General features: G+C 36.8%; 4 protein-coding genes across 4 annotated transcripts; 2 read left to right on the top strand and 2 right to left on the bottom strand.

Moving 5' to 3' along the window:
* Positions 1-9,041: 9,041 nt before the first annotated feature.
* LOC130685002 (olfactory receptor 1052-like) lies at positions 9,042-10,007 on the bottom strand. Its single transcript, XM_057508175.1, has one exon. It carries the CDS (start codon positions 10,005-10,007, stop codon positions 9,042-9,044), a length of 966 nt encoding a protein of 321 aa, XP_057364158.1.
* Positions 10,008-24,139: 14,132 nt separating this feature from the next.
* Positions 24,140-25,084, top strand: LOC118908107 (olfactory receptor 5F1-like). Its single transcript, XM_036877163.2, has one exon. It carries the CDS (start codon positions 24,140-24,142, stop codon positions 25,082-25,084), a length of 945 nt encoding a protein of 314 aa, XP_036733058.2.
* A 7,563-nt stretch (positions 25,085-32,647) lies between these two features.
* On the bottom strand, positions 32,648-33,640 carry LOC118908027 (olfactory receptor 5T1-like). The gene has a single exon (XM_036877090.2). The coding sequence runs from the start codon at positions 33,638-33,640 to the stop codon at positions 32,648-32,650; it is 993 nt and encodes a 330-aa protein (XP_036732985.1).
* A 22,404-nt stretch (positions 33,641-56,044) lies between these two features.
* Positions 56,045-57,010, top strand: LOC118908074 (olfactory receptor 10AG1-like). Its single transcript, XM_036877137.2, has one exon. The coding sequence runs from the start codon at positions 56,045-56,047 to the stop codon at positions 57,008-57,010; it is 966 nt and encodes a 321-aa protein (XP_036733032.2).
* Positions 57,011-66,916: the final 9,906 nt, after the last annotated feature.

Raw genomic sequence — 66,916 nt, 5'->3', positions numbered from 1 at the left:
CCAGAAATAGAGCATTGATGGAATTAGGGACTGGAAGTAATGTACGTATTTCAGAAATGCAATATTTGGAAGACATTTGGTTTTGAATGGTCAAGTTAGGAGAACATCATATGCTTTGCAATTAATGTTAATATATATGGCCCATCGTTTTAATACAGTCTTCTAAAGCCACCTACCTTAAAATTTCTTTGTCATGTATTTTAAATGCCCTGTATGTTGGAAACCAAAGGATAGTAAATAATGCCCTAAAACTGTTTTTCTATCATTGTTTATACAAGTAAAATATGAAACAGCTTAAAACATGGGGGTTGTGGAGGAAAGGCATGAGGAGCATCAGAAGTAATATGCTCAAGGTAAGGTCAATGAAAAATTGGCATTTGAGAAAAGATTTGAAGAAGTGAAGGGTTAATCATGCAAGAACACAGTAGGAAAGTGTTTTGGATGACAGGGTGGTGGGATACCAGTGCAAAGGCCCTGTGCAAAGACCAGTGCAAAGGAAGAGAAAGGACTATGCATTAAGAGATTCATTCTATGGGGTATGAGTATGCTGGGGGAGGGGTAACAGGAGAAACAAGAAGATTCTGTATGTCACAGGAGATAAGGACTGTGGAGAAGAACACAGCCACAGTGGAGGGGCTGCATGGGGACAGTTGGACTTCCTCTCTTAAAAAACCTTTTTCAGAGACCTTCAATGATAGGGTTACACTGAAAGAGGTGAAGAAAGAGCTGTATTTGGAGGAAGGGGCATTCAGGCAAATGGATAGTAAAGAAAAGGCTCTATAAAATGAGTTCCTTTACCCTAATGTTTTGCATCACTTTGTTTTGGTAAAAACTGCAAAACATGTCATTCACTAGAAATTGTATTTCATCTCACTCTGATAATCCTTGTCTTTTTAGAGGAATTTATTATACTTAAAAATATTATATTACTCTATTTCTCTAATACATTTGTATTTCATAATACCAATATTTTTATACCTTCCTTTTCTGGAAAATGTACTTTTTTTATTTGTTGTTTTTAAGCTATTTTTAAATAGTTTATCTGTCCGTACCTCCAACCCCATATTTTGAAAGGCATATGTTCAATGCAAACACCTACTATATTTTACACTACTCTCCGGAATGCAGTTCTCAATGGACCTCCAACTTTTGAGAATGAGCTTAAGTGTAAATTTGACTCTATCTGATATCAGGAAGCCAATTTTTTTCAATTTATTGTATTTTCACTAATTTATATCTTTAGGAATTTGTGCAATACTTCTAAAAATAGACCTAGTTAGGAAATACATTCATATTTTTTATTTTGATAGAGAAGGTATCATAAAGGTAGTGAAATAGACACAAACTCAAGGAATGCAAATGATTAACAGGAACATTATAAGAACACTCCAGTTTTAAGAGACTGAAAAAATAAAACCACTCACCATGTTTATTTTGAAGTCTGATACATCAAACATATTTAGAATTGAATGCCTTTCTTGAGCATAATAAAAAAAAATAAGATGTCTGGCAAATTTCACACACTATGATCACTTCTGGAACATAGCCCCAAATATCAACTGGACGGGTCAAGAGCAAGAGTTCTGGGAGGGTCTGTCAGGAAGACACCCTGAAGCTGAGGCACAGACATGCCTGACACACTATGGAGAGATGCATATTACAGAGTCTAGAGGGAAGGTACAGAAAGAGCAGCTAGAAGAGAGAAGGAGGGGAGTGATACCAGAGACACGGATGAAGAGCATATTGGAGAATACATATAGACATTTAATCATAACCTTGGGCAAATCCAATAGTTTACTATTTCTTGTTTTGAGTAGGGAAAGGATGGCACGTTCTTTGCTCTTATATTACAGTACTTTTCGTAAATTGTCACAGAATAGTTTATAATGTGAAATATTTCATTGTTAAATGAAGTTTGCAGGGGTCAGAGCCAACTAATAAACATCAAAGAAGATAATTAAAAATCCTGAAATCAAATATACACATATGCACACACAGATCCCTTCACATGAGTTACCTGCAGCCACACCCAAATCTGAAGACTGATTCTCTATGGGAGGTTTGATTGTGATGTAGGATACATGATAGTATCTAACCAGTTTCCTCCAATTAGTTGAAGTCATATGTACAAAGCATAATTTATGCAAACTTGTCTCCAGATCCTTACCATTAGGGAAAAAAAATATTTAAAAAGGAATATGTCTCTTCATTCCTGTGTCATCTTAAATCTACAATAATAAATGCTTTTGAAAAAATCCTACAAATAGGATTTTCAACTAATGTAATATTTTTTTAATGTCAGTATACACACAACTGTCCAAATACCTAAGAATGATACAAACAACAGAAATTTAGAATCCTCAACCTTAATGATTTTATCACTGTGCTTCCCCAAGCAAAAAAAAGAAGCAAGGACATTTTATTCATATTTTCATCAGTGATACATTTGCTAGGTGTTGTGGAGAGCACATATATGAATAAGTAAACTCTTCTCAGAAAGCATAAAAGCTTGTTGGAGAGAGAGGAATATTATCAAAATGCACATTTTCTTTTAACAACATCTCATCAGGTTGATCATAAATTCCTTTCAATATACATTTTAAATATGATTGCCCATCTACTTTGATTAGTATTCAATGATTTATGTGTGTCAGTGAGTTGATTAAGCCTCCTACACAGGATGCAGTGACCAGGAGAAAACAAAACATTTAGTCATTGCCACTGTACAAAGTGAAGGTTTCACAATGGCTATATAGCGATCATATGCCATTGCTGCCAGCAAGAAGCCCTTAGTGGTGAGAAATGACTGTATGTTTTAAACTACATAATTAATTTTTAGTCTATATATATAGAATTATGTAAGAAATAGAAAGAGATGAAATTTCTCAGACCAATGGTCTTTTTTTTTTCTCCTAGGAAATTATAGAGCAAGGACTAAAATGAAAATTTTTATTGCTGGTGGGAAGCATTTATCTTTTATTTATTTTAAACATCCCAATAAAACACTATGATTGTTATATAATCAAAATTCAATCACTTCTTATAATTATCTGCAAATCTCAAATTAACCCTTCCCTTTGCTTCCATACTTTCTTGATTGAAATTCCAGTCATCTTTTCCTCTGAGAACATAACACTCACACACATACACACACACATTATAAAGTGCCCTGATACTAAGTGTGCAACTTACTTAAATTTTATGTTTACATACATAAGTATAACCAACACACAAACCATGGTGCAGATATTCTAGCATTACAAAATGCCCTTTCATGGCCTTAATATAACTTAGCATTATCTGTTGTCAAATCTACACAGATGGGATCATACAAAGAGACACTTTTTTGTGTCTGTCTTCTATGGAACATAACATTAGTGAGATTCACTTACATTATTGTATATCAATAACTTTTTTTAAAAAGTGCTGCTTTGCAACAGCATGGATGGAGCTAGAGGGTATTATGCTCAGTGAAATAAGTCAGGCCGAGAAAGACAAGTATCAAATGATTTCACTCATCTGTGGAGTATAAGAACAAAGAAAAAAAACTGAAGGAACCAAACAGCAGCAGACGCACAGAACCCAAGAATGGACTAACAGTTACCCAAGGGGAAGGGGCTGGGGAGGATGGGTGGGAAGGGAGGGACAAGGGGGTAAAAGGGGCATTAATATTGGCACACATAATGTAGGGGGAGGGGCACGGGGAAGGCAGTACAACACAGAAAAGACAAGTAGTGATACTACAGCATCTTACAACGCTGATGGACAGTGACTATAATGGGATATGCTGGGGGCACTTGGTGGGGGGAGAGTCTACTAAACTATGTTCCTCATGTAATTGTAGATTAATTATACCAAAAAAAAAAGTGCTGCTTAGCTTCCCATTTTGTGACTACATGAACAGTTATGGGTCACTTTTTTGGTTTCAGTTTGTGGACATACACACTCATACTAAGTGGAAATACTGTCACATGAAGTATACATAGTCAGCTTGCTGCAAACAGTTCTCCAAAGTGGCTGTGCCATTTTCATAACCCTGTCAAAAATGTATGAGCAATGAAATTGAACATTTTTGCATGTATTTATTGGCTTTTAATGTCTTTCATTACAAAATTTCTTTTCTATTTTTTCCATATTTACCTGTCTTATTTGTATTATTCTTATAGATAGGCAGCAATCAATAATATGATTCCTGGAAATGAGCTCTCTGTCAGATACACACATTATCAATATCTTTCCATATTCTGTGGCTTGCCCTTTTAATTTCTTAATGGTACATTTCCAGAGACAGAAATCCTCAATCCAAACAAAACCCAATTCTTCCATTGTTCTTTTTATTTTTACTATTTCTGTGTCCTTGTTAAGAAGTTTTTGCCCATTTGGATGTCATGAAGACATAGACTTATGTTTATTTCTAGTGGCTCTATTCTTTTATTTTTCACACACATATAATTCTATCATCCATCATAAATCAGTCTTCACGTATGGTGTGAGTTGCAAGTTATGTTCATTTTTTTCTCTGTAGATATCCAATTCCTCTAGCACCATTTGTAAAAAAAAAAAATGCAAACCAAAAGATATCATCTTTGTATTAGTTACTCTGTTGTAAAACAAGTAATTATACATGTGCTTATCATTCTTTTGTGTTTGTTGGTATGTTTATCCTTAAGCTAATATCACATTGTCTTAATTGCTGTAGCTTTATATTGAGTATTATGATTTGGTAGTGTTGTTAGAGGCAGAAGGACAGACATGAGTGGGGTGCAGAGGGTATTAAGCCAGCAAAGCCCACTAACAGGGACTCAAAGAGTTAACCAGATAAAACCACAGAGCTAGAAAGGATTCACAGAGTTAATTCACTAATTAGCTGAAGTTTCAAAGGCCTAGAGTGACTTGGAATTTTCAGACATTACCCAGATGAAAAAGCAATTATAGATAAAGAAAAGCATCAGAGCACAGCCCATGACTTCATTGTAACAAGTAGATTAGGCCTCCAAGGCCAATTATGGTCAGTCAAGGACTTCTCTGCAGGGAATGGGGACATGGGTCATGCCACTGTAAAATCTACTTAGCCCGTGAAAGATGTCCGGTTTATTCTTTAACAATCTATATGCTATTCTTCCTCTTCCTCCAGCCCCTTAATCAATTAAGTAACTTTGTAACCAGGACAGGAGATAGACCTTTGAAGTAAAACTGAAGCTATGTGGATAAAGAATGCCAAGATCTGGACCAACACAGTCAACTAAATAACCCTAATTTTAAAACAAAACTTCAAAGGAATTATGAATCACCTGCCTACATTATGCCTTATGCAGACTCCTATCCCAAAGGTCCCATAAAACCCCAAACCCTAAACCCTTAAGGGTGCTTCCTCTCTGAGGTTGCCCTCACTCCCCTTTCTTTGAGTGTGTACCTTCTGCCTTAAATAAAGACTTCTTACTGCTCAACTCCTTATGTTTTGTGTCTGGGTTCTTCCAGCGGTAAGATTTTTTTGTCTCTGCTGTTTCATCCTATTCTCAAGACTTAAGCACAAGTCTTCATTCTGTCTTTGTTCTACTCCTGATAAGTAGGGAGGGGCTACTGAGAGCTCTGATATGGGCTTGCAAGTTCCCATCACCTGGGTGACCTGGACAGGACAGCAGCTGTATAATCATGCTCCTTGGTAGTCTTCCTGAAAATCTCCTTTCTTTGTCTTTGGGAAGTTCTCAGAATGTAATCTCACTCCATCCAGTGTTCTAAGGCTCCCCTAAATCCAGGGGTGGTAGGGACTTAGTTCCCACACCATGCAGATTCAAGAGGACACTGGACGCATGGTGACCCTGGCTTCAGGAGTTGGCAAGGGATTTGCCCTATGCCAAGCAGGAGGTGAATGAGCTTCCTTTTTGTCCCTCTATCCTTCCTTGCTCTCTGATGCCTATAAGGCAGCTGCCAGTCCCTTCTTATCTCCCTTTAATGAGTTACTTCCTCACCTTTCACTCTGACTTCCCTGTGTCTCTGAACTGAATTCCTTCCCAACACCTCTACCTGTTTATTTATTTACTTGAACGCCAAGCCTGCTCAGGTCAAAATATGGGAATGCCTGAGAAGAAATGCAAGCATGTGTGGTGTAACCTTCAGAGCATCTGCCACCAGCACTGCTGATTCCTCTGAATTCCTTGCAGACCCTCCTGTGCCTGCTAAGCCTGCATTTTCCGGGGGCCCTGAATCAGTGAGCAAAAGTCAGCTCACATGTCCGAGTTTACACCTGTCTGAATTCTAAGCCAATCCTCTTATCCTTCCTTAGTGGTTGCTCAAGAGATAGCGAACTTTATTCAAGAGATAATGTCTGTATCTTACCTTGATTTTCTTGTTATTTTTCATGTTGTGTGGATCACAAGCTATTGTATCCATCCAGAAGTAAAAGTGCTCATGTCATTTTATAAGCACTTTCCCCATGTTTTCCTAACTTTCATTTTGAGACTTTTCAGACTTATAGAAGAGATTTAGGAAAGATAAGAATTTACAAGAATATATAAAGGGTCTCTCATATACCCCTTAGCTACAAACACTAATTATAATTGTGATATTTACTTTAATACTATATTAATCTCTCTTGCAATCTCTATTCTTACTGTAAGTATAAATGAGTATACCAATGTATACCCCTTTACAAATACATTTATTTATAGCAATATTCATTTATAATAATTATAAAAATTGTTTTCACATATTCAAACTCCCCAAAAGTTTGATTTAATGTTAGGTAATACATTCATTTTTCTCACAATAGTCTGAAAGGTCTGTCCTGTGTGCTGCATAAGTATATTTTGCATTTTTTTATTTTGTGTTATTTATATGTTTGAGATCCTTGATCTTATCAGAATTATACGTCATTTTGTTTTTTTATCTTGCAGTTTCAATATCTAACAGATATTAAAATCACATTAAACTCAATACATCTAATGTGTGTCTATATGTTGTCTACATACCTATCATCTATATACCCATTATCTTTCTATCTAATCCTTCTACCTATCTGTGAAACTTACAAGTGGTATATTCATTTTCTCTTTCAAGTGACAAAATTTGGTTTAACAAATTTTTGTATCTTGTCCATATTACAATATTAATACACACCATTCATCAATATATATCGAGATTTTTACTTTTTACATATATTGTAGGTTTTCTGATGTGCTGTCATCTTTTGTTTGCTTCTCTGTTGAAACAAATATTGAAGTAATCTCTATCTTCTCTCTGCCTCACCTCCTGCTGGTGATCTTCAAAATGAATCTTGAATGTGTGCTTCTCACAAGCTTCATTGTGAGAGTTCTGGCCTCACGTGCCATCAGTGCCCAGCTGAATGGACGTGCAGCCTCCTGCCAGGGCTCGTCCATCACTTCTGCCATTCTGTGGGGCTAGTTATCTTCAGTACAGCAGCCAGAGTGAGCTTGTTCATCGTAAATCAGACCATTTCATTCTCCGGTCTGACTTCCGTCCTATGTGCTTCTCTGCCCTTAGATTCAGAACCCCTGCAGATGCCCACATCATCAGGATCCCTTTTCCTATTTGGCAATGTTGCCTGCTTTATCAGTCCTTCCCATCTTTGCTTCACTTTTGATCATTTTGTTGCTTCTGGAACACTCCAGGAAACCTCCCAGTTCTTCCACATTATTCTTGGCTCTGCTCTCTTCCTAGAAAGCTCTTCCTTCAAAAATTCTCACCACATGCATGTTCTTGCATTTCATTTATGTCTCCTAACCAATTTATCTTACTAAGGACACAGGCTGAAAAACGTCCTGTCATGTGAACCCTTTCTTCTTCCCACCCCCAAAATTGAATCATTTCTCAAGTCCTGTTGGTGATTTTCATGACTACCCTTGACTATGTCTCCTTTACTATGTTACTCACTTATAGCCCTTCCTGCTTCTCTCAGAATAATATTTTTCTTTATTTAACAGCTTCAGAAAAATCTTTCTCAAATTTTTCTTTGATTTTCCAATATGTGGCAATACTAGCATCCTGGGAATTTTCCTAAAGCATACCATTTACATTTCATTTAAGGTTTCATTATTGCTACTGAGAGAGACTTAAAGAGTGTTATATTGGCATTAAAACATCTTCATACATGGTGTAAATACCTTGCCACACTTATTTTCTACTGTTTTTACTTAAAGAGTCCATGCAGAACCATATCCATATATTTTCTTATCTTTAAATAGTCAAAAAAATTCCTTCCCATTTACTATATTCTTCTACTGTCTGTTCATCTAACAAGCAATTGTTACTCTATAGTTTAAACCTTTTAGATTTGGATCTCTTAAAGAAACTGTCACAATAAAGGTGGCCTGTAAAAGTGTGTTGAATAAATGAGCCATAACTGAGGAGAGTTATATGTCCTAAATACATTTTCTAAAATGTTATTTAAATAACTTATTTACTTACAAGACTATTTTATTTGAAAGATGACATTTTTACCATAAAATGATGGCAAAATCTAAGACAATCATGCCAAGGGACCACTTCAATGTTTCTGAGATAAAATGCATTTCATAAATATCTATTTCTACAGTATTTTTCTGAGCTGAGATGATATCAGATTCTTTTAAATCCACAGTGAGTTTTATCAGAGTCTAGCATGAGAATTTGCTAGAAAAATAATTTATATCACCTTGAGAGTATGAAAGTATTAAATCTGAGAAGAATGGATAGTGAATCTTACTATGCTGATGGACGGTGATTGCAATGGGGTGTGGGGGGGACTTGATAATACGGGTGAATGTTGAAACTACAATGTTGTTCATGTGAAACCTTCATGAGATTGTATATTAATGATACCTTAATTAAAATAAATAAATAAATAAAAAGTTTATTATTCAACCTTAAAAAAAATTGTGAAATAGAGTGATTTCCAGTCTTCATGGCAAATTCAACACTCATTTCTCAAATTTCATGGTGGTATCTTGATTAGAGTTCTATGATTGTACCTGTGATGCAGTTATGAGGAAAATCTATCTACTTGCTGGTTAAAGGAGGTAAGCAAAGCCTTATGCAAGATTGAGTCAAATAAAGGTGGTCTTCCACCCTAGTGATCTCTTTCCTGCATCTTTCACATCCTTATTCCGCAGGCTATAAATCAGTGGGTTTAGCATGGGGATCACCAATGTATAGAACACAGCAGAGACTTTCTCCTGTTCCAGGGAATACTTAGAACTTGGCTGGATGTAACTAAAGGTCACAGACCCGTAGAACAAGGTCACAGCAGTCAGGTGGGAGGCACATGTGGAGAAAGCTTTGCACCTCCCATAGGCTGTGCGGATTCTCTGGATGGCAGCAGCGATGCGAATGTAAGAGGCCATGACGACAGTGAAAGTGAATGTTGCAATGACAGTGGAAAATATCCAAAGCAGCATCTCGTTGTTATGGGCATCAGAGCAAGACAGCCTCAGAAGAGGGGGAACATCACAGAAAAAATGATTCACGATGTTAGGACCACAGAAGTCTAATTTGAGCAAACCTACTGTGTGTATCAAAGAGTTAATGAGCCCAGCCAAGTAAGATGCCAGCATCATCTGAATACAAATCCTCTGGGTCATTATGACTGTATACAACAAGGGATTAGCTATCGCCACATAGCGGTCATAAGCCATCACAGACAGGAGGATGCACTCCGTGGTTACATACACTGCAAAAAGGAAACTCTGTAGAATACAGCCAACAAATGTGATGACCCTTTGCTCTGATAAAAAGTTGACCAACATTTTAGGAGCATATACAGTTGAGTAGCAGATATCACAAAAAGAGAGGTTGCTAAGGAAGAAGTACATTGGAGTATGAAGTTGAGAATTTAACTTGATCAAGATAATCATCCCCCCATTGCCTAGCAGAGTGATGGAATAAATAAGGGTGAAGAGCAAAAAGAGAGGGATCTGCAAATTAGGATTTTCAGTTAAACCTACCAGAAGGAATTCCTTCACAACTGTATGATTCCAACCTGCCAGGCATTCAGGCTTATAGCAATCTTTCATCGCAGAACAGGATGATATCACTCAGATGAAAAAGCGAAATAGGATTCCTTCCACGATCTGGTACAGTAATAGAATGGAGCATTTAATTTCACCCTGTAGTTAGATGAAGAAAGGAAATGAACTTTAGCAGTGGGTCATATGAGTTTTGGCAATCCATCTATAGTGACTCGAATTTGTGGAACTGGAGACTATTTTATCCCGCACTTCTCAGTTTGTATATCATGATAACTGGGATAAGAAAATTCCCTCAGATCAAAAAAAGTATTAATTACTTGGTTAAACTGACAGTCAACCCAGACTTGCCTTACACCAAACGTCTGACCATTCTGATGTATGCAAGCCCCCTGTTTATGTGAGTTATGAACTGTAGCTCCCAGTGATAAAAATGTATCCTCATCCTATGGCCAACCTGTTCCTACTTTTACACCCCCAGGTAACTCATGATGCTTTCATAATATGAACCCCCCATCCTTTCCAAATCAAACATCTGAACTTTTTGTCTCACCTTCTGCTCTGATTCCCCAGTTGGAAATCAATGACTATGTCCCCCAAGACACTTGAATTACAAAAAGGAGGTAGAGCAATGTGTTTGTTTACTATTTAATATTAAGGCAAATCAAAAAACAACAGTGCAATTTCACTTGAAAACCCTTCCCTTTCACATCTTTTTATAACTTCACCTTTGCATCTCTGTTTTATGTCAGCATTAAAACCCCAAATCCTGATGTACAGAAGCAAGATGTGAGTACGATGTACCAAAACTACACCTATCAGAAATGTTCTGCATTGAAAAATGTAGGCTGCCCCTTGGTTTCACTTGTTTTTGAACATGTTATTATATTAACTCAACAATATTCATGGTTATATATTGATACTAATTCATTCATGTATACTTTCATACGTAATTAACATATATATTACTTATAACTCTGTGCCAAATGCCACATTTGACAGAGAAAAAGCAGTGAACAAGAAAATTTATCTTGCTTTCAACAAGCTCACATTTTATTAGGGAAATAAGCAAACACATATTAAGAGACTATATACAATCATGACAAGTGTTATGAAGTAAATAAAGAAGGGGAGAGTAAATAGGAAGAGACAGTAGGCACTCTATAGTGGGCTGATTAGCTTCCTTTTGCTACTGTAACAAGCTACACATATTGGTGGCTTATCACAACAATCATTCCTTCTATGCCAGGCACTGTGTTAGGCATCAGAGATCACAAGAAGGGTATATGAGTTGTGCTCTCTTGGGACTTGACGTCTACTAAGGTCAGCATTTGGGTAAGTTTGGGATGCAGCCTTCAAGGTACTGCTAAATGAAAGCAAAAAGTTCATTCTATGAGTGTAACCTCATCCCTCATCAACTGAGATTATAAATTAGATTCTGTCTATATTTTAGATCAGTGGCCTTGTGAAGTATGTGTGAATCTAAGTCTAGCTGTTTCCAAGGGAAAGAAATGAGTTGTTGAAAATAAAAAGGATTTTTGTTTTGTGTTAATACAACTAGATTGTATAATATAGAATTGGAATTTCATAACCTAGAAATAAGTTCAACCCAAACAGAAACTAAGGCAAAAAGTCTTTGGCGATGAACGGCCATTTCTGTATGTTTATTGATGGTAACCTTTTTCTTCTGCAAGGCTTTTTTACTGGAAAGAGAACATCACATTACTGAGTATATCAGACCTGGCATGGCTTCAGTTCCAATATAGCTCTGCCTTTGCTTTACTATGTATTTTGCCTGTCTACAACAAACCATAAAAAGGAACTGGTATGACAGAGTGTGTATGATTTTTCCATTTATCACATAGAGAAAGAGTTTAAAAATAGAGTTTCCGCCAGTTCAACTAGCATAAGGTCTCACACTGTGGGTGTAACGATGAACTGACACATGAGACCCATGGACATGTCTCAGCACCAGGATGCAGAGGAACAGTAACTGTGTGCGGGAGAGCAGGGAGGGAGGGAGGAAACCAAATGGGACCCCAGTAAGGTCCCAGCAAGCCTCTAGCAACCTCTTTATTTATTGAACTTGCAGCAGAGGACAATCTATAGAGAAAAGTAACACCAAGGGTCAAGGTATCATTTCCTCTCGTGCTGTCAGAATTACAACTGGGACACAGATTCATTCTGTCTCCAAAAGCAGGGCTTCTGGGATCATTCAGTGTTGTCTTCCTGATAAAATAAGAGGCTGCTTAGAACACTAACAGTGTGAGTGATTTCTTAGGAAAATAAATATTGAAAATAACATTTTTATAACATAATGACATCCTCAAATTCATTTTTTCCAGCTTTCAGATCAATAGCTTGAAATGTTAGGGTGTTAAAAAAATATGAAACTCCATCACAGTCATCTGATTTATACTCATCAGTGATCAATGACACAGCTGGTTTGAAGGATATTGGGAAAAAATTAAAAGCATTTTTTCATTACGGTAAAACAGGGAATCCAACCAAATACCTGTCAGAAGGTTTCATGGTTTTGAAAATAATAGACTCTCCATAGTATAGGTACATAGTTGTTTATCCAAAGTGAAATATATCACCATATGCTTTCATGAAGTTTTACAGACAAAGTATACTCATGTAGATATACTATTTATAAATAAATTTATCATAAAACATTTTATGTAAATATATGTCATTTATTATTCATATTATAGAATATTATTTGCAAATATATGCATAAATGTTACATGAAATATTATAGATCACATTTATAAATTCATAATCCTATCACTTCATAAATATATACATTGATTTATAAGTTAAAATGATACAAATTTAATAGTTTAAAGTGTGCATGGATTAAAAATGGTTTATATAACAAAAGAAGCAAGAAATCAAAGACAAAAAGTAAAACTTAACAAAGTATTAATCATAAGTAAAAAGTTCAAAAACAAAATCAACAACCGCAACACACAGAAAGACCAAAAACTATAGCTTAAATATTCTAATTTAAAAATAATAGGCAGTGATTTGAAGACTGTTTAATTCATTTTCATTAGAGCTGTAATGGGAAGATGTAGCTAGCAGCTTACACCAAAAACAGCCAGTCTTGAGCTCTGAGATCGAGTGTCTGTGTGTATGCTCTCATTTTGTCACAGAAAGGATGTAGTGACTGACTCAAGTAAAATAGAAAATAATTCTCTAAATATTGTTATTGGAATCAAAAGATAAAATCAGACCTAGTATATATTTCAAGAGACTATTAGTAGACAAGATTAGAAAAAAAGGATTTTCCTTGTGATATTTCAAAAATACAATTCTCAGATATTCTATTTCAAAGAATTTTCCATAAGTGTTCAAGTAAACTTAAGTTACTACATAAACCAAATATATAACACCATGAATATACAGACAAGCACACTCAACACACACACACACACACACAAATATTGAATATAGGTACTATGTAGATATTACCTTTTTCCCATAAAATGAGAAAAATCCTTTATAGGAAATATAATCCACAGGTTGGGAAATTGTTTTCTGGCCATTTGGCCAATACTGAAATCATACAGCTGATAACAGATTATTTTAGTGTGGGGAGCTAGGAATTATTGAAAGTTTAAAATAAACCTACTTCCCATTTCCTAAACATACTTACAACTAAGCAAAGTCCAGAGCAGGCAGAATATCTAGTGAAGAAGACCAGGTTTTCTCTCATAGAGGATTTACTGCTGAAGGTAGAGATTCTTCAATGTGTGGTTTCTTTCCTCTGGGAACTGTAGCTCATTGTGTCGATGTGATCCTCAGATTTCCACAGGCTGGATCATTAGCATCCTTTCTGGTCTCTTGAGATTGGAAATAATCATCCAACTGCAGGTCCTCTCAAGCATTGTTCAGGAGATGCCTCTGCTTTCACTCTGATAAAACATACTTCCTTTTATAAGTAAAACAATTTTCAAAACAGATATGTTCTCCAAAATTCAAAAATCCTGGGAGAAAGTAACAACACAAATAATAAATGCAATTGCAGGAACTGAAGACATGAGTTCCAATCACATACATACTACTCAGACAAGTGATCCAATGTTCTAGTGATGAAAAACTGAGATTGCCTTCTTTCCTGTAAAAAGGGACATTCATACATGCTCTAGTGACCTTAGTGGTAACAAGGGACAATAGTAAAGGGGCCAATACCCCTCCTCAGGTGGCAGATAGACTATATTGGGCCTCTGTCCATATTGGAAGGATATTGGTATGCCATGACTTGTGTGGACACAGCTACTGGCCTGTTGGTTTCTTTTTCTGCACATTGTGCAGATCAGCAAAACACCAAGAGGGGACTAGAGAATCTCTTTGCAATCTCTGGCTGGCCACTGGTGATTGAGAGTAATCAAGGCAACATCTTTAGTGGACATGCATTACAAGAATGGGTGCAGCAACTAGGAATGAAGTGGAAGTTTCATGTACTGAGCATCTCTGGGAGGTAAGAGCATCTTATTGGGTAACCCTACCGGGGCAGGCATGATAGAGAGGTACAATGGTTTGTTGAAATCTGGCCTGAAGTAGGACACCAGTAGTTTATGGGTTTGGTCAGTTCACTTATGGACAGTGCTGTGGAGTTTGAATGAGAAGCCCATTCAGAAAGGAGCCTTGAGCCCTGTGAATATGCTCACATACATTGCTGCCTCTCCTATACAACTGTTTGTGCAAATCAAAGAGGAGTTACTGAAGGCAGGATATGGCCAGCAAAGCAACATCGTGCTGCCAGCCCCAACTGCTTTAAACCCTGGAGACACTGTTGAGTGGATGTGGCCCTCGACATTTCAACACATGGACCAGTGATGGCTGGCCCTTCTGGCACCAGGGGAAAAGGCCTGGAAGCGGGCCTTGTGTGTATTCTTGGAGTAACCGTAGAGGGTCCCCCAAAGATTACAGTCGTATGCCCAAGACATCTGGGAGGTAAGAGCATCTTATGGGGAAGGTTTGTTTTATCTTTATGTCCAGTGCATGTACTTGCCTATATATTGGGACCTATATATTGACCCATCTGTAACTCCCACAGGGAGAGGGCTGAATGTCTGGTATAGTAGACCAGGATGAAACCCCATTCCTGCCACTGTTCAAGCACAGGACCACTCTCTGGCATGTATCCTATCTGATGGACAAGATTTGCCTATGCTGGTGTCATTAAAACATGTATTTATTGCCCTTAAGGTTATTTTCTTTTACAGATTTTATGGCCTGGACCAGCCGCCTGGTGTTGAGGCTGCTGTGTGATGATTGCTCTGAACTCTGACCTGTTCAGCTACTGACTGCCTGTGGAATGGGTGAGCTATGGACTTAATATGCATAGGAAATTAAGCTGAAGCCTCTGATTTAAGGATTATCATGATTTCATGCCCCAGTTTTCTAACCCAGGGGCCATTGTGGAACATGGGGAATGTGTAGATTGTGAGGCAAGATTACTGAAGGGGTGGCCTGTGGGTAAAATTACAGTATTTCCAGAATCTCTTGCCTGGCTTTAGTGCACCTCCATATCAATATGTATTTCCAAGGTATGGAGAGAAGTGTCCATCTCCAAATCAACAGGTAATTACAAGGGCGTGGAGGGCTTATCTGGACCAGAGAGTTTGGGTGGAGTCCTCTTCTGCTGCAGGCCTGTCAAGAGAGAGATGGGATGACTGCTTGTGAGAAATAAATGATTTATTAACTTTATTTCTCCCTTTGAAACATCTGGAGTACTTGTAGACAAGAAAGCCAAATGCTAAGGATCTGGATTAGAAGAAACAATTGGGATTCCCGACTTTTGGACTGTATCACACATATGCAAGAGGTAAATATACCAGCTACATGTTAGTTGATCATCACCTAAGAATATTTTATCCTTGAGTAAATACATGATATCAATCTTATCTCAGTCAACTGTTATCCATCTTATAGTCTGGTAACTGATCCCTATTTTTGTCATAACTTAGACAGATTCTTAATTAGCAAGTGAAAGAACAGTATATGACTTTTCTGAGTAAACAAACAGGAGAAAAAATCTTCTCCATAAAGAGAATGCTGTAAAGGGAAACACCTCACAAAAATAATTCAATATTAAAAAAAATAAGTTTGTGGTGCCTAATCTTGATTTTCTTGGATGTCCTCATAAATAAGGGGAAAAGAGATACAAAAGCTTCATGTTTGTGCATCCTTTAAGTATTTCCTAAGTGAAAGGCAGTCACATGAAATTAATAGGACTCAATTCCAAGATACATGTTTGACCAGGTATATGTTTGGTTAATACGAAAATGTTTTAAGTTTTTTGATTCGATTTATTGAAGCCTTTACCCTTCCAAAACATATTAAATGGTCCTCATTTACACTCTAGTAAACTAAAGAAACAAAGACACAATTTGTTAAACAATAGGAACTGAGTTTTGAAAATTTAATCATTCCTAAGTATTTCCAGAAAACCATGATAGAACACGTGCCATGAATGGAAGCCCTGTAGAATTGCCCATTCCATTGCTGAACCATTTTCTTGCATGAATCTAAGTCAAATCTCCTTGTAGAACTACCCTTTTGAACTGGGGTGACCTGACTTTCCCACCCAGTTTCAGGCAGAGAAAATGCAAACAAGGGGAGAAGTAATAAATGAATGTGCTCATGTAGCCTAATGTGCAAATGGATTAAATCAACGGGACAGTGAAATTCAGCAGTGGGCACGACTGCTCCCAAAAAGGACAACACGGCTCCTTCATCCTCCTCAGTGGAGAGCTTGAGCCTAGAGTTCACTCCAAGGATCTAACCAATGACAAGTATGAAGTTCATCCTGCTTCTTCCTGAATGAAACTTCTTCTAAGATTTTCAATTACAATCTTCTGTTCAATAAATTCGATGTCCCTTTTTATTCTTATATATAGATATTTTTCTGAGAGGGCATCTCTCATATTTATTGATCAAATGGTTGTTAACAACAATAAAATTTTGTATAGGGGACTCAATGCAAATTCATTAATCAACCCCAAGCCTAATTCTCAACAGTCTCCAATCTTCTGAAGCATAATGAACAAGTTCTTACATGGTGAACAAGTTCTTACATGGTGAACAGTGCAAGGGCAGACATATCACAAACTTTTGGCTTTGATCACGCATTATGAACTATAAACAATCAAGTCAGATATGATTATTCATTTGATTTTTATACTTGATTTATATGTGAATCCCACATTTCTCCCTTATTATTATTATTATTATTATTTTTAAAATAAAATGCTGAAGTGGTAAGTACATGCAAGATAAAGGTAGAAAACATAATTTAGTGCTTTAAGAGGGCAAATGTAGATGATCAGGTTTGTGCCTATAGATTAAGTATTAATCCAAGCTAGATAAGGGTGACAAAACATCCACGAATGCGGAAGATTTCTCTCAAAACACGGGGCATGAGGTTCTCAGCCTCACCTCTGTTGATCCCCAATTTCTCACCTGATGACCCCCCTGCGACTGTGCCTGTCTTAGGTTGTTCCTCCCTTGAGGAATCTTAACCGTCTCTGGCTAACCAGTCATCTTCCGGGGCCATACAGGGAAATGTGAAGTTGGTAAGTGAGAGGGAAGCCTTATTGTTTGAAAAGGTTAGCTTTTTACTTCTTTGCAGATTTATGCCCTGTGGCTTCTATGCCCAGCATTTGCCTTGAGGTATCTTTACCACTTGGAAGAATTAGGATACTCAGTAATTTTTGATATGAGGCACGAATTCTACTAAAGGGTTGTAATTAGGAAGGAAGAAGAAAAGCTATAGAAGTAGCAGATGGAAGAAAACATGGGAAGATTGATCATTTTTTTGACATATATTCTTGCAGAGTAACATAACCATGTATAGGTTTTAAACTACTAATTAAATTGCATACACACATTAACATAATAGGAATACAGCTACATAACTAAAGCAGACCTACAATTACCAGCCATCTCCAGTGAAACCAAGAAAACCAATTAGGCACCCTAGGCATTTGTGAAAACTTATCAATGATATGATGGATATTGTCTAACTGAATTTGAATAGTTTGAGAAAAATCAGACAAATTAAAACAACACATTCCTGGGAACTGTTCACATCCCATATGTTCTTTTAACAGTAAATAGTCTGTAGTTGTAAGATTTTGGAGCACTGCAACTTGCACTTCTCCTAATTCTTGGTTGAATTCCGAGAGTATAGATCCAGTCAAATTTGTTGTTTTACTGTATGCACAGGCCAGCTTAGATATATCCTTCCTCATTCCAATGGCAAGTCCAGGAACCGGTGGGATGAATGCAGCTACAACTGCAACAGCACCAGGATCTTTGTTGAAATTTTTTGATGATCATCTTCTGGAATGACTCTTCCAGAGGATGTTGATGTTGGAAATTCTTCTTCATATCGTATCTTAATTCGTTTTCTGGGTACCAAATTAGGCTTTGATCCTCTGTACAAACACAAACAAACCCTTTGCCCACACTTTGATATGACCGTTATACCATTGTGAAGAACCCATTGGAGATCACCACACAGGAACTGCTTTTTTTTTTAAGAGAAAGGAATATCATCAGAAAAATGTTCTTCCATAGCTGATAATCTGACACCCTTTAAAAGATCAAAATTAAGGATATGTAAAGTATGCATTAATCGTTGCATTGCAGTTAGTTTTATCCTATCAGGGAGTAATCCCCCTTTTCTTACTCTTTCTTTTGGTTTTAATTTATCTACAATTACATGAAGAATATTATATTTACTAGGCTCTCCCCTATATCAAGTCCCCCCCACAAATCCCATTACAATCACTGTCCATCACCATAGAAAAATGTTGTAGAATCACTACTTGTTCTCTCTGTGTTGCACAGCTCTCCCCTTTCTCCCACACCCCACATTATGCATGCTAATCATAATACCCCCTTTCTTCTTAGCCCCCTTATCCCTCCCTACCCACCCATCCTCCCCAGTCCCTTTCCCTTTGGTACCTGTTAGTCCATTCTTGGGTTCTGTGATTCTGCTGCTGTTTTGTTCCTTCAGTTTTTCCTTTATTCTTATACTCCAGAGATGAGTGAAATCATTTGGTATTTCTCTTTCCCACGTGCCTTATTTCACTGAGCATAATACCTTCTAGCACCATCCATGTTGTTGCGAATGGTAGGATTTGTTTTCTTCTTATGGCTGAATAATATTCCATTGTGTATATGTACCACATCTTCTTTATCCATTCATCTATCGATGGACATTTAGGTTGCTTCCAATTCTTGGCTATTGTAAATAGTGCTGCGATAAACATAAGAGTGCACTTATCTTTCTCATACTTGATTGCTGCATTCTTAGGGTAAATTCCTAGGAGTGCAATTCCTGGGTCAAATGGTAAGTCTGTTTTGAGCATTTTGATGTACCTCCATACTGCTTTCCACAATGGTTGAACTAACTTACATTCCCTCCAGCAGTGTAGGAGGGTTCCCCTTTCTCCACAGCCTCGCCAACATTTGTTGTTGTTTGTCTTTTGGATGGCAGCCATCCTTACTGGTGTGAGGTGATACCTCATTGTAGTTTTAATTTGCATTTCTCTGATAATTAGCGATGTGGAGCATTTTTTCATGTGTCTGTTGGCCATCTGTATTTCTTTTTCGGAGAACTGTCTGTTCAGTTCCTCTGCCCATTTTTTAATTGGGTTATTTGTTTTTTGTTTGTTGAGGCGTGTGAGCTCTTTATATATTCTGGACGTCAAGCCTTTATTGGATGTGTCATTTTCAAATATATTCTCCCATACTGTAGGGATCCTTTTTGTTCTATTGATGGTGTCTTTTGCTGTACAAAGCTTTTCAGCTTAATATAGTCCCACTTACTCATTTTTGCTGTTGTTTTCCTTGCCCGGGAGATATGTTCAAGAAGAGGTCACTCATGTTTATGTGTAAGAGGTTTTTGCCTATGTTTTCTTCCAAGAGTTTAATGGTTTCATGACTTACATTCAGGTCTTTGATCCATTTTGAGTTTACTTTTGTATATGGGGTTAGACAATGTTCCAGTTTCATTCTCCTACATGTAGCTGTCCGGTTTTGCCAGCACCATCTGTTGAAGAGACTGTCATTTCGCCATTGTATATCCATGGCTCCTTTATCAAATATTAATTGACCATATATGTCTGGGTTAATGTCTGGATTCTCTAGTCTGTTCCATTGGTCTGTGGCTCTTCTCTTGTGCCAGTACCAAATTGTCTTGATTACTATGGCTTTATAGTAGAGCTTGAAGTGGGGGAGTGAGATCCCCACCACTTTATTCTTCTTTCTCAGGATTGCTTTGGCTATTCGGGGTCTTTGGTGTTTCCATATGAATTTTTGAATTATTTTTTCCAGCTCATTGAAGAATGTTGCTGGTAGTTTCATAGGGATTGCATCAAATCTGAATATTGCTTTGGGCAGGATGGCCATTTTGACGATATTAATTGTTCCTAGCCACAAGCATGGGTTAAGTTTCCATTTGTTCATGTCCCCTTTAATTTCTCTTAACGGTGACTCTTGTTACTTTCTTTGTTTTGAAGTCTATTTTGTCTGATATTAGTACTGCAACCCCTGCTTTCCTCTCGCTGTTGTTTGCCTGAAATATGTTTTTTTATCCCTTGACTTTTTGTTTGTACATGTCTTTGGGTTTGAGGTGAGTTTCTTGTAAGCAGCATATAGATGGGTCTTGCTTTTTTATCCATTCTATTACTCTGTGTCTTTTGATTGGTGCATTCAGTCCATTAACATTAAGGGTGACTATTGAAAGATATGTACTTATTGCCATTGCAGGCTTTAAATTCATGGTTACCAAAGGTTCAAGGTTATCCTCTTTAGTATCCTACAGCCCAACTTAGCTCACTTATTGAGCTGTTATATACACTGTTTGGAGATTCTTTTCTTCTCTCCCTTCTTATTCCTCCTCCTCCATTCTTCATATGTTGGGTGTTTTGGTCTGTGTTCTTCCTAGGAGTGCTCCCATCTAGAGCAGTCCCTGTAAGATGTCCTGTAGAGCTGGTTTGTGGGAACCAAATTCCCTCAACTTTTGTTTGTCTGGGAATTGTTTAATCCCACTCATATTTAAATGATAGTCGTGCTGGATACAGTATCCTTGGTTCAAGGCCCTTCTGTTTCATTGCATTAAATATATCATGCCATTGTCTTCTGGCCTGTAGGGTTTCCGTTGAGAAGTCTGATGTTAGCCTGATGGGTTTTCCTTTATAGGTGACCTTTTTCTCTCTAGCTGCCTTTAAAACTCTTTCCTTGTCCTTGATCTTTGCCATTTTAATTATTATGTGTCTTGGTGTTGTCCTCCTTGGATCCTTTCTGTTGGGGGTTCTGTGTATTTCCGTGGTCTGTTCGATTATTTCCTCTCCCAGTTTGGGGAAGTTTTCAGCAATTATTTCTTCAAAGACACTTTCTATCCCTTTTTCTCTCTCTTATTCTTCCGGTATCTCTATAATACATATATTGTTCCTTTTGGATTGGTCACACAGTTCTCTTAATATTGTTTCATTTCTGGAGATCCTTTTATCTCTCTCTGTGTCACCTTTTATGCGTTCCTGTTCTCTGGTTTCTATTCCATCAATGGCCTCTTGCATCTTTTCCATTCTGCTTATAAATCCTTCCAGTTTGTTTCACTTCTGTAATCTCCTTCTAGACATCTGTAATCTCCCTCCCGATGTCTGTATTTTCCCTCCGGCTTCATCCCTTAGCTCTTGTATATTTCTCTGCATCTCCATCAGCATGTTTATGATTTTTATTTTGAATTATTTTTCAGGAAGACTTGTTAGGTCTGTCTCCTTCTCAGGTATTGTCTCTGTTATCTTGGTCTGCCTGAAATTTTGCCTTTTCATGGCGATAGAGATAGTTTGCAGAGCTGGGATGAGTGACGGCTGGAAGAACTTCCCTTCTTGTTGGTTTGTGGCCTTCCTCTCCTGGGAGAACAGCCACTTCTAGTGACTTGTGCTGGGCAGCTTGGCACAGATGGGCCTTCTGATTCTTACCCGGCCGCTATGGAGTTTATCTCCGCTGTTGCTGTGGGCGTGGCCTGGCTCAGGTTGCTGCTCCAAAGTGGTGGAGCCGCGTTGGAGGGCGAATGGCCAGGAGGCTATTTATCTCCGTGAGGGGCCTCTGTGCTCCCTGCTGCCCAGGAGGTTAGAGTGCCCAGAGACTCCCAGATTCCCTGCTGCTGGACTAAGTGTCCCAGGACACTTCCATCCGGTTGTGAGGTCCCTGTCCCTTTAAGACTTCCAAAAAGCTCTTGCTTTTCTTTGCCCCCAATGCGCCAGCTGCAGGAACCCACTCACAGGTCTTACTATCCTTGTTCCCCAGTATCCAGGACCCCATGCATGCACTGTGTCTGCACTCTGGTGTGGATGGCTAAGTCTGGCTATTTAGCCGTCCTGGTTTCCCTCTCCCTGGGGTGTGGGGCGCTCGGGTCCCTCCAGGCCAGGGCTTGTATCTTACCCCCTTCACGAGGCTCTGGGTTCTCGCAGGTGTGGATGTGATCTGGATGTTGTCCTGTGTCTTTTGGTCTCTCTTTTAGGAAGAGTTGTCTTTGTTGTATTTTCAAAAATATATGTGGTTTTGGAGGAGATTTCCACTGCTCTACTCACGCCGCAATCTTGGCTCTGCCTCCTATTCTTGTATTCTTTATGTTTCAAGTATTGATAGCTTTTTTCTTCATAACATTTCTTCTCTTGCTTATTTGATAACTCTTTGTGCTGATCTCCTCATGTCTTTCTTCACATTTCTGGTCGCTTAGCTATGAATTATTTTAAGTTTTTCCATTTCTTAAAATATTAATTGAGTCTCATACATTAGTAACTAAATGTATATTTGGTAGGTGTCAGATGGGGGTAGTTTTTCATTGCATGATGATGGGATCTGTATGGGTCAAGTTTCTAAGTGGTATCTTGCACGATGCTACAGATTATTCTTTAGATGCAGAAATAATCTACCTGCTCAATAATAGGATCATTGGGGTTACTAGAAGACTCCCCACCCACATACACACAGGCACATTACCAATGGGAAAAATAATAATTTGGTATTGGGCTATAAACCAAGTTGGAATAAGCTAAAAATACAGACAGGCAATAAAATAGCCACTTAATTTTTTTCACTTTGAAGACTTTGTAGTGACATAGAGGCTAGGAACGACTTTATGATGCAAGCCTCCATATTGTTTGATTCCATATTTCTGCATGTGATCACATTTTGTTTTCTTTTGAGACTGGAGTTTCCGCCTTTGGAGGATTGACTACCAATTAAAACCTTTATCTAGTCACTATGGTTACCCCATCTTCTTTAAGAAAGACAAAATAAAAGAGCAGTAACATGCATGTAGTCAGAAGGTGTCTCAGATATTTACCATTAAGTAGTTCAGGTTCCCATTGTATTTACATTCATCTAAAAAATGAATTTTTTTCCTTATTTTTAAGCTCCAACTTAGAAACCCTAAGACAAACCAAAGAAAAGAATAGAGACAGGTAAGACACTGGGAAGGACATTATAAGGATTTTGAGCTGTTCTTCTCTGAGGTGGAAAGATGATGTCTCTGCTACCACATGACATTAATTTGATAGTGTACTTTGGAAGGAGAACAATTGTTTTGTTCACTTTCAAAACACTGTAAAATCATTCTTAAAAATGTGATGTCAAAATTTTGGTCACTATTGCTGCTTGGGGTGTACAAGAGTGATTACTGGGAGGCAGTGTATGAATTTTGGAGCTGAAGGATATACAGAATGGTTGTTGGGAAGAAAACGAAGTTCAGTTGAGTTAAACTCACGTACTGTTCAGAGAATGGGAGAGGCTTCAGCCAGGATATTTGTATCCTTTGCAATTTGGATGTGGGCCAGTAGAGAAAGAATAGAACAAAATATGGTGCATTTGCAGAAACAGAAGTGGAATCTGTAGACTTATACCAGTGATTTGAAAACCTGCAATCCAGAGTCAATACAGAGAATTGATTAATCAACTTAAGTTTCTTTCCGCTTGTCCACTGATTTTCCTCTTACTATGTACTGTATTTGGTGTTATAATATCCTAAACTGGTTTCTTTCCCCATGTCTGAATAACGATTTATTATTCCTTCATTAACGATTCTATTATTTCTTATAAACACGGGAGAGGAATATATTTGCAAGTTTAAAAAACTGCATTTGTCACAAATGACCAGAGAAAATTACACTTCGCTGACTGAGTTCATCCTGTTGGGATTAGCAGACACAATGCAGCTGCAGATTGTCCTCTTCCTGCTCTTCTTGGTGATTTACATGCTTACAGTTTGGGGGAATGTGGGGATGATCCTCTTAATCAGGACCGATGCCCGACTTCACACTCCCATGTATTTCTTCCTGGCTAACCTGTCCTTTGTGGATGTTTGCTATTCATCAACCATCACCCCAAAGATGCTGGTAGGTTTATTATCAGAGCAGAAAACCATCTCCTTTGCTGGCTGCTTTGTGCAGATGTACTTCTTTATCGCATTGGGCACTACTGAATGCATCCTCTTTGGGCTAATGGCCTATGACCGTTACGTGGCCATTTGCAACCCACTCCTTTACTCCCTGATCATGTCCAGAACAGTCTGTCTTCAGATGGCAGCAGGGGCTTTCGCAGCAGGACTATTGAACTCCATGGTGAACACGAGCTACGTCAGCAGATTGCCGTTCTGCGGTTCCAATGTCATCCATCACTTCTTCTGTGACAGCCCTCCACTTTTTAAGCTCTCGTGTTCTGACACACACCTGAATGAGAGCATCTTTTCCGCATTTGCTGGTGTGAATATGGTCGGGGCTCTGCTGGTCATCCTCGCCTCCTACTCCTACATTCTCTCCTCCATCTTCCGTCTGCGTTCAGGGGAGGGCAGGCGCAAAGCACTGTCAACCTGTGCCTCCCACCTGACCGCTGTGATTCTGTTCTATGCCACCTCCATCTACACTTACCTGAGACCTAGTTCCAGCTACGCCCTGGATCAGGACAAAGTGGCCTCCGTGTTCTACACGGTGGTGATTCCCACGTTGAATCCTCTCATCTACAGCCTCAGGAATAAGGAGGTAAAGAAGGCTTTATGGAATGTAATTACCAAGAAACGGATCCCTTCACTTTTGTGACTTGTTTGGTTAATTTTCTGAACTAAACAGAGTATTTAATGAACTTTCAAAGGTTTGTTTAAGCTTAACGTTTTCATTGGAGAATTTTCTCATTAATCACATCGTGTTAACACTTAAGCATATATATCCAATAAGGTGTAAGGTACACTTAAAAAATCGAGTTTATATAAGGTCATTGAACTTTCATCTAATCATTGTCTATATTCACTGTGTCTTCAAATATGTGGCTGATTTGTAATGAAATGTTGGTTAGGGAAAGAAAGCAATTCAATTCTAGAGACAAAAATCATAATATCACATAAAACTAGCCATATATGCAATATTTGTAATCTTCCCATTATTTTTTCCTTACAAATTCTTTTTCACCATTTATGATTAGTCAGAGATCGTTATAGATCACCTATGTCAAAACTCCTTAAATTTACATTTATTTCCATTTTAATTTATTGAAATAAAATTTGTGCTGGGAGATGCATAAATTAAGTTTCAGGACTATTGTTTTAATTATAACTGTAAAATCCCAAACTTATTTCCTCTATCCTCCAAACATATGTGTGACTTTGTGTAATCATGTTATCAACAAAACTGCTCTTGATTACAATGGGCCAATTACAACAGCTCTCCTTCTATCCTTCTCCAATGCTTTCCCAACCTCTCTCTCCCAGGTGGACACATACACACAAAACCATAGGCACGTACTTCCAGTTGCTGCCAAGAGTTTAATCAGCCTATAGTTCCAAAGGAGCTTTATCATTGTTCAGTGGGTGAATCTGACACATATTCATTACAATAAGCTCGCAGATTCCCAGTCTGTAGAAATCTTATATCAATTTCCAATGAAAATCAATTAAAATTAATCTCATTATTAAAACTAAGCATTATTAATGTGGAGGTAGACAGGCAGTGGGTTTGTAAAACTCGAGGACAATAGGTGGGAGCCCGGGCTTATTGAGGAGGCGGTCACTCTTGCGGTTCTGGAGTGAAGCTCCCCGGGGCTGCCCTTCCTTGCCGGTACTATTGGGGTTGCACCTGATGGATGCTGTGCTGTCCCAGGCATCTGGGATGTGGCACAGCCGACCTTGGCCTGTCACAAAGAGGTCATCCAGCTGGACTATCCAGTGCCTCTCGAAGATCCACATGGCTGACCTCGGCCTGAAGGATGTTCATGAAGGCCGTGGTGCACGTGCACCTGTGGGCCTTGTTCTCCCCCCACAATCCACACTGGGGCCTGGCCCAGGAGGCCCTGCAGCAGAGGATCAGGCTGTTCTCAGCTGGAGGTGCTTTGGTTGGACTCTTCTGCCTTCCCTGTCACCTGTGTTTGATGGGGTCATATATAGGACCAAGATATTTCACAGATAAATTCCTGTCATTAAATGATATAATATCTGGTAAAATTTAGGAATAAGAATAATGTTTGGCAGATGAAATCCAGTTATTCTGAGATTTTGATTTTTAGATATATCATATATTAAGCCATGATCTCTTCTCTCTAATTCAGCTTTTCTACATTTAATTAATCTCATTTACAAAGTCTACAAATATTTCTAAACTGGGGAGTCTTTTATCACTAATGGTGCTTTTTTAGTCATTGAATATATGCTTCTTATGTGAATTTTGATTGTACTTTATTGAGCGTAATTTTATAATTTTTTTCTTCCTTTAGAACCTGAATATTTATTAAATCTTCCATTATGAGTGTAATGTTCTTTTCCTCTTTTTATATCATCTCTATTGCTTTCTGTTTTTCCAATTTTCCCAGTCTTTTAATTCCCTTGTATGTTTAATGTTCCTCAAATATACAGATATCAACCAATGTTTTGCTTTACCAATAGTTTTGAGTAATTTATTTATTAAAATTAATACAAGAAGTTGTAATTTTGTGCCTTTAAGCTTTGTTTTGGTCCATATTTTCATCAGTAATTGGGTAAAGACAAAGAGAGACTAATTTACAAAACCTATGATTGTCACAAAGTTGGACAAACAAGCAAACAAGTTGGGAGAAATTAAAGAAAAAATACTCAAGAAACACATAGAGCCAAATAAACAACCCCCTAAAAGAGACAGAGAGAGAGAGAGACAGAGAGAGAGAGATGGAACATCACAAAAATTTTATTTCTTTTTAAAATGTATAAATTTAGAATTTTGTATTTGACATCCCTTATGGGAAATCTTATTTGATGAAGACACATAGGAATAGTCATAGAAAGGCTATGGAAAGTGCTGAAACCGTTGTGTGGCCCAGGGGACGGGCCTCATCAAGTTATACAATCAAGAAAGATGGACTTCTTAGGTTCTGCTTGACTCCTTGAGTGAGGAAAGCAGGCATGGTACAGGTGAGTCCCCTATGAAGGTGAGTGCATGAGCTTCAAAATACTGATAGCTTTGAGAGACATAAAATGTTAATTTGCTGGCAGTTTTACCTCTGCTGACTCCACAGAGCAATGGGAAGAAGCAATAATAATTTGTTGCATTTGAATTCAGGAAGGCTTTCCAAATCTTCCAGCTGAACAGGTCAAGGCAAGTCAGGAAGTTGTGATTATTTCCTTTTTGAACACTTCTCATGAAGGCAACATTTGAAACAGGTCTTGGATAGTGATGGGACTCGATACTGTTGGGAGATGATGTAACTCTAAACTATCAAGATAGGTTTGACCACAGTGATGAGAAGAGGTACAGCTGTATTATCATCAAGTAATTTAGAAAGAATTTTACCTGTATTGATAGAAAGCAGTGAGAACGACAACAAAGAGAATGTGTGCTGCTCCTGCCCACACCCCAGATTTCTAACAATTAAGGACGGTAGAATCTGGAAATTCCAACATTTGCACTGGTAGGTCATCCTCAGATGTTGCATTCTGAGTATAATATTCATACCAGTACATACTGCCTACATGAAGAGAATATCTTTTGCTTTATAGAAGAAAAGCCATTACGTTGGTCAATGCCAAAGATATTTTCCAGCAATGGTCATTTTTCATCTGGGTGCAAGATTACTCTTCCTGAGATTTCTTTAAACAATACGCAGAGCAATTTCCAAAATATGATTGTCTGGTACTGATCACTTACATAATCTCCAAAACCCCATTTTTAAGTAAGTGTTTCTCTCTGGATGTGCCCTTAACACTATGCATATGATAACTTGCTTTGGGCTATCTTTATCCTTCCTCAAATGTCCAGGTCAACTGTATATATAACTATTGATGCATTGATATTTTATTTCAATTCAAGATGATTTTTCATTTCAGGACCAAGACGCAATAAATAAGATCAAACAACAGAAATTATTAGTATATGTTGGTCAAAAATGCATTCATTATTTAAGACAGCACATGTAGGTATCTGACTTTGTGAGGTAAAAATTTAAACAATGTGTTTGAAGCATTTGAAATAAATAAATTCCAAATTTTTCAGTCATTAACAATACTTTTAAATTTCATTCATTTTAAGAAATGAATATAAGAAAACTATAAGCAAAAAATGGTATATTGCATTCAATTTAATTCAGCACATTTTGCTACACTAATAATAAATGTTGTCATAAAGAAAAAGAATCACTTTCATTAGGGAATCTCCTGCTGGGAAAAATATGAAGCATTTATTTCTTCCAAATTATAATTTCCTGAAAAGAATACTTGGTTCAATTTTTTTGCCCATGTCCCATTATTGTTTATGTTACCCAGGGAAATCAGACTATACAAGAAGCAGGATTTGGACACATATTTATTAAACTATTTTTCCTAGCAATGTTTAATTTGGGATTAAAAGAAAGCACTATGAACAAATATTATTATAATTAAAAATAGTTGTATGCTAAGCAGTTTTGTTTTTTAAGCAATAAGATCAATTTTAATTCAATACGTTAGAATGAGATTTACTGGCACCGTATGACTTGGAAAATAAAACATTTGGCCCTTATATTCTCATTGTATTTTTAATCACCCTCTCTAACCTCATGGAAAATAACCAATTCTAATGGTAATTTCTACTTTAATTTACTCAAAGTCTTATGTGGAGCAACACATTAGGCAGCAATCTGAGCTATATTCTTTATAGAAGGAATCACAAGATGTAATGTCAAGTATTGAAAGGACATGAATAGTCATTGGTTTCATAGGCCAGATATTGTATTTTGGACTAGATTTACTGGGGAAAAAAAATGCAGTTGGTCAGTTAACTGATAATTAATTGAGTTGGTGCTTTGACTGAAAGAAATAGCATTCTCTCTTTTTACACCGTAAGTTAAATAAAAATATCTAGCTGTATGGATTTATTTGTCTAACCAGAATTGAAATCTTATATTATAAAGCATTTAAATGTTATTTATTGAACTGATTTTTTTTGCAGATCGGTTTCATAGCTCCTGGTTTTACAACAAATCTTCTGGAGGCACAGAATACAAGTGTAGTACTTGAGAAATTATAAAGACCAGAGCTCGTGTCCCCATCCAATTATAAAAAAGGACAATGCAGTCAAGAACTGTAAATCCACAGAGAGAAAATAATTTGAAAATTTCAGAAAGAAATCTCAACATAACAATGGAATTTGTTCTCTTGGGCTTTTCTAATATCCCCTAATTTCACTGGCTTTTTTTTTGAGGTATTCTCAGTTATCTATATGTTTATCCTATTGGAGAAGGGCATCATAATTACAATAACAAGAGTAGATCCCACTCTTCAGACCCCTGTGTGTTTTTTCCTCAGCAGTTTTTCCTTCCTAGAAATCTGTTATGTATCTGTCACTTTTCCCAGAATTCTCATGGATCTTTGGAACCAGAAAGGAACTATTTCTTTTTTGCCTGTGCTCCAAAAATGTGGTTTTTCCTTGTGCTGGGAACCACAGAGTGTCTCCTCCTGGCCGTGATGGCCTGTGACTGTTATGTGGCCACATGTAACCCTCTGCACTGTCCTCTAGTCAGGAACCACAGAATGTGTGTCCAGCTGGTGGTTGGCTCCTAGACCAATGGAATCCCGGTCCAGATAAGGCAGACATGCCTGATTTTCTCTCTGCTCTTTTGTGGTTCTAATTAAACCAACCACTTCATCTGTGACATCTCCCTATTATTCAAGCTGACTTGTGGAGGCATCTTTGTGAATGGTGGTCTATTTACTGTATTGTTTGTCACTGTTCTGTTTCTGTTGATACTCAGGTCCTATAGCAGAATTATTTCTACCATCCTGAAGTTGGCACCAAACCCAAGATGGACCAAAGCCTTTTACACCCACTTTTCCCACCTCATAGTTGCGGTTTTATTCTATGGATCAGCTACTGTCTCCTATGTAAAACCAGAATTTTATCAGTATGAAGGACAGACAGACCTCTCTCATTTCTATGCCATTCTGACCCCAATGTTCAATCCTATGATATAAAGTCGGAAGCACAAAGTTGATAGAGGGGCTCTAAGAAAATTTCTTCCCAAATTACCAACATTGTCAGACATTTGAACTATCAGAAATTATAGTTTTATATATTTAATATATATGTAGCTATATTTGAAATCTACTTTTCAATATTGTCCTAAATTTTTTAACAAGCTAATAGTGTAATTTCCTTTAGTAGAATGTTATGTTCTCAAAGTTATATCAATTTTGAACACCTACTTAATAATGTACTACTTTTAAAGATCAGTTTCCTCCCCATGTAAATTAGTAAATAGAATGTGTAACTAAGCAAGATTATATTTAGAGTATATGAACATATATATGTAGTATGCAGATATATAGTATATTCCTTAATTGAAATCATACCATTTTTCCGTTCTTTTTTTGATGCCCTTCCAGACATTACCTTAGCATTCTTCAATGCTACGGTAGTCATTGCTAAATGATTCCCTCATAGAAACAAAAGCCTAAATCCATATGGATATATGTATAAGAAGGATGAAAAAAATCATGGATCTGTAATATAATGTTTATTGCAGCACTACTTTTCTAAGCAAAAGAATTATAAAAATTAATACTCATATTGAGGAATAGTTCAATAAATACAGTCCACAAATATAATGGAAAATTATGGAGTCATTAGAAAGGCCATGTTACACCTATGATAATGGCCCCCAATAAAGCATTCCTATTTGGGTCCATTTTTTTGTGTTACCTTCCCACATTGACTCTTGATTTAGCCATGTGAACACCTTTGGCCACTGGGATATTAGTAAACGTGAATAGCACTTGGACATTAGGACCTGTCTTCTCTTACAATGGAAATATTTCCACCCCCATGAGACTCTCTTCTGATCTTTTGATCTTGGTCTGGGCATGAGAGGTGGCATCATCTGCAAGGGCATCACAGAGGGGTGGGGTTCAAAGGAAAGTAGAGGCAAAGCTGGGTCAGGACCAGGCCTGTAGGGACACCCAGAAAGCTGGGCTGAGGCTTATTGTGGGAAGGGCCCAACCTTCCAGCCACCATCTGTCACTCTCTCAATTGTGCTTGTTTTTTGTCATCCTTGAGTTTAAGTATAACTTGATAAATTTTAATGGCTAATCTCTGTATTCTGTGAGGAAATAAAATATGTTTAATGTCTGTGCTCAGGTGAAATAATAAGGGGGGAGAAAGGCAGCCTCACAAACAGCAGGGCGATGACACCAGGAGCACTTTATCTCTGGTCTCTGGATCACAGGCTGGAATGAGGTTTCTGCAGATGCAGAGATCCAGGAGCAAAGAGCTTCGGCCTGCATCAGTTGCTACTGATTCCATGGAGCTTAGGTTGGGATGGTGCGAACTGTGGTTTTGCTGTGGATGAGGTGCTGTTTGCTCAAGCTCGTCAGATATAAGTATAAAGTTACAATCGCAACTCTGGGAGCTTATCCAATTTTATATATATGGAGATGAAAGATAAAACTATACATTTCAATGTAAAGATTACATGTATATATGCCTCTGTGAGTTTGTGTGTACAAATAACCCCAAAATTGTATGTTGAAGTCTTAACTCCCAAAACCCCAGAATGTAGCTGTATTTGGAGATAACGTCTTTTAGAAAATAATTAACTTAAAATGTGGCCTTCAGAGTGGGTCTTATCCAGTATGGCTATTGACTTTATAAGAAGAAGACATCAGGACACTGAAACTGAATAAAAAGATCAGTTGAAGTCAGAGTGTGAAGATCGCCATCTACAAGTGAAGGAGAGAAGTCTCGGAGGAAATCAGACCTGCCATCACCTTCATCTCAGACTTCTAGATTCTAGAACAGTGAGAAAATAAATTTCTGTTATAAAAGCAACCAGTCTATGGTATTTTGTAATGGCAGTCCCAGTAAACTAGTACAACCAGTAACATCATATATATATATATATATATACACATACACACACACACACATATATATATGTATATGCATAGATGGTGTGTATGTGCAATTACATCTGTATTTGTGGAGATAAACATATCTTAGTAAGAAGCAAACAGATGACATGGTTTATGCATGTGTAGAAACTGCATGTGTAGAAACTGTATATGTGGTGGGTTTACTATGATCTTTATTTTAAAATACCCAAGAGGAATAGAAAGACGCAAACACATTAAAACAAAGCACTTGAATCAACTTTTTGATAGGATAACTTAATGTTTATTGTGAAAAGTGCACTTTATCAACAAACCAATTTTTCCCAAACACTCTTTTCATTGCCTCTTTTACATCTTTGTTCCTCAAACTATAGATGATGGGATTCAGCATCGGAATCACAATGGTGTAAAAAACGGACACTACCATGTCCTGGTCCAAAGCGTAGCTGGAATTTGGTCTCACATACATGAAGAGAACTGTTCCATGAAAAATGGACACTCCAGTTAAGTGAGAGCCACACGTAGAAAAGACTTTTCGCCTCCCTTCAGCAGAATGCATCCTCAGAATGGCCACCAGAATGAAACCATAAGAGATCAGGACTATCAGGATAGTGGATATCTCAATAGAGCCTGCAAAGTAGAAGACTAAAAGCTGGTTTATGTGAGTGTCAGAGCAAGAAAGAGCGAGGAGAGGAGGGATGTCACAGAAGACATGTCTGATTTCATTGGATGCACAGAAGGAGAGGCTAAATGTGGCCACTGTGTGCAAAATACCATGCAGGATGCCACCAACATAGCAGAAAATGATGAGTGGCACATAGACTCTGGGTGACATGCTCACTGAATACAGGAGAGGGTTGTAGATTGCCACATAGCGATCATATGCCATTGCTGCCAAGATAAAGCATTCCGTGGTTCCAAAAGTAATAAAGAGAAACATTTGTGCTGCACATCCAAGGAATGAAATGGATTTATTCTCTGATAAGAAATTGACCAACATTTTTGGAGTGATAACTGAAGAATAGCAGGCATCCAGGAATGATAACACACTTAAAAAATAGTACATCGGGTTGTGAAGGCGGGAATCCCCAATGACTAAAATAACCATTCCCATATTTCCTATCAGAGTAAAAAGATAGATTGCTAGAAATAGTAAAAATAAGAAGACTTGCACCTCAAAGTCATCTGTGAAGCCCATCAGTATAAATGTGGTGACTTTGGTCACATTTTTCAACTGAGTCCCGGGTGAGTCTAAATCTGACGTTGACCCTGACATTTCAGTTTTTATTTATAGGTTTTAAAAACAGAATAAAAATACAATCCACCCAATCACATCATTATGTTTTTTTCTTAGAAGAACATATTAAAATCCTTGGCAGTGAAGGAAAAGACAGTGATGAATTGGGTCCAAGTGGATGCGTTATCCTGCATAAATAGATAAGAAATTATTTCATTCATTTGTTGGCTAAATTTGTCATGTGAAAACAGTGCCAAGTTATGTGGCTTAATTGCCAATTTATTTTCTGTTAAATTTACTGCTTCTTGTTTTTATATTACATCATTTTAAGGTTCAGAAAGACAAATGTATATAGGAATTTTTAAGTCCCTAAATATGATATGAAAAGGTACACGCCTAGAGTACTAACCCTAGATTTCCTATAGTGTGCATGAAACGTCTTTCCTTAATGTTCACATTTGGTAACGTGGGAGCAAATACACTTATGTCTTATGACTGGGTTGCATGCAAATGATAAAAATCAATGTGAAAACTATTTAATTTTTAAATATTCCCAAATTACTCAGAAATGGGGTAAGTTAAACTTACCTTTCAACCAGTCATACAAGGCAGACTTTCCCAACCAAATTATTTTCGTGTCTTCTGTTCTGGCTACTTCATTTCATTGGTGCTTCTGGAACTAGTGAATAGATGTTATTTTGGAGGTAGAAGCACCTTATATGCAAACAAAAACAGACCTTTATTTTTTGTTTTACAGTTTTCTTTCCTGAAACACACAACAGTAAGTCATCCTATTTTTGGCCCCTATAGTTTACTACTGTTTTTCAAATTTTAATACCAATTCAAGATTTTTTTCCACACTTGTAGTCATTACCCCTGCAAAATCAAATGTAAATTTTTTGATATACTACAGATGCTGATGAAGATATTCTGAATATTACCTGATAATAGATAAAATTATTTATCAAAGTGACTGCTGAAAGAATGTAATCACTATATAAGCCACAATGAAGTATTTTATTCCTGCTCTATTTCCTTGGGCTGTCAGACTGTTTCTCATTCAGCAGAATATGAAGAAAGGAAAGTGCATAACAACCAACCAGAATGTTAAAGAGTCACCAGTATCTGGACAGAAAGCCTCAGTCACCGATACGTAATTAAATATTGCATTTACCATATTTAGAAGCAAGATTTCAGCATGATGACCCTTGTTTTTTTCTCATCATGTCATTTTAAGGAGTGAAAAACCTGCCATGCATAGGACTGGGCTGAATTCAATGACCTAAAAATGATTTGGTTTCCTAACGTGAACCACACCATATTTTTATTATATTGAAACAGCCGTACATCAGGGAGAGAATGAGCAAACCAGTTTAAAGCTATCATTAGAAAGAAAAGACAGTCAAGTGTCCTTATTTTCCCAGAAAGTTCCTCCCAGATTCATGTGGAAAATTGTCTTAATGCATAGAATAGCTTTTTCAATGTGGGGTTACCAAGCAAAAACAAATGTTTATTTAGTCCTTAGAGAATTATACAGTAAAAAAATATAATTAAGGTACATATTGATTTATTTCTGTGTTAATTCATACAACTCATGCATTTTTCATGAGAATACACACATACAAATGTGTTATAAAAAGTTCTAGTTTAATTTGAATGGTTATATTAAATAACTTATAGAACCATCAATTAACAACATTAAAATGAATTAATGTATTGAGAATCAAAATATACATTTATGTTTTAAAAATTGCTTGCTTTCATTTTCTGTCTGTCAGAATCCATTTATTAACTCCAAAAATATTTAGTAAGAGAATTAAGTACAAAACAGAGATTAGGCAGATAGGAAGAAGCACAATGAAAATAAATAAAAATAGGCAAGTAAATGATGCAAAATTAACCAGTAAGTGGTCCACTATAGAATTTATTAAAAGATATTTGTTGACTGAATCACATAGGGGAAATTTCAGCTTCATTACAATTCTAACCTTTACTGAACAGGTTAATCTTGAAATAGCACAATTGTGGAAGATTTTTAAAAGAGCATTTTATTTGGGCTCTAAAACCCTATATTAAATCTCATATTGAACACCTAGTATGATCTCAGGAAAGTAACTTTATGTTTTAAACCAAATAATAAGTTTGTTATTGTTTTTTAGAAAACACCTGCTTTCATTTGTACAAGATTTTTTTTAGCATTATTCCAACAAATCCACCTGTTTCTGTCAGGCACAGGGCTGGGTACCAAAAAGAGATGCCCAGCGATGAATGAGACAAACGTGTCAACCTCAAGGGGACAGCTGGGAACCACAGCTGGGAATTGATGTGTAAGTGGGTTCTGGGATAGATGTCAGTGTGGAATCCTGACATCCACAAGGGACAGAGGGGTCCTTTCTAGGCAAGGGATGTCAGAAAAGGAGGGGGATGATGCTGGACCTGGTGCATGAGAAGGAGGGCTGCCCGGCTAAGGGGGCTACAAGAACAGAGCCATGGAGCCTGGCACGGTTGGTGTACTGGCCAGGCCAGGAGTTCTGGGTGTGGATAATAACTAAGATTGACCAAATTGTTGTGCATGTCTTACTCCACTACATGAACATGGTGTGATTGCAGAGTGCTTATTTGTGAGATACACTAAAATGTGTTTTATTAAATTAAAGTGTTAGTGATATATGAAGGATTAATATGACTTCCAATTATACTTACTACAAATTGTTTTAATCAATAAAATTATAAATACAAAATAAGGAGTTATAAAATCACTTTTCATCAAAGCAGTGAGCAATGGGCTCAAATGGAAACTTTTTCTTCTTTTAGTTGTACATATGTATTATATGACACTTAATATACATTGAAATATTCTTTTCATGAAATTAAACCCCGTAAATCAAAATACTTTATGGTATCAAGCACCTTAAAATATACATCTATGCCATTGTTTTCTGATTTGGGACATGTCAGTAAACTTATAGCATGTTTACTTAAATCCCCTTCAGAATTTGTTCATAATAATTTTCTCATAGCCCTTGATACCTCTGATCTTATATATATGACAAGAAAGTGGTTTATGAATGAAGATATGTTTTATTCCAATCACTGTAGGGAACTGTAGGAACAATAGACAAAAGTCTGGAGTTAAGTACTTCACCCAAGAAGCCCTTTAAAGAGGCATTTCTGTCAATAGATATTCAAGGAAATTAAAAATGATTGTTTTTACATCTAAACTTTGAAAAAAAGGCTAGAATGACTAAAGTATAGATTCCAAAATTTTAACAAAACACAATCATTCTGGAAAGCTATGGCCAAATCAGTTCCCCAGCCCCCATACAGTCAGGAAGCGTCCAGGCTAGACACCCACGGGAACAGTTTACAAGCACTAAGCTTGAGAAGAACGGACGCAGGGACAGCAGCTACCACAAACCATAAAGTGGCTACAGAGCGAGGAGCTTTGCGTACTTTATGTTGTGTAATCTATGTAGCAACCTAAAAGCTAACGAATTCAGCATCCTTTCATAGATGGGAATACTGAGGACCAGCTAGACCTACATACTGACTAAACTGACACAGCAGATTGTAGGCAGAGCCAGGATTAAAGTCCAGGCGTCTCTGCCACACCCCTTTAGCTCTTTCCACTTGCCTATATTGTAGACTCCTTGTGACATGTTGTAATCCTGCAACTGTGATCCCTTTGAACAATACAAAATAACATCCTCTTGCACTGGAATTGTTTTAAAGCCACAAGCTTAGATAGACTATTATATTAAAACAAAACACATAGAACAAAAAGAAATTGTGTCTAGATCAATTATATACGTAGTAAAATCATTTAAAAATTAATCTATATTCCTCCATGAGAAAAAGCAAGTATGATCCCAAAATACTATATACCCAATGGCTCGTTGATAATTAATTCTCTCTCTATTTAATAATTTTCCAAAATTTTAAATAGTCATTTATTTCTACTGTCATTATTCTGTTTTCTTCCACTAAAAAAATTAAAGCACTTTTCTCATTTAAAACTCTATTGAATTAAATATGTGCAGTCTTTCCTATTTTCTTTATTATATTCCATGGAATTCCCTCATTAAAATCGTAATGCAACTGTGAGTTCACTAGAAATTTCTATCTCAGATTTAAATATTAAAGCAAAATCTAGTTTGAGATTGAAAGTGATAGCTTCTAAAATATTTTGTAAGTGATGGAAAATCTTTTCTCTTACCTGTGGAAATGAACTTCTTACTCATTAAGGTGTGCTATGAATATTAAGTGTTTGGGCTCTTAAACCAGTTCTCAAGCTCTTCTTAATGTCCACAGGGATGTTCCAAGGACAAAACTCATTAATTCTCTTCTGGGACATAAAAGTAACTAAATGATTTCATTTTTCCCCATCATGAACAGGTGAACAGTTCTGGAGCAATGAATTACATGATAAAAAATAATTACATGAATGCATTTTGGCTTCTGGTATAAAATGATCCCTCAAAGGAAAAAGAATGTGCACAGGACTGGAAAAGAAATCTAATGACACAGGACAGACAGAGTCCAGCTCTGATACTAAATAGCTGTGTGCCATTGAGTTGATGACTTAACTTCTATGAAACCCAGATTCCTCGTCCTGGGAATATAACCTGTTCACTTCTCACAGAATACTGTTAACTTATACACAAGGAACTGATATGATAACATAATCTATGACAGACTTCTTTATCATTTAATAAAGGCTGTTAAAGTGCTACACTTCTAAGTGCTATGGGAAATATATTTAAGCTCACTAAGAGTTTAATAGGAGAGGTAAAATATAAATACATGAATAGAAATTATTGACAGGACAGATGATGCAGTATGCAGATAACTAATATTCTAAGTAGTGGAACATTAGGATATTAGAGATGTGGCAGAGATAAATGTCAACATTTTTGAGTTATATAGGATCTTCTGCTGTCTTGGGGATCCTACATGCTAATCCATATACTTGTACCTGGCTAAGTGCTTAACATTTTTTTGCAAAAAACTGTGAACTATACATAGATGCCTGGACTTTACACCCAGAGATTCTAAATTAGTAGTTAAGGAATATTGGCTATGCAATCTGAGTGAAGAAAGGAAGGAAGGAGAGAAGGAAGGAAGGAAGGAAGGAAGGAACGAAGGAACGAAGGAACGAAGGAACGAAGGAAGAAGGAAGGAAGGAAACGAGGAAGGAACAAAAGTAATACTTGGAGACAGTCCAATTGTAAATAAAGGATCTACTAATTAAATGTAATCCCAATCTATGTATTCAATGTCAACTTAGTTAAAATTAAAGAAACATTTTTTCAGAAATTGACAACATAATTATGCAATCATATGAAAAGGCAAAGGAAATAAGGTAGTCGAAACAATTTTGAAAAAGAAAATAGTGTTGGAGGATTAACATAATTTGATCAAGATTTAGCACAAAACTAAAATTGCGAAGAATGAGGCATTGGTGAAAACACAGACATTCTGTGGAACAGAATGCAATCTTAAGAAATAAATTTACAACAGAGCCAATTGATTTTCTGACAAAACTTCTAAGGAAAATCCATGGAGAAAGGATAGTCTTTTTAAAAAATGATGCTGAATGTGTACAATAGCCTTATGCCACAGAAAAGTAGACATTGTCTCATTCTTTGCACATTTATAAACCTTGCCTTATAATGGACCTTAAACCTTGGTATAAAACCTAATAAATTCTATAACATTTCTAGCGAAAAAAGTAGGTTTAATAGGAAATATTTATATAAAACATAAAATTCATGAAACAAAAAGAAGAAAATGATAAATTGTTCTTTAACACAATTACATCTCCCTTCTGCCTTATGAAAGACACTGTTGAGGGAATGTACAATACAGTCACAGACCGATAGAAAATCTTTCCTAAATAGCTGTCCAGTAAGGAACACATATCTAGAGTATGTAAAGAGCTCCAAAGTCAATAATATAAAAGCAAAAGAAAAAATAATAAAAAATGGACATAAACTTGAATAACCATCACAGATGACAACTAAGCACCAAAAGAACATTCAGTGCCATTTGTAATTAGAGAAATAGAATTTTAAACTACAATGTGACCCCAAACATCAGAATGACTAGAATTTTACAAGTGTAACAATTAATGACAATACAAAGTGCTCAAGAGGATACAGGGTCCCGGAGCTCTCATCCATGTTGGTAAGAAACAAAACGATGCAGCCACTTCAGAAAACAATCCAACAGTTTCCAGTGAAGTGAAACATACTGTGCCCTGTGACCCAGGAATCTCACCCTTTGTTATTCACTCAAGACAACAGAAACCTATAAATACAAATCCTGATGCCAATATTTACAGCATCTTTACTTACTGTATTTCAATACTGGAAATAACCCCAGCAGCCATCAGTGAATGCATAAACTGTACATGAGTACTTTATCTTTACTCATTCCTGAGCTTGCTTTATGCTGGACTTTAGGATATATCCACAATGCTTGTGTTGCCAATAAGAAACTCATTTTTCTTCAGATCTCATATGCAGCAAACTAGTCTACCACCCCCAACCAGTTCACTGGTGATTAAGGACTGTTTTACTGAAAAATGAAATCTCTCATTTAATAATTGATACCCCAGAGTATTTCCATAAAAATTATTGTGAATATCCTTGTTCTTTTCCCCATTTATTTAGCTATTTGGTCCTTTTTTTCTTTTCCAAAAAGACAGCTAATTAAGAGGACTGTATGATAAGGCATTGGAAAATAACTTCTGAATGATTCTAGCTTATATTTTTAGAAGTTTACCCATTCAATACACTGATGTTGCCTCATTCTGATTTAAAAATGAAACTGCGATTCATCTAGGGACAGATTAACACTAGAACCTTCTCAAAAAGATTTTGTGGAGGGTTTTGGGAGTGGTATTGAATCTTTTATTTCCACCCCCTGAAATTCAAAACTAGCAGAGATGGAGATAACACTTAGGAGAAATTGAAACCAGTTATTTGAACAAGTTGAGGATTTTTTCATTTCTTTGTTCTTTTCTACCTGCTAGTCTAATTCTATGTTTGCAGAAATCCTTTGACTGAATGGCAGGATCATAATAGTGACATCCCCAGTTTTTTATACCTTATTCTTTACTAATGTAAAAAATATGAATGCATCCTATTTCAAAGAAATAGTATGTGGATATAACTATATTGACCAAATATGGAATCACCTATTCTCCCCAGTTTCTTGACTTATCTTTTAGTTATTTTGATAAAGTGTTAATAGAAATTAAAATCAAAGTGCTACAGATATTGGTTGTATTATTTTGCCCAGAATTCCTGGTTGAGGGAGGTAACATCTGAAAAGAAGAAATCATTATAGTGCCTAAAGAAGCAAATAGCAAGAAGTTACCAAAAAGAAAATCAAAGTTTTTTTTTGCTTTAAATGGTTCTCATTAAAATACTGCCAACTCATTTGGATACATTTTCTATTAAACTAGATTGATAATTGATGAGTGATACTGTATTATTATTATTTTTTAAAATCTCTTTCCTTTAACGTCACACTTGTTAACAACTATTTAATTCTGATATAGCCTTAATTTATCCAGCTATTTTATCTAAGTAGAATCCATTCATTAGTAAGATCATTTAAAAAACAAATTTATAAATGAATTAAGACAATAATTTCACAAGATAAAATGTTAAATGGGAGTAACTGACAATCAAATGACTATATATGGTGCTGACCTAGAGGAATATGGAAGAAAAGTTATGAAGAATGTTGGTTTTGTAACCATTATGGAATGCCTCTGTCCCAGTTCTCCAATTTGGCATTAAGAATTGTACCAAAACTTTTCAGCTTAGAATAACATCACTTTACTGTGTCTCATAAAAATACAGGTCAGGAATTCAGGAAAGGAATAGCTGTGTGATTATCCTCTGTCACGTGCTTTTGACTGTGGTCACTCTTGGGTATTCAGATGGTGACTAGTCTAATCTGGAATGTATAAAATAACCTCACATTTCTATATGATGTGGTTACAATGATGTGTTAAAAAGAGAAAACCCCAGTTTTGTGTAACTTTTATTCTATTGAGGAAAATGGTTAAAATTAGAAAAATACATTACTAAGATAATTTAATATAAAATAAAGAATAAATCAAATAGAACCAAGTGAATGAGATTGTATTTGCAAATTTGGGTGGTGTTTAATTTAGTTTGGGTAATCAGGGATTAAAGATATTTTCCTATCATAACTGCACTATATGCCCCTCATTTATCTCACCAGTAAGACTCTCACCCAGAGAATAGAAATTTATATATGACTAAATTAAAAGAAAAGGAAGAATGAAACATAAAAAGAAAAAAAGATAATTAGACTACAAAGAGGGGAAGGAAGAGAATGAAAATTCTTCCACTTACCACTATTGTTAGAAGATATAAATATGTGTATACAGAGACACTATTTCAGAATGTACAAGGAAATTACTAGACTTTATAAATGACTTTTCCATGTTTGCTGAATTCAGTCAGTAAACAAAAATCAGCCTATTTCCTTATAAAATAAGCAAACATAAATTAACACTAAAAATATATGCCATGTAAATAGGATCAAATATATCAAAGGCTTAAGGTAATTCTAATAAGAAATATTCAGGAAGTCCACCCAGTAAACTCTAGATGATTGAGGAAATTGAAGAATAGTAAATAAACGGATTGCTATGACATGTTCATGGATTAGAAAATTCAATATTGAAAGGTCAGTTGTATTTGGAGTGAATGTTTTTGACAGAATGCTTTAAATGCATCATATATAAAGACATCTTCCAAATCAAAAACATAGAAATCTTAGGGGAAAAATTGAGAAGAAACTAGAAAGTTGTTTCACAAAAGAAGATGTGAATGGTCAGAAAACAAAAGAAAGTAACACATTAGCAATCAGTAAAATGGAAATTAAAACTGTAAGAGATCTATGATTCATCAGAAAAAACACAAACGAACAAGACTAACCATACCACTTGTGTAAAGAATGTGGCACAATGGGAGCTCTCATTCCATGCCAGAAAGGACCATTTTAACAGTCTTATCAAGAGAATCTTACCCCTAGGCATGTACTGGCAGACATGGATGCATACGTGTGTCAGGGCACATGACCAATAAGGTTCATGCTTGCATCATGCATAATAGCAAATCCTTCTCAAATTAGAATGGAAAATGATAGTGATAATCTGCCACAAAGGAAGACTAAGTAATGATAACAATGAATAAAACACAATTGCATACAACAGGGATGAAGCATATTGTTAGCAAAACAAGCCAAATTAATAATGCATATATCCTCTTAGTTAAGATTAAAAGATAGTATTTGGATGCCCATTAATTTTATATGTATATGTTATATACATATCATATAATATATAAGATATATAACCTTTAGGATGTAATATGTGTATCCTACATTTTTTAATGAATATATGTATATAATGAAAATTCCAATATTCTTAATTATTTTTACAACATGCTTCTATTTCTTCCTGAATCTAATTCATAGAAATGAATTGCCTTTTACCTCAAAAAAATAATCATTAACAACAAAAATCTGAATCATTTTGGATAAATGAATGAAACCATCTATAAATGGACATACTTAAAAACAATATTATTTTCAACACTTTAAACAAATAAATAAAAACTTCCATTTATTTAGAAAGCACATGGTGACACCAAATCATTCTTCCTTGTATAAATGCTTTATAATTGGATAAATAATAAAATTCATACTTTAGAGGCATCATATTGCTGTGGAGTTAAAAGATTGGATGACAATGTCCAAATTAAGACTCATTACATCAGAGAGAGTTAGCCCACAAGATTATTCGCCCTTAGCTGGTTCACAATCTGTTGCAAGTGCAAACTTGCTCCAATATCATGTTAATACATAACTCATATCTGTGCATATTTTAGTGATTGATCCAAAAAGCATCACAATTGTGGTACCGGTCAATAGTGCATAGGATAATGTCTCAGAATTTTTTCTGAACTAAATCATTTTTCAGATTGAAATTTAATTTTTGTTTTATAAATGAGGTTGAAAATCTGTCTCTGTTTGCAGGATCATTTTTGTCTCTTTTCTGTGAAATGCCACATCTGTAGAGTCCATTTTTCTAAATATATCTTAGACTTTTCTTCAATATTTAAGAACAAGCCAAGAGAACCTTACCTGAGGTATCATTTGTAATGATTTCTCCCATTATATCAATTTTATTTGACTTTACTGTTGGGACTTGTTTCTTTTTATCATGCAGAATTATTAATTTTTATACATTTTTTTTTCAATTTTTGTGTCCCACATTCTGTATTTTGAGTCATAATTAAACCTTACTTCCGGAAAGGGGCGGAAGATGGCGGCGTGAGTAGAGCAGCGGAAATCTCCTCCCAAAACAACATATATCTATGAAAATATAACAAAGACAACCCTTCCTAGAATAAAGACCAGAGGACACAGGACAATATCCAGACCACATCCGCACCTGAGAGAACCCAGCGCCTCGCGAAGGGGGTAAGATACAAGCCCCGGCCCCGCGGGAGCCGAGCGCCCCTCCCCCCAGCTCCCGGCGGGAGAAGAGCAGGCAGAGCGGGAGGGAGACGGAGCCCAGGGCTGCCGAACACCCAGCCCCAGCCATCCGGGACAGAGTGCAGGGCGCTCGATACTAGGAAAACAGGGCAGCAAGAACAGTGAGCAGGCACTGGATGCTGGGCGACAGAGGACATAAGAAAAGCGCGCGACCATTTTTTTTTTGCTTTTTTGCTGTTTTGTTTTGGCGAGCGATTTTTGGAAGTCTTAAAGGGATAGGGACCCCAATACTAGGGAAACAGGGCAGAAAGACCGGTGAGCAGAGGCCTGAGGCTGGCACCGGAGAATAAAGAAAAACGAACGACAACCATTTTTTTTTTTTTTTTTAATTAAAAACTTTTTTTTTTTAATTAAAAATTTTTTTTTCTTTTTTTTTTGGTGGGCATTGTTTTGTTTTGGCGGGTGCATTTTGGTAGTCTTAAAGGGGCAGGGCGGGTCACTTAATCCAGAGGTAGGGAATCCGGGATCTCTGGGCACCCAAACCCCTGGGCTGCAGGTAGCAGGGAGGCCCCTTATGGGGATAAATAGCCTCCCAGCCGCTCCTGCTCCAACGCGACTCCACCATCTTGGAGTAGCTGCCCGAGCCAGGCCACGCCCACAGCAACAGCGGAGATTAACTCCATAGCAGCCGGGCAGGAAGCAGAAACCCTGTCTGCGCGCAGCTGCGCAGCACAAGCCACTAGAGGTCGCTGTTCTCCCAGGAGAGGAGGGCCACAAACCAACAAGAAAGGAAGTCCTTCCAGCCGTCACTCGTCCTAGTTCTGCAGACTATTCCTATCACCATGAAAAGGCAAAGCTACAGGCAGACAAAGATCACAGAGACAACACCAGAGAAGGAGACAGACCTAACCAGTCTCCCTGAAAAAGAATTCAAAATAAGAATCATAAACATGCTGACAGAGATGCAGAGAAATACGCAAGAGAAATGGGATGAAGTCCGGAAGGAGATCACAGATGCCAGAAAGGAGATCGGAGAAATGAAACAAACTCTGAAAGGGTTTATAAACAGAATGGATAGAATGCAAGAGGCCATTGATGGAATTGAAATCAGAGAACAGGAACGCATAGAAGCTGACATAGAGAGAGACAAAAGGATCTCCAGGAATGAAACAATATTAAGAGAACTGTGTGACCAATCTAAAAGGAACAATATCCGTATTATAGGGGTCCCAGAAGAAGAAGAGAGAGGAAAAGGGATGGAAAGTATCTTAGAAGAAATAATTGCTGAAAACTTCCCCACACAGGGGGAGGAAGTAATCGAACAGACCACGGAAATACACAGAACCCCCAACAGAAAGGATCCAAGAAGGGCAACACCAAGACACATAATAATTAAAATGGCAAAGATCAAGGACAAGGAAAGAGTGTTAAAGGCAGCTAGAGAGAAAAAGGTCACCTATAAAGGGAAACCCATCAGGCTAACGTCAGATTTCTCAACAGAAACCCTACAGGCCAGAAGAGAATGGCATGATATATTTAATACAATGAAACAGAAGGGCCTTGAACCAAGGATACTGTATCCAGCACGACTATCACTCAAATATTATGGTGGGATTAAACAATTTCCAGACAAACAAAAGCTGAGGGAATTTGCTTTCCACAAACCACCTCTACAGAACATCTTACATGGACTGCTCTAGATGGGAGCACTCCTAGAAAGAGCACAGCACAAAACACCCAACATATGAAGAATCGAGGAGGAGGAACAAGAAGGGAGAGAAGAAAAGAATCTCCAGAGTGTGTATATAAAAGCTCAATAAGTGAGCTAAGTTAGGCAGTAAGATACTAAAGAGGCTAACCTTGAACCTTTGGTAACCACGAATTTAAAGCCTGCAATGGCAATAAGTACATATCTTTCAATAGTCACCCTAAATGTTAATGGGTTGAATGCACCAATCAAAAGACACAGAGTAACAGAATGGATAAAAAAGCAAGACCCATCTATATGCTGCTTACAAGAAATTCACCTCAAACCCAAAGACATGTACAGACTAAAAGTCAAGGGATGGAAAAACATATTTCAAGCAAACAACAGTGAGAAGAAAGCAGGGGTTGCAGTACTAATATCAGAAAAAATAGACTTCAAAACAAAGAAAGTAACAAGAGATAAAGAAGGACAGTACATAATGATAAAGGGCTCAGTCAAACAAGAGGATATAACCATTCTAAATATATATGCACCCAACACAGTAGCACCAGCATATGTGAAACAAATACTAACAGAACTAAAGGGGGATATAGACTGCAATGCATTCCTTCTAGGAGACTTCAACACACCACTCACCCCAAAGGATATATCCACTGGGCAGAAAATAAAGACACGGAAGCACTGAACAACACAGTAGAGCAGATGGACCTAATAGACATCTATAGAACTCTACATCCAAAAGCAGCGGGATGTACATTCTTCTCAAGTGCACATGGAACATTCTCCAGAATAGACCACATACTAGGCCACAAAAAGAGCCTCAGAAAATTCCAAAAGATTGAAATCCTACCAACCAACTTTTCAGACCACAAAGGCATAAAACTAGAAATAAACTGTACAAAGAAAGCAAAGAGGCTCACAAACACATGGAGGCTTAACAACATGCTCCTAAATAATCAATGGATCAAGGACCAAATCAAAATGGAGATCCAGCAATATATGGAAACAAATGACAACAACAACACTAAGCCCCAACTTCTGTGGGACACAGCAAAAGCAGTCTTAAGAGGAAAGTATATAGCAATCCAAGCATATTTAAAAAAGGAAGAGCAATCCCAAATGAATGGTCTAATGTCACAATTATCGAAATTGGAAAAAGAAGAACAGATGAGGCCTAAGGTCAGCAGAAGGAGGGATATAATAAAGATTAGAGAAGAAATAAATAAAATTGAGAAGAATAAAACAATAGCAAAAATCAATGAAACCAAGAGCTGGTTCTTTGAGAAAATAAACAAAATAGATAAGCCTCTAGCCAGACTTATTAAGAAGAAAAGAGAGTCAACACAAATCAACAGTATCAGAAACGAGAAAGGAAAAATCACGACGGACCACACGGAAATGCAAAGAATTATTGGAGAATACTATGAAAACCTATATGCTAACAAGCTGGGAAACCTAGGAGAAATGGACAACTTCCTAGAAAAATATAACCTTCCAAGATTGACCCAGGAAGAAACAGAAAATCTAAACAGACCAATTACCAGCAACGAAATTGAAGCAGTAATCAAAAAACTACCAAAGAACAAAACCCCTGGGCCAGATGGATTTACCTCGGAATTTTATCAGACATACAGGGAAGACATAATACCCATTCTCCTTAAAGTTTTCCAAAAAATAGAGGAGGAGGGGATACTCCCAAACTCATTCTATGAAGCTAACATCACCCTAATACCAAAACCAGGCAAAGACCCCACCAAAAAAGAAAACTACAGATCAATATCCCTGATGAACATAGATGCAAAAATACTCAACAAAATATTAGCAAACCGAATTCAAAAATACATCAAAAGGATCATACACCATGACCAAGTGGGATTCATCCCAGGGATGCAAGGATGGTACAACATTCGAAAGTCCATCAACATCATCCACCACATCAATAAAAAGAAAGACAAAACCACATGATCATCTCCATAGATGCTGAAAAAGCATTTGACAAAGTTCAACATCCATTCATGTTAAAAACTCTCAGCAAAATGGGAATAGAGGGCAAGTACCTCAACATAATAAAGGCCATCTATGATAAACCCACAGAAAACATTATATTGAACAGCGAGAAGCTGAAAGCATTTCCGCTGAGATCGGGAACTAGACAGGGATGCCCACTCTCTCCACTGTTATTTAACATAGTACTGGAGGTCCTAGCCACGGCAATCAGACAAAATAAAGAAATACAAGGAATCCAGATTGGTAAAGAAGAAGTTAAACTGTCACTATTTGCAGATGACATGATACTGTACATAAAAAACCCTAAAGACTCCACCCCAAAACTACTAGAACTGATTTCGGAATACAGCAAAGTTGCAGGATACAAAATCAACACACAGAAATCTGTGGCTTTCCTATATACTAACAATAAACCAACAGAAAGAGAAATCAGGAAAACAACTCCATTCACAATTGCATCCAAAAAAATAAAATACCTAAGAATAAACCTAACCAAAGAAGTGAAAGACTTATACTCTGAAAACTACAAGTCACTCTTAAGAGAAATTAAAGGGGACACTAACAGATGGAAACTCATCCCATGCTCGTGGCTAGGAAGAATTAATATCGTTAAAATGGCCATCCTGCCCAAAGCAATATACAGATTTGATGCAATCCCTATGAAACTACCAGCAACAATCTTCAATGAACTGGAACAAATAATTCAAAAATTCATATGGAAACACCAAAGACCCCGAATAGCCAAAGCAATCCTGAGAAAGAAGAATAAAGTAGGGGGGATCTCACTCCCCAACTTCAAGCTCTATTATAAAGCCATAGTAATCAAGACAATTTGGTACTGGCACAAGAGCAGAGCCACAGACCAATGGAACAGACTAGAGAATCCAGACATTAACCCAGACATATATGGTCAATTAATATTTGATAAAATAGCCATGGAAATACAATGGCGAAATGACAGTCTCTTCAACAGGTGGTGCTGGCAAAACTGGACAGCTACATGTAGGAGAATGAAACTGGACCATTTTCTAACCCCATATACAAAAGTAAACACAAAATGGATCAAAGACCTGAATGTAAGCCATGAAACCATTAAACTCTTGGAAGAAAACATATTCAAAAACCTCTTAGACATAAACATGAGTGCCCTCTTCTTGAACATATCTCCCCGGGCAAGGAAAACAACAGCAAAAATGAACAAGTGGGACTATATTAAGCTGAAAAGCTTCTGTACAGCAAAAGACACCATCAATAAAACAAGAAGGATCCCTACGGTATGGGAGAATATATTTGAAAATGACAGATCCGATAAAGGCTTGACGTCCAGAATATGTAAGGAGCTCACACGCCTCAACAAACAAAAAACAAATAACCCAATTAAAAAATGGGCAGAGGAACTGAACAGACAGTTCTCCAAAAAAGAAATACAGATGGCCAACAGACACATGAAAAGATGCTCCACATCGCTAATTATCAGAGAAATGCAAATTAAAGCAACAATGAGGTATCACCTCACACCAGTAAGGATGGCTGCCATCCAAAAGACAAACAATAACAAATGTTGGCGAGGCTGTGGAGAAAGGGGAACCCTCCTACACTGCTGGTGGGAATGTAAGTTAGTTCAGTCATTGTGGAAAGCAGTATGGAGGTACATCAAAATGCTCAAAACAGACTTACCATTTGACCCAGGAATTCCACTCCTAGGAATTTACCCTAAGAACGCAGCAATCAAGTTTGAGAAAGACAGATGCACCCCTATGTTTATTGCAGCACTATTTACAATAGCCAAGAATTGGAAGCAACCTAAATATCCATCAATAGATGAATGGATAAAGAAGATGTGGTACATATACACAATGGAATACTACTCAGCCATAAGAAAAGGGCAAATCCAATCATTTGCAGCAACATGGATGGAGCTGGAGGGTATTATGCTCAGTGAAACAAGCCAAGCGGAGAAAGAGAAATACCAAATGATTTCACTTATCTGTGGAATATAAGAACAAAGGAAAAACTGAAGGAACAAAACAGCAGCAGAATCACAGAACTCAAGAATGGACTAACAGGTACCAAAGGGAAAGGGACTGGGGAGGATGGGTGGGTAGGGAGGGATAAGGGTGGGAGAAGTAGGGGGGTATTAAGATTAACATGCATGGGGGGGTAGGAGAAAAGGGAGGGCTGTACAACACAGAGAAGGCAAGTAGTGATTCTACAACATTTTGCTATGCTGATGGACAGTGACTGTAAAGGGGTTTATAAGGGAGACCTGGTATAGGGGAGAGCCTAGTAAACATAATATTCGTCATGTAAGTATAGATTAGTGATACCAAAAACAAAGCAAAAAAAAAAAAAAAAGGGCAGTTCCGGTGTGGTAACCTCCAACGAGTTCTACACAAGGGTATAAAGGGCATATAAAAGTGTAGGCAAAGGGTCTGTTTGTGTTTATACAGAGGATCAAAGCCTAATTGGGCTACCCCGAAAATGAACTAAGATACGATATGAAAAAGAACTTCCAACATCAGCACTCTCGGGAAGACTCATGACAGAAGATGATCATCAAAAAACCCCAACAAAGATCCACGCACTGCTACAGCTGTAGATGCACTCATCCCACCAGCTCCTGGACTTGCCATGGCAATGAGGAAGGAGATATCTAAGCTGGCCTGTGCATACAGTAAAACAACAAATTTGACTGGATCTATACTGTTGGAACTCAACCAAGAATTTGGAGAAGTGCAAATTGTAGCGCTCCAAAGTCTTACAACTACAGACTATTTACTGTTAAAAGAACATAAGGGATGTGAACATTCCCCAGGAATGGGTTGTTTTAATTTGCCTGAATTCTCTCAGACTGTTTAAGTTCAGTCGGACAATATCCACCATATCATAGATAAGTTTTCACAAATGCCTAAGGTGCCTAACTGGTTTTCTTGGTTTCACTGGAGATGGCTGGTAATTACAGATATGCTTTGGTTATGTAACTATACTCCTATTATGTTAATGTGTGTGCGCAATTTAAGTAGTAGCTTAAAGCCTATACATGCTGAAGTTACTCTACAAGAAGATATGTCAAAGAAATAATCAATCTTCCCATGTTTTCTTCCGCCTGCTACTTCTATAGCTTTTCTTCTTCCTTCCTAATTACAACCCTTAAATAGAATTCGTGGTTCATATCAAATTTACCGAGTATCATAATTCTTCCAAGTGGTAAAGATACCTCAAGACAAATGCTGGGCATAGAAGCCACAGGGCATAAATATGCAAAGAAGTAAAAAGCTAACCTTTTCAAACAATAAGGCTTCCCTCTCACTTAACAACTTCACATTTCCCTGTATGGCCCCAGAAGATGACTGGTTAGCCAGAGACGGGTAAGATTCCTCAAGGGAGGAACAACCTAAGACAGGCACAGTCGCAGGGGGGCCATCAGGTTAGAAATTGGGGATCAACAGAGGTGAGGCTTAGAACCTCACCCCCCCTGTTCTGAGAGAAATCTTCTGCATCCGTGGATGTTTTATTGCCCTGGTCTAGCTTGGATTAACACATAGTCTACAGGCACACACCTGATCATCTACATTTGCTCTCTTACAACACCAAACTATGTTTTCTACCTTTATCTTGTATCTACCTACCACTTCAGCATTTTATTAAAAATAATAATAATAAAGAGAGAAATGTGGTATCCACATATAAATCAAGTATAAAAACCAAATGAGTATTCATATTTGAACTGACTGTTTAGAGTTCATAATGCATGAGCAAAACCGAAAGTTTCTGTGATGACTGCCCTTGTACTGTTCACTATGTAGCTTATTCATTATGTAAGAATTTGTTCTACATGTAAGAACTTGCTTGTTATGCCTCAGAAGATTGGAGACTGACGAAAATTAGGCTTGGGGTGGATTAATGATTGTGCATTGAGCATTGACTCCCCTATACAGAATTTTATTGTCGTTACAACCATTTGTTCAATAAATATGAGAGATGCCCTCACAAAAAAAAAACAACAAAAAACGAAAAACAAACAAACAAAAAAGGACAGACTTCCAATGGTAAAATAAATAAGTAACCGGGATGTAATGTATAGCATAAGGAATATAGTCAAGATATTGTAACAGCTTGGTAGGGTGATAGCTGGAACCTAGAATTATGTATATAAATGTTCTACCACTGTGTTGTACACTTGAAACTAATGTAATGTAATACTGTGCGTCAACTACCCTTCAATAAAAAATAATTATTTTAAAAAAAAAAAAAAAACCTTAATTCCTCCAAAATTGGAAAATACTTTTTCTTAAAATACTTTCATCATTTCACTCTCTAAAATACTTAAATCTCCGTCTCATTTGGGTTTTCCTGCTGGAATATAAGGTATTAAGAAAACTATTTTTCACTTTAAGGCTGTCCAATTGTCTCCAAAACATTTATTTTATGTGTCTATATTTTACCAATTTGGTAGGCTATTTTTATTACAAGATAAATTCTCATTGGTATTGGACTTTTTTTGGCTGAAGTACAAATTTCTACTCATTTTTCTACTCTCTCTCTATATGTGTGTATACGTACATATACTCTATTCCTACTGCGAGGAGGCCCGGGAAATGCCTGTTTACTCCCAGCACCGCACGGGGCTCGTCACCAGGGGCCAGAGCCCCTTCCAGCACAGCTGTTTCTGGGATGTGCGTCCCCAGCAGCTCAGGTCCGGCTGGCCGCTCACCCCCCGGCTGTGCTCTGTCACCCCTGGGTCCCGGGAGGCCTCTGTCACCACGCGCTCCTCGCTGGCGTCCCCGATCTCCGACGCAGGGCTCCTGCTCCTGTGCAGGTAACTTCCCCAGTCACTCTGTCACCATATGGCCACAGGAGCTCCCTGTCTTGTAAATATTTTTATCTTCATATTCATAAACCTTTAGAAATCATTATTTGCTTAATAACAGGGATCAACACCCTATTTTTATCCTGAAAAACTGATTTGAAGCCAAGATTCTTAAACAATCTAGTGTAGGAAAATATAAAGCCTGAAAATATTCAAATCTTAAAGCTGTAAAATAGGAAAATATGATGATATGCTGAAAAGGGCAGGAAAATGTTCTCCTTATTAAGATGTTATTTTTAATTTGTATGAATATTTTAATTTAGAAAACTATTTTAATACATTCAACAGCCAAATATAATATTGTTAAGATGGTCATGAAAAAACCAACATATTACTGTTGTACATAAAAATAAAACATTTGTCATCAGAGTATTTATTCAACTGTTACACAAGACAGCCTCTAACTAGTCATCAAGGAACCTACTAGGAGAGAGAAGAGTATCAGAAAAACAAGTCCAAGATTTCAGTCCAATAAGAACAGAGGATCCTATGAAGAGTTCATGATAGATAAGGTGAGATTTGGGTGTGGGTCAATTTTTGATGGTCTGAAATGATGTTGCTCTGCACCTTATCCATGACTAAAGAAATGAGGTGCATTGTGTGCTCTACTCCATGGAGAGGTTGAGAAGTATTGAAGAGAAAATATTCCAGGTACTGAAAACTTTACTAAAGAAAAAAAAGGAGAGTGCCAAAAATAGACTTTTAATTAAAAACTTACATGTGTCATGTGGAGGAGATCCCTGGGGTAGAAATAACTAATTTTATTTAAAGAGCAGTTTATGTTTAGAAGGAACAAAATATTTTAAAGCCAGCTTGAATAAGTTTGATGAAAGAAGTGATTTCACATACGGAGATTTAAGTATCAAACCCACTATGTGAAAAACATCAGCAACATCCCAAATAAGGAAGGTAAATATGAACCTCTTTAAACAGACAGTAAGCAGTAGATCATATTGTTAAATTTAAAATAAGCATTTAACATACAGTAGCAAATGTGACACCTTCTTTAAGCAACTCCTATTACTTCTGATGCTATTAAACGAAATTTACAATGAAATAATAAATAGTGATATTGGAAAACTAATAACTGAAATACTTTATGTAGGTGTAGAGATTAGAGGAAACTTCATTTTGAGCCAAAATAATATAACATAAGTGTTATATTTATGTGTCCAGCTTGATATTATAATGGGAGATTTAAAATAAAATGATCCATTAAATAGATTACAACACTGGGGAATCCAAAGAATATTGATTTTAAAGAAAAAAATGATAGAATTAAGGATTTCTAAAATAATGAGAAGAATGGTAAATTCAATATCGTTTTAAGGCTTAAGTTTCTGATTTATATCAGATATAAAAATATAGCTGAGGGTTGCATAGCTTGCAACATCAAACTGAGTTAGAATATTGTTAAACATTTCCTTCATTATTTGGGTTTTTCTGAGAGTGGAGGCTTGAAATTAAATAAAACTGTTACAAACTAAGTTTTACTTTAATTGATTGAGGAGAACCTAAGCATTTACAAGAAAGACATATGATTTTATGAGAGTACATCTCTGCTCTATCTAATCTGCTCTTGACAAATACACAAATCTTACATCTATCACATTACACATTGATGATTTCATCACCAAAAAGGTAAATTTGTGCATTGAAATTTTCTTTAGTGCTGGAAGTAATTTTATTCAAGTAATAAGAGTGAAATCATTTATATTAAATATGCCATTGATAAAAGTGATACATAATGATAAGATTTTTATCTTCTTGTATATTAATCCTTTTCTCCCTTTTAAGAATGATGATTTCATTTGAAATATGTCTTTTGTTTTAAGTACTCTCAAAATCAATTATTCAGCACCATATTAGGTGTACAAGCAGTTTCTAAGATCTATATTGATCCCAAGTAGGAAGATGTTCACAGTCCTTACCTCCCAGATCCCTTAATGTAAGTGAAAGGAAAGACATACAAACGGAATTGGCCACACTGAAGTAAAATGCTGTGTGCTCTTGGATTGCAGAGTAGATATAAATATAAACAAAAATATTGGCAGAGAATTCATGGAGAACTCTCAGCTTAAGGGTCTGGTATTTTTATTACACTGATGACTGCTTTAAGATCTCACCATTTCTACATCAACCATGTGATACAAAGAAAAGTAAATTAGTATGTATTTTTTTCCTACTACTTGGAATGGAGAGTAAAATTTAGAGTAATAAAATTTACTGTTTAATAGCAACAATAACAGCTATCTTTACAGAGAGTTTTATAAATGCCGGGACTTCTTCAAGTTGTTTTGCATATATCAAATGGATTTACTCTTATAAAAATCCTCAGGGTCAGTACAACTGTTGGCCAGTTTTACAGTCAAGTGAGCCTTGGCACAGGAAGATTAAGAACTTGGAGGAGTTCACACAGCTAAGAGGTGGTGGAGTCATAATTCGAACCCAGTCCATCTTGGTAGAACTGTATTCCTTCTGCATGACACTATATTTATGTTATGCTTTGTGGACAAATTGTAAACCCACAGAATGGAGAAATGAAAGGCAGGGCTGAGACAGATTTTGTCCAGGTGCCTGAGGTGCAATATCTAAGGAGACACTGACTTTCAGGATTGTGCAATGCAGAATCAGCCCTGAAGTTTGGTACCTATGAGGTCTCACTCACCTTCACCAATTCTGGCCCTGGTAAAAGGAGAGAATGGAAAGAAATGATTACCAAGAAGTCTGTCAATCATTCTATTAAAAAAAGTTCTGCTAAAAAATATGTCACAACCTTAAGGATTAAATATTTAAGAATGTAATATATTTTTATCATATTTAATCAAAATTAATTGATTTTACAAATATTATCTCATTTAATTATAAACATACAGAAGACAAACTTAGAAAATCAAAACAATTGTTTAATATCGCACAGATATTAAAGTTAAGATTCTAACTGAATTCCAAATAAAAAATTAGATGCCAACACGCAATCACAAAATCTATGTACACATGATCAAATTATCCATCACTGGTTAAATCTCAATATCATAGTCTTTCAGAAATGTGACTTTAGTAACTTACCTGAAGTGTTGTTTTCAAGGAACAACAAATCAGGTGGAGGTGCACGCAGCACACAGGGGCACGGCAGTCAGTACAGTGTGAACACTGATAATCCTTAGGGTGTAACCCAAGAGGGTAGGAAACACACGAGTAGTGACATTACTAAATTAGAAACAATTGCAGTGCTTATGAAAACCAGTCCTGATATCTTGATACAATTTAGGGAATAGCACTGATCTATGCAGGTTGAAGTGAAAAGCACATGTTAAATTTCCCCTTTCCGCAGATGAAACACCAAGAAAAACCAGCAGAGGAAAATGTAACTGAACTGATGGGATTTGTTCTTTTGGGCTTTGCGGATGTTTTCCTTCTCCAGTCATTTCTGTTTGGCTTGTTTTTAGTCATGTACATCATTATCTTGGTGAGCAATGGCATCATACTCCTAGTAACAAAACTAGACCCCACTCTCCACACCCCCATGTACTTTTTCCTGGGAAATTTTTCTTTTTTGGAAATCTGCTATGTGTCAATTACTCTCCCCAGAATGCTCATGAATCTGTGGACCCAGAGAAGAACGATTTCTTTAGTTGCCTGCGCTACACAAATGTGCTTTATGCATATGCTGGGAGCCACAGAGTGTCTCCTCCTGGCCGTGATGGCCTATGACCGCTACATAGCCATTTGTAACCCTCTGCACTATCCTCTAGTCATGAACCACAAAGTGTGTGTCCAGCTGGTGGTTGGCTCCTGGATCAGTGGAATTCCAGCCCAGATAGGGCAGACATGCCAGATTTTCTCTCTGCACTTTTGTGGGTCTCATTTAATCAACCACTTCTTCTGTGACATCCCCCCAGTACTCAGCCTGGCCGGTGGGGACACATTTTTGAATGAAATGATGGTGTACATAGTTGCTGTATTATTTGTTATGGTTCCATTTCTGTTGATCCTTATCTCCTATACCAAAATCATCTCCACAATCCTTAAATTGCCATCAGCCACAAGTCGGGCCAAAGCCTTCTCCACCTGCTCATCTCATCTCATGGTTGTAGCATTGTTTTACGGCTCAGCCACTATTACCTATTTACAACCCAAGACCAGCCACTCAGCAAGAACTGGTAAAGTGCTTTCTCTCTTCTATACCATCGTGACTCCCATGTTTAACCCCATGATATACAGTCTAAGGAACAAGGATGTCACCATGGCCCTGAGAAAATTGTTACAGAAATAATTTACTTCTTTACAAAATGAGTCACTTGCAGGAATTGATTCCTTCCTGTTGATACTGAAATGTCAACAAATATTTATTTTATACTCTTTTTCTGCCTATACACTTGTAGTTTTTCCAAATTGTATATTACCTATAATGTTGTAATGTCTTTATTTATACATTTGTGTGCATGTCATCAATAACAAGTCATTTCATTGGTAATTCTGTAATTTTAGTGTGTGATGTTTTCTCTCGGTGAGAACTTTTGATAAGGGTTGACGTAATAAACTTAATTGCAGTAAACACTCTATTATATCACTTGTTGTAAAGTATGTCACTCTATTTTTATATAATTTTAACAGTTAATTTAGGAAACAATTAGCAATGAAATTTAAATATAAATATTTTAAATTATAGTATATATGTTTAAAATACATATGTAATTTTTTATTTAACAGTGACTCTCTAAGAAATAATTTCTTAGAGAAAAAGCACCTTTTTTGGTAATGTAGTTACATAAATGATTTTGATATGCCAGTATCAGTGAATATATAGCATGATTTATATTAATATGAGATTAAATATTTCTATTAATCATAGAATCTTGTGTTTTGATAAAAATGAATAGTATTTAAATATTTGCATGTAATAAAAAGAGAGAAGAAAGTCATGAGCATATTTTTCATATATTTTCCTGAGAGGATAGTAGTGATTGAAAAATTAGAGAACAGAAAATAAAGTTTTATAAAACACATAGGGTATAAAGATACAAATATCACATATAACTTGTACACCACATTTATATGCACATTGAAAATGATTACTGAAAATGTTATTCCATGTTAACTGTGAATATATGACAGTAAAATATTCAGTTATTTTGCCTTTCATGTACTGATATTTATGTTGATAGCAAGAAGCCTGTGTTATTCATGTAATCATGAGAAGCAAAGTATAAATCTGTGTTCATTGTGTGTCAAAAAAGTCATGATTAGTTGTTTGTGTTCTCTCTATTATTACAATTAATTTTATTTTCAATATTTATGTTAATCTAATGAATTATTTGTATATGCAAATAGCAGATCTCTAAGGAACCAGGACCTGTCATTAATTCTCAACGTTAAGTAGAATGTGGTTAGGCTTGCACCTGTTTTAAAGTATTAACCCATAAGTGAAAGTCAGTTCTACTCACACGTATGATCATGCCTATAAGAAACAGTGACATTATAGTGGAAATGATTGGATATAGGGAAAGAATTAAACAAAGGGAAACATAATAACAACAATAAAAGTTGAAGAAACATTTTCAAGCAGAATTCAGATAACCCCTGAACTGGTTAGAGGTGGAATGGAATGACATAGATATTGACAAGACTCCTTTTTACTGTCCCTGCTGCCTAACTAGGAAAGAAAACAAAACAAAAAAACAGTGAGATAGAAGTGATAACTAACAGGGGGAAAACATTTAAAAAGTATTAATAATGTCAATAGATATGAACTAATCTCTTTTTATAGAAGGACAGCTAAGAGCTATGTTCTTGGAGTATGCTGGTTTTCTTTTTTTTGCTAGATCATGAAGTTCATACTCTCCAACAATCTTTGAACAGGATCAAAAATTATTTTCTCACTTATCTAGACAAGGTACAAACAAAAATCTAAAGTAATTGCTACATTCAGTGGTAATAATATGACAAAAATTTATTTGTACCACTAATTTTTAAACATTATGAATATGTACAGCTAATATTCATGCTTTATAAATTATAAAATATCTGTAATGTCAGGATACATTTTTATTTCTTATTTGAATTGCATTATTCCTAAACAATTCATTTACAGTGCTAAAAAACTGACTTTTCTTCTTTATAAACACCAACAGTGTTGTTTATTTGCATAAGAATTCATGCTTGTGTGTGTTTTTGTGTATGTGTAAGTGTGCACTTCAGGAAAAGAGGATTGCTTTCCTAGATGAAACTCAGTTAATGAGAGAATAAGGGGAGGTCAGCAGTATGTGTGGCATCTTTACATAGTTTGATTTGGGGAAGGAAAAATACTGAGCATATCTACACATGGAATTTGCTATGGATTCTTGGTTGTAAAAGAATGTGCAGGGGTAATGGTAGACAATCTAATCTCTCTTCCATACTTTTAAAAGAGTGTGTGTGTGTATACATATACATATATAACTTTTATGTTGATATAATGTTCCTTTAGCTGAGACATTAAAACATTCAAGAAAAGAGTATTTCACCAAGAAGCTAGATAATTAGTATGTGCTATGCTAATTAATGTAAAGCTAAATAATGCCTCCTGTCTAAAAACAAAAAGCCCGGGAAGCCCACTAATTGTCATGCATGTCTGGAGAAGTCAAAACAGAATAGACTTCCCAAGGTTTAGAAGGCAGGAAACTTTGGAAAGTATTGCAGAAAGGTTTTCATTAACACTGTTTAAGTTAAAATGATTTCCATGTTTAAATGTGTAGCCTTAATCATCTGGAAAACTAGATTTTGTCAACATCTCCTCCCACATTCTTGAATTTTTCCAGCAAGACCCTTTGGATCCAACATCATGATTATTTGTTCATAATACTGCTGTGAGATAGTGATTTAGGCATTATTACTGTTTTATTTATTGAGTACTTGATACAAAGAACATTTGAGTTACTCAAGAATGCAGTTTACAGTTTTGTTTTTTAATAAAGATCCATTATTCTGATTCTTGGACTAATGCTGTTTTCCTTATACCATGCCATGTGCTTTTCAAAGACAGGAGAAAATAGCATTCCCCTAAACAGTGAAATTACTTTCCACACCCTCATCACTGTCATCACGGAGAACGTCTTTAATTCTTGATGCATGCGAGCAAACACATGAGGTAGATGAAGATATTAGTCATACATACATATAAAAACAATGTTACAATTTAAATGGAAGCTCTTATGAAAAGAAACTATCTGAAGGAGCAAATATCTATAAAAAATCAACTGACACAGTGATGTAATTGTTAGATAAATGATACCGTTCATAGGAACTGACATTTTTAGAAATACAGACTGAGTCTGCAGTGACTTGCACATTCTAAACAGAAAAGTGCGTGTTAAGTGCAGTGATGATAAATCCCCCAAATTTTCTTACCTGTTAGGATGTTTATGATTGATTAGCTCTTGATTTTATCTATACTCTTTGGCAAAGAAAATCTTATTTCATATAAATGAAACAAGAATAAAATGGGCAAGATTGGTTATAGTTACACTCATTTAAATATAACTTGGAGGCAGATGGTGAGACACCTTAAATGTGCATATATTACTATTCGTGATATTAAGTAATTGTGTGTGAATCTTTGTTTTAGGTTTTCTTTCTAATTTTCAAATGTATTCTAAATTGAATGAGAAAAATGTCAGATTTTTTCAGTGCAACTTTGATAATCAAGTGAGCTATGGCAAAGGTTTCTGAAATGCATTTCAGAAACTGGTGGGAACAACAATGATGAAATAAATTTAAAGCAGGAAGACAGAGCCAGGTCTGTTGTTTGATACTCATTTCCCACACACTCTGGGAAGAAGTGGGAAGGAAAGATCCCAATGTTCAATTCTTTCTGGATACACATAGCAACATTCTCTTCATACATACTGAGAAAGTAGAGGCAATAAAGTCTTCATTTTGTTTTTATATTTTGCTCTCAAATATGATTTATAATTTGGACTTGTCTTCATTTCCTCAACACATATTTAATGTAAACAAACTAGGAGAAAATGAAAGTCTCATAGATATAAATGGGAATACCACCATAATATTTGTAAATATTTGACACATCGTAAAGGATAGCACTATTTATTCTACATATTTTTAAACACAATTTTAAGAGTTAACTGATCTGAAAATATTAAAGGTGTGTTAATTTGTAATACATAGTGAAAAAGAGAATTTATGCTAAAAAACAGAGTATTTAAAAGTTGATTGGCTTGAGGAGGCGGAGCCAACATGGCGGCGTGAGTAGGACAGTGGGAATCTCCTCCCAAAAACACATATTTTTCAAAATACAACAAATACAACTAATCCTAAAAGAGAGACCAGAAGACATAGGACAACAGCCAGACTACAGCCACACGTTGAGAGCCCAATGCCTGGTGAAAGGGGTAAGATACAACCCCCAGCCCGGCGGGACCCAAGCACACCTCCCCCCTGCTCCCGGGGGGAGGGAGAGGGAGCCCAGGACTGCTAAACACCCGGCCCCAGCGACCCACACCAGAGCACAGAAACAGTGCATTCGTGGAGGGCTGGAAACTAGGGAAACAGGGAAGCAAGATTTCTGAGTGGATCCGAAGCTGATGCCCCTGTGACAAAGAAAAGTGAGTGCTTTTTGAAAGTCTTAAAGGGACAGGGATGTAACAGCTGGACGGAAACAACAGAGGTCACAGCCCAGTGGCTGGAAATTACAGGGAAAACCGGGCACACTAACCCCCTGGACAACAGCTCTGAGACCCCTCATGGAGGTAAACAGCCAAACAGCCCCCCGTCCATTACCCCTCTGGGCGCTGCAAAAGCAGAGAAGCAGCCTAAGGCAGACCACGCCAACATGAAGGGAGATTCCTCCATATCGCCCAGGCAAGACACAAAGACCCACTCTACACACAATTACACAACACAAGCCACTAGGGGTCACAGTTGTCCCAGTAAAGAAAGGCCAGTAGCAAGTGAAAAGTTTGGCCCTCCCAGCTGACAGTCAATAGCACCTGTCAACATGAAAAGGCAAAAAAATATGATCCAGACAAGACTAACCCAGACAGCTTCGGCATCTGCAACATCATCCCCTGAGAAGGAACCATGGGAGATAGATTCAACCAATCTTCCTGAAAAAGAATTCAAAACAAAAGTCATAAAAATGCTGATGGACTTGCAGAGAAATATGCAAGAACTAAGGAAGGAGAATACAGAAATAAAACAAGCCCTGGAAGGACTTCAAAACAGAATGGCCGAGATGCAAGAGACCATTAATGGACTAGAAAACAGAGAACAGGAACGCAGAGAAGCTGATGCAGAGAGAGATAAAAGAACTTCAGTAATGAAAGAATTCTAAGAGAGCAGAGTGACCATTCAAAACGGAAAAATATCCGCATTATAGGGGTGACAGAAGAAGAAGAGAGAGAAAAAGGGATAGAAAGTATCTTTGAAGAAATAATTGCTGAAAACTTCCCCAAACTAGGGGAAGAAAAGGCCTCTCAGACCACAGAGGTATACAGAACGCCCATGACAAGGGATCCAAAGAGGGCAACACCAAGACACATAATAATTAAAATGGCAAAGATCAAAGACAAGGACAAAGTATTAAAGGCAGCCAGAGAGAAAAAAAAGGTTACCTACAAAGGAAAACCCATCAGGCTATCATCAGACTTCTCAACAGAAACCCTACAGGCCAGAAGAGAATGGCAGGATATACTTAATGCAATGAACCAGAAGGGCCTTGAACCAAGACTACTGTATCCAGCACGAATACCATTTAAATATGAAGGAGGGATTAAACAATTCCCAGACAAGGAAAAGTTGAGGGAATTTGCCTCCCACAAACCACCTCTACAGGGCATCTTACAGGAACTGCTCTAGATGGGAGCACTCCTAAAAAGAGCACAGAACAAAACACTCAACATATGAAGAAGGGAGGAGGAGGAATAAGAAGGGAGAGAAATAAAGAATCATCAGACTGCATTTATAATAGCTCAACAAGTGAGTTAAGTTAGACAGTAAGATAGTAAAGAAGCTAACCCTGATCCTTCGGAAACCACAAACTTAAAACCTGCAATGGCAATAAGTACATACATTTTAATAATCACCCTAAATGTAAATGCACTGAATGCACCAATCAAAAGACATAGAGTAATAGAATGGATAAAAAAGGAAGATCCATCCAAATGCTGCCTACAAGAGACACACCTCAAACCGAAAGACATGCACAGACTTAAAGACAAGGAATGGAAAAAGATATTTCTTGCAAATAACAGAGAGAAGAAAGCAGGTGTTCCAATTCTGGTATCAGACAAAACAGACTTCAAAATAAAGAAAGTAACAAAAGATAAAGAAGGACATTACATAATGATAAAGGACTCAGTCCAACAAGAGGATATAACCTTTATAAATATATATGCACCCAATACAGGAGCACCAACATACTTGAAACAAATACTAACAGAACTAAAGGAGGAAATAGAATGCAATGAAATTATTCTAGGAGACTTCAACACACCACTCACTCCAAAGGACAGATCCAACAGACAGAAAATAAGTAAGGACACAGAGGCACAGAACAACACACTAGAACAGATGGACCTAACAGATATCTACAGAACTCTACATCCAAAAGCAACAGGATACACATTCTTCTCAAGTGGACATGGAACATTCTCCAGAATAGATGACATACTAGGCCACAAAAAGAGCCTCAGTAAATTCCAAAAGATTGAAATTCTACCAACCAACTTTTCAGACCACAAAGGCATAAAACTAGAAATAAACTGCACAAAGAAAGCAAAAAGGTACACAGACACATGGAGGCTTAACAACATGCTCCTAAATAATCAATGGATCAATGACCAAATCAAAATGGAGATCCAGCAATATATGGAAACAAACGACAACAACACTAACCCCCAACTTCTGTGGGACACAGCAAAAGCAGTCTTAAGAGGAAAGTATATAGCAATCCAAGCATATTTAAAAAAGGAACAACAATCCCAAATGAATGGTCTAATGTCACAATTATCGAAATTGGAAAAAGAAGAACAAATGAGGCCTAAGGTCAGCAGAAGGAGGGACATAATAAAGATCAGAGAAGAAATAACTAAAATTGAGAAGAATAAAACAATAGCAAAAATCAATGAAACCAAGAGCAATTTCTTCGAGAAAACAAACAAAATAGATAAGCCTCTAGCCAGAGTTATTAAGAGGAAAAGAGAGTCAACACAAATCAACAGTATCAGAAACGAGAAAGGAAAAATCACAACGGACCCCATAGAAATACAAAGAATTATTAGAGAGTACTATGAAAACCTATATGCTAACAAGCAGGGAAACCTAGGAGAAATGGACAACTTCCTAGAAAAATACACCCTTCCAAGACTGACCCAGAAAGAAACAGAAAATCCAAACAGACCAATTACCAGCAACGAAATTGAAGCAGTAATCAACAAACTACTAAGGAACAAAACCCTCGGGCCAGATGGATTTACCTTGGAATATTATCAGACATACAGGGAAGACATAATACCCATTCTCCTTAAAGTTTTCCAAAAAATAGAAGAGGAGGGGATACTCCCAAACTCATTATATGAAGTTAACATCATCCTAATACCAAAACCAGGCAAAGACCCCACTAAAAAAGAAAACTACAGACAAATATCCCTGCTGAACGTAGATGCAAAAATACTCAACAAAATATTAGCAAACCAAATTAAAAAATACATCAAAAGGATCGTACACCATGATCAGATGGGATTCATCCCAGGGATGCAAGGATGGTACAACATTCGAAAGTCCATCAACATCATCCACCACATCAACAAAAAGAAAGACAAAAACCACATGATCGTCTCCATAGATGCTGAAAAAGCATTTTACAAAGTTCAACATCCATTCATGATAAAAACTCTCAGCAAAATGGGAATAGAGGGCAAGTACCTCAACATAATAAAGGCCATTTATGATAAACCCACAGCCAACATTATATTGAACAGCGAGAAGCTGAAAGCTTTTCCTCTGAGATCAGGAACTAGACAGGGATGCCCACTCTCCCCACTGTTATTTAACATAGTACTGGAGGTCCAAGCCACGGCAATCAGACAAAACAAAAAATACAAGGAATCCAGATTGATACAAAAGTAGTTAAACTGTCACTAATTGCAGATGACATGACACTGTACATAAAAAACACTAAAGACTCTACCCCAAACTACTAGAACTGATATTGGAATACAGCAAAGTTGCAGGATACAAAATCAACACACAGAAATCTATGGCTTTCCTATACACTAACAATGAACCAACAGAAAGAGAAATCAGGAAAACAACTCCATTCACAATTGCATCAAAAAAAATAAAATACCTAGGAATAAACCTAACCAAATAAGTGAAAGTCTTATACTCTGAAAACTACAAGTCACTCTTAAGAGAAATTAAAGGGGACACTAACAGATGGAAACTCATCCCATGCTCATGGCTAGGAAGAATTAATATCGTCAAAATGGCCATCCTGCCCAAAGCAATATACAGATTTGATGCAATCCCTATGAAACTACCAGCAACAATCTTCAATGAACTGGAACAAATAATTCAAAAATTCATATGAAAACAACAAAGACCCCGAATAGCCACAGCAATCCTGAGAAAGAAGAATAAAGTTGGGGAGATGTCACTCCCCAACTTCAATCTCTACTATAAAGCCACAGTAGTCAAGACAATTTGGTACTGGCACAAGAACAGAGCCAGAGACCAATGGAACAGACTAGAGAATTCAGACATTAACCCAGACATATATGGTCAATTAATATTTGATAAAGGAGCCATGGACATACAATGGCAAAATGACAGTCTCTTCAACAGATGGTGCTGGAAAAACTGGACAGCTACATGTAGGAGAATGAAACTGGACCATTGTCTAACCCCATATACAAAAGTAAACTCAAAATGGATCAAAGACCTGAATGTAAGTCATGAAACCATTAAACTCTTGGAAAAAAACATAGGCAAAAACCTCTTAGACATAAACATGAGTGACCTCTTCTTGAACATATCTCCCCGGGCAAGGAAAACTGCAGCAAAAATGAACAAGTGGGACTATATTAAGCTGAAAAGCTTCTGTACAGCAAAAGACACCATCAATAGAACAAAAAGGAACCCTACAGTATGGGAGAATATATTTGAAAATGACACATCCGATAAAGGCTTGTCGCCCAGAATATATAAAGAGCTCACATGCCTCAACAAACAAAAAACAAATAACCCAATCAAAAAATGGGCAGTGGAACTGAACAGACAGTTCTCCAAAAAAGAAATACAGATGGCCAACAGACACATGAAAAGATGCTCCACATCGCTAATTATCAGAGAAATACAAATTAAAACTACAATGAGGTATCACCTCACACCAGTAAGGATGGCTGCCATCCAAAAGACAGAGAACAACAAATGTTGGCGAGGCTGTGGAGAAAGTAGAACCCTCCTACACTGCTGGTGGGAATGTAAATTAGTTCAACCATTGTGGAAAGCAGTATGGAGGTACATCAAAATGCTCAAAACAGACTTACCATTTGACCCAGGAATTGCACTCCTAAGAATTTACCCTAAGAATGCAGCAATCAAGTTTGAGAAAGACCAATGCACCCCTATGTTTATCGGAAGCAACCTAAATGTCCATCGATAGATGAATGGATAAAGAAGAGGTGGTACATATACACAATGGAATACTACTCAGCCATAAGAAAAGGGAAAATCCTACCATTTGCAGCAACATGGATCGAGCTGGAGGGTATTATGCTCAGTGAAATAAGCCAAGTGGAGAAAGAGAAATACCAAATGATTTCACTCATCTGTGGAATATAAGAACAAAGGAAAATCTGAAGGAACAAAACAGCAGCAGAATCACAGAACTCAAGAATGGACTAAAAGGTACCAAAGGTAAAGGGAATGGGGAGGATGGGTGTGTAGGGAGGGATAAGGGGGGGTAAGAAGAAGGGGGGTATTAAGATTAGAATGCATGGGGGTGGTGGGAGTAAGGGGAGGGCTGTATAACACAGAGAAGACAAGTAGTGATTCTACAACATTTTGCTATGTTGATGGACAGTGACTGTAAAGGTGTTTATATGGGGTCCTGGTATAGGGGAAAGCCAATAAACATAATATTCATCATGTATGTGTACATTAATGATAACAAAAAAAA

The sequence above is a fragment of the Manis pentadactyla genome, chromosome 9 (assembly GCF_030020395.1).
Source record: "Manis pentadactyla isolate mManPen7 chromosome 9, mManPen7.hap1, whole genome shotgun sequence".
Taxonomy (NCBI): Eukaryota; Metazoa; Chordata; class Mammalia; order Pholidota; family Manidae; genus Manis; species Manis pentadactyla.
Note: the sequence above shows the minus strand (reverse complement) of the source record. Positions and strands in the feature narration are given on the sequence as shown.

Bases quoted from the DNA above. Each gene is read 5' to 3' on its own strand.
- LOC118908027 (XM_036877090.2), bottom strand. From the start codon at position 33,640: ATGTCAGGGTCAACGTCAGATTTAGACTCACCCGGGACTCAGTTGAAA.
- LOC118908107 (XM_036877163.2), top strand. From the start codon at position 24,140: ATGACCAGAGAAAATTACACTTCGCTGACTGAGTTCATCCTGTTGGGA.
- LOC118908074 (XM_036877137.2), top strand. From the start codon at position 56,045: ATGTTAAATTTCCCCTTTCCGCAGATGAAACACCAAGAAAAACCAGCA.
- LOC130685002 (XM_057508175.1), bottom strand. From the start codon at position 10,007: ATGAAAGATTGCTATAAGCCTGAATGCCTGGCAGGTTGGAATCATACA.